At 39.7% G+C, this 72089-nt stretch overlaps 2 protein-coding genes and 1 long non-coding RNA gene across 6 annotated transcripts; all 3 read left to right on the top strand.

The window, feature by feature from the left end:
* Positions 1-10053: 10053 nt before the first annotated feature.
* Positions 10054-18826, top strand: LOC109495196. Its single transcript, XR_006591236.1, has 3 exons — positions 10054-10221; positions 15957-16060; positions 18349-18826. It is a non-coding gene; the product is annotated as an uncharacterized LOC109495196 (long non-coding RNA).
* Positions 18827-22900: 4074 nt separating this feature from the next.
* On the top strand, positions 22901-25804 carry MRPS17 (mitochondrial ribosomal protein S17). Of its 4 annotated transcripts, none has more exons than XM_006942097.3 (3): positions 22901-23041; positions 23656-23795; positions 25382-25804. In XM_006942097.3, exons 2-3 carry the CDS (start codon positions 23673-23675, stop codon positions 25649-25651), a joined length of 393 nt encoding a protein of 130 aa, XP_006942159.1. In that variant the 5' UTR covers positions 22901-23041; positions 23656-23672; the 3' UTR covers positions 25652-25804. The 4 variants fall into 4 exon arrangements, with proteins under 4 accessions (XP_006942159.1, XP_006942161.2, XP_006942160.1 ...); XM_006942099.4 differs by having other exon boundaries at positions 22993-23113; XM_006942098.3 differs by having other exon boundaries at positions 23010-23342.
* Positions 25805-29143: 3339 nt separating this feature from the next.
* NIPSNAP2 (nipsnap homolog 2) lies at positions 29144-69169 on the top strand. The gene is made up of 10 exons (XM_023246264.2): positions 29144-29309; positions 46053-46192; positions 46275-46320; positions 49737-49831; positions 50167-50237; positions 51025-51165; positions 52205-52236; positions 62068-62162; positions 66372-66455; positions 68038-69169. Exons 1-10 carry the CDS (start codon positions 29218-29220, stop codon positions 68100-68102), a joined length of 861 nt encoding a protein of 286 aa, XP_023102032.1. The 5' UTR covers positions 29144-29217; the 3' UTR covers positions 68103-69169.
* Positions 69170-72089: the final 2920 nt, after the last annotated feature.

The raw sequence follows: 72089 nt of genomic DNA, 5'->3' as shown, positions 1-72089 counted from the left end.
AGAAAAAGCATTTGACAAAGTACAACATCCATTCATGATAAAAACCCTCAATGAAGTATTTTTAGAAGGAATGAATATAACTCAAAATAATAAATGCCATATGTAAAACACCCACATCTAACATCATACTCAAAGGTGAAAAACGGATAGCTTTTCTTCTAAGATCAGGTACAAGATGAGGATGTCCATTCGCACCACTTTTATTCAACATAGTAGTGGAAGTCCTAGCCACAGCACTCACACAATAAAAAGAAATAAAAGGCATCCAAATTAGTAGGAAAGAAGTAAAACTTTCACTATTTGCAGATGACATTATATTATATATATAAAACACTACTGACACCATCATAAAAACTACTAGAACTGATAAATGAATTCACTAAGGTCACAGGACACAAAATCAATATACAGAAATCTGTTGCATTTCTATACACTAATAATTAAGTAACAGAAGGAGAAATTAAGAAAACAACCCCACTTACAACTGCACCAAAAAGTATACAATACCTAGGAATAAACTTAACCAAGGAGGTGAAACATCTGCACTCCCAAACTACAAAACACTGATAAAAGAAATTGAAGAGCACACAAACAAATGGAAATATATTCCATGTTCATGGTAGAAGAACCAATATTGTTAGTGTCTACACTACCCAAAGCAATTAACGGATTCAATGTGATCCCTACCAAATACCAACAGCATTTTTCACAGAACTAGAACAAGTAATCCTAATATTCGTATGCACCCACAAAAGGCCCAAATAGTCAAAGCATTCTTGAGAAAGAACAAAACATGAGATATCAGAATCCCAGATTTCAAGATATTCTACCAGTCTATAATAATCAAAACAGTATAGTACTGGCACAAAAATAGATACATAGATCAATGGAACACAATAGAGAGCCCAGAAATAAGCACACACTCATACAGTCAATTAATCTGTGACTAAGGAGGCAAGAATACACAACGGGAGAAAGACAGTCTCTTCAAAAAATGGCGTTAGAAAAAATGGACAGCTACATTCAAAAGAATGAAACTAGACCAGTTTCTTACACCATACACAAAAATAAACTCAAAATGAATTAAGGAACTAAATGTGAGACCTGTTAACCATAAAGCTCCTAAGAGGAAACACAAGCAGTAACTTCTTTGACATGAACCTTAGCAACATTTTTCTTGATATGTCTCCTCAGTCAAGGGAAACAAAAGCAAAAATAAATTAATGAGACTACACCAAAATAAAAAGCTTTTGCACAGCAAAGGAAACCATCAACAAAACAAAAGGGCAGCCTATTGAATGGGAGATGTTTGCAAATGATTTATCTGATAACTCCACATTAAAAAATAATAATGCAATTATAAATGGACAAAGGAACTGAATAGACATTTTTCCAAAGAAGACATACAGATGATCAACAGACATACAAAAATATTCTCAACATCACTCATCATCAGAGAAATGCAAATCAAAAAAGATATCACCTTACACCTGTCAGAATGGCTTGTATCAAAAAGATTCAAGACAAGTGTTGGTGAAGTGGAGAAAAAGGAACCCTCTTACATTGTTTTGGGGAATTTAAATTGATTCAGCCACTATGGAGAACAGAATGGGATTTCCTCTGAAAGTTAAATATAGAAATACTATATGATCCAGTAATTCCATTACTAGATATTTACCCAAAGAAAACAGAAACACTAATTCAAAGAGATATATGCACCCATATGTTTACTGTGGTATTATTTACAATAGTCAAGCTATGGAAGCGTCCATGAATAGATGAATGGATAATAAGGATGTGACACACACACACACACACACACACACACACACACACACAATGGAATATTACTCAGCCATAAAAAAGAATGTGACCTTGCCATTTGCAAGAACACAGACAGACCTAGAGGATATTATGTTAAGTGAAATAAGTCAGACAAAGACAATCACCATATGACTTTAGTTACATGTGGAATCTGGAAAAACAAAACAAAGGAACAAAAACAAAAAAAGTAGAAACAGACCCATAAATACAGAAAGCAAACTGGCGGTTGGCAGGGGGCAGCAGAGTGAGGGGACAGGCTAAAAGGGGTCAAGGGGCACACGGGTACGGACTTCCAGTTTTGAAATGAATAAGTCATAGGGATGAAATGTACAGCATAGGGAATATAGTCAATAATATTGTAATAGCCTTGTATGGTGACAGATGGCAGCTACAATTGTGGTGAGCATAGCATAAGCTATAGAGTTGTCAAATAACTATGTTTTATATCTGAAACTAATGTACATTCTGTGTCAACTATATTTAAATAACTATATATTATATATGTGTATATATACATTATGTATGTGTGTGTATATATATATGTGTGCAAATATAAAATAGGTACACACAAAAAGGTGGGCTTTCCCATATTCATTCATACTTCCATACAAATTGTCACTATTTAGAATATATTTACATATAGGATACATTACTATTTCTGTTTAAAGGTAGGTTTCCAAAGCCAGATTTTCACCTTCATACCCTTGAAGACACCCCATCTTTCTTTTTCTTTTAATATAATTTGTTAAATTGTCTAACATACAGTATGTAAAGTGTGCTTTTGGGATTTGGGGTAGATTTCCATAGTTCATCAGTTACATACAACACCCAGTGCTCATCCCAACAAGTGACCTCCTCAATGCGCATCACCCATTTCCCCCTCTCCCTCACCTTCCCCGTCCACCCTCAGTTTGTTCTCCATATTTAAGAGTCTCTCTTATGGTGTGCTTCCCTCCCTCTGTTTGTAACTATTTTTTCCCCTTCCCTTCCCCCATGATCTTCTGTTAAGTTCCTCAAGATCCGAATATGAGTGAAAACATATGATATCTGACTTTCTCTGACTTATTTCACTCAGCATAATACCTTGCAGTTCCTTCCATGTTGCTGCAAATGGCATGATTTCATTCCTTCTCATTGTCAAGTAGTATTCCATTGTGTATATAAACCATATCTTCTTTATCCATTCATCAGTTGATGAACATTTAGGCTCTTTCCATAATTTGGCTATTGTTGAAAGTACTGCTATAAACATTGGGGTACATGTGCCCCTATGAATCAGCATCCTGTATCAATTGGGTAAATTCCTAGTAGTGCTATTGCTGTGTCATAGGATAGATCTATTTTTAATTTTTTGAGGAACCTCCACACTGTTTTCCAGAGCAGCTGCACCAGTTTGCCTTCCCACCAACTGTGCGAAAGGATCTCCATTTCTCCACATCCTCGCCAGCATCTGTAGTTTGCTAAGTTGTTCATTTTAGCAACTTTGACTGGTGTGAGGTGGTATCTCAGTGTGGTTTTGATTTGTATTTCCCAGATGAGGAGTGACGTTGAGCATCTTTTCATGTGTGTGTTGGCCATCTGGATGTTTTCTTTAGAAAAGTGTCTATTCATGTCTTCTGCCCACTTCCTCACTGGATTATTTGTTTTTCAGTGTTGAGTTTGGTAAGTTCTTTATAGATTTTGGATACTAACCCCTTATCTGATATGTCATTTGCAAATATCTTTTCCCATTCCATTGGTTGCTTTTAGTTTTATTGATTGTTTCCTTTGCAGTGCAGAAGCTTTTTGTCTTCATGAGGTCCCAATTGTTCATTTTTGCTTTTAATTCCCTTGCTTTTGGAGATGTGTCGAGCAAGAAATTGCTGTGGCTGAGGTCGAGAGGTTGTTGCCTGCTTTCTCCTCTAGGGTTTTGATAGTTTCCTGTCTCACATTTTGAACTTTCATTCATTTTGAATTTATTTTTGTGTATGGTGTAAGAAAGTGGTCCGGTTTCATTCTTCTGCATGTTGCTATCCAGTTCTCCCAGGACCATTTGCTAAATAGACTGTCTTTTTCCCACTGGATACTCTTTTCTGCTTTGTCAAAGATTAATTGGTCATATATTTGTGGGTCCAATTCTGGGGTCTCTATTCTATTCCATTGGTCTATGTGTCTGTTTTTGTGCCAATACTATACTGTCTTGATGATTACAGCTTTGTAGTAGAGGCTAAAGTCTGGGATTGTGATGCCTCCCACTTTGGTTTTCTTCTTCAATATTACTTTGGGTATTCGGGGTCTTTTGTGGTTCCATATAAGTTTTAGGATTGTTTGTTCTAGCTTTGGGAAGAATGCCGGTGAAATTTTGATTGGAAATGCATTGAATGGGTAGATAGCTTTGGGTAGTATTGGCATTTTAACAATATTTATTCTTCAAATCCATGAGCATGGAATGTTTTTCCATTTCTTTGTGTCTTCTTCAAGTTCCTTCATAAGTTTTCTATAGTTTTCAGCCTATTGATCTTTTACAGTTTCGCTTAGGTTTATTCCTAGGTATTTTATGGGTTTTGGTGCAATTGTAAATGGGATCGATTCCTTGATATCTCTTTCTGTTGCTTCATTATTGGTATATAGAAATACAAACGATTTCTGTACATTGATTTTGTACCCTGTGACTGCTGAATTCATGTGTCAGTTCTAGCAGTCTTCCAGTGGAGTCTTTCAGGTTTTTCATGTGGAGTATTATGTCGACTGCAAAAAGTGAAAGTTTGACTTCTTTGCCAATTTGGATGCCCTTTATTTCATTTTGTTGTCTGATTGCTGATATGAGAACTTCCGACAGTATATTAAACAACAGTGGTGAGAGTGAACATCCCTGTCATGTTCCTGATCTCAGGGGGAAAGCTCTCAGTTTTTCCCCATTGAGGATGTTATTAGCTATGAGCTATTCATAAATGGCTTTTATGATTTAAGGATGTTCCTTCTATCCTGATTTTCTTGAGAACTTTTATTAAGAAACAATGTTGTGTTTTGTCAAATGCTTTTTCTCCATCTATTGACAAGATAATATGGTTCATCCTTTCTTTTATTAATGTGATGTATCACATTGATTGTGTTGCGAATATTGAACCAGCCCTGCATCCCAGGAATGAATCCCACTTGATCATGGTCAATAATTCTTTTTATATGTTGTTGAATTCAATGTGCTAGTACCTTGTTGAGGATTTTTGCATCCATTTTCATCAGAGACATTGGCCTGTAATTCTCCTTTTTTTCTGGGGTTTCTGTCTTGTTTGGGAATCAAGGTAATGCTGGCTTCATAGAATGCATCTGAAATTTTTCCTTACCTTTCTATTTTTTGGAACAGCTTGACAAGGATAGGTATTAACTCTGCTTTAAATGTCTGGAAGAATTCCCCTGGGAAGCCATCTGGCCCAGGACATTTATTTGTTGGGAGATTTTTGATAACTGATTCAATTTCGTCATTAGTTATGCGTCTGTTCAAATTTCTATTTCTTTCCTTTTTGAGTTTTGGTAGTGTGTGGGTGTCTAGGAATTTGTACATTTCTTCCAGTTGTTCAAATTGTTGGCATATAATTTTTCATAGTATTCTCTGTTAAATTCTTGTATATCTAAGGGATTGGTTGTAATAAATCCATTTTCATTTATGATTTTATCTATTTGGGTCTTTTTTCTTTTTGAGAAGTCTGGCTAAGGGTTTATCAATTTTGTTTACTTTTTCAAAAAAAAACAATTCTTAGTTTCATTGATCTGTTCTACTGTTTGGGGTTTTTTTGGATTCTATATTGTTTTTTTCTGCTCTGATCTTTATTATATCCCTTCTTCTGCTGGCCATGGGGTTTCTTTGTTGTTCTGCTTCTAGTTTCTTTAGGTGTGCTTTCAGATTTTGTATTTGGGATTTTTTGTTTCTTGAGATAGGCCTGGATTGCAATTCTTCTTAAGACTGCCTTTGCTGCATCCCAAAGGGTTTGGATTGTCATGCGTTCATTTTCATTTTTTTCCATATATTTTTTAATTTATTCTTTAATTGCCTGATTGACCCATTCATTCTTTAGCCTACATTCATTTGGAGGTTTTCCAGATTTTTTCCTGTAGTTGATTTCAAGTTTCATAGCATTGTGATCTGAAAGTGTGCATGGTATGATCTCAATATTTTTGTACATGATGAGGGCTGATTTGTATCCCAGTATGTGACCTATTCTGGAGAATGTTCGATGTGCACTCGAGAAGAATGTGTATTATGCTGCTTTAGGATGAAAAGTTCTGAATATATCTGTCACGTCCGTATAGCCCAGTGTATCATTCAGGGCCATTGATTTTCTGTCTAGATGATCTGTCCATTGTTGTAAGTGGAGTATTAAATTCCACTGCAATTACCACATTTTTACTGATAAGATTGCTTATGTTTGTGATTAGCTGTGGTTATATATTTGGTGCTTCCAAATTCAGCACATAAACATTTATAATTGTTAGTTCTTCTTGATGGATAGACCCCGTAGTTATAATCTAATGTCCTTCTTCGTTTCCTGTTATAGCCTTTAGTTTAAAATCTAGTTTGGGGCGCCTGGGTGGCGCAGTCGGTTAAGCCTCCGACTTCAGCCAGGTCACGATCTCGCGGTCCGGGAGTTCGAGCCCTGCGTCAGGCTCTGGGCTGATGGCTCAGAGCCTGGAGCCTGTTTCCGATTCTGTGTCTCCCTCTCTCTCTGCCCCTCCCCCGTTCATGCTCTGTCTCTCTCTGTCCCAAAAATAAACGTTGAAAAAAAAATAAAAAAATAAAAAAAATAAAATCTAGTTTGTGTGATATAAGTATGGCTACTCCATCTTTCTTTTGACATTCATTAACATGATAGATGGTTCTCCATCCCCTCACTTTCAATCTGAAGGTGTCCTCAGGCTAAAATCTGGGATTGTGTTGCCTCCCGCTTTGGTCTGCTTCTTCAAAATTACTTTGGCTATTCGGGGCCTTTTGTGGTTCCATCCGAATTTTAGGATTGCTTGTTCTAGCTTCAAGACAGCAATCCTAAAATTCATATGGAACCACAAAAGGGAGGCATCACAATCCCAGACTTTAGCCTCTACTGCAAAGCTGTGATCATCAAGACACCATGGTATTGGCACAAAAACAGACACATAGACCAATGGAATAGAATAGAAACCCCAGAACTAGACCCACAAAAGTATGGCCAACTAATCTTTGACAAAGCAGGAAAGAACATCCGATGGAAAAAGACAGTCTCTTTAACAAATGGTGCTGGGAGAACTGGACAGCAAGATGCAGAAGAATGAAACTAGACCACTTTCTTACACCATTCACAAAAGCAAACTCAAAGTGGATAAAGGACCTGAATGTGAGACAGGAAACCATCAGAACCCTGGAAGAGAAAGCAGGAAAAGACCTCTGTGACCTCAGCCGTAGCAATTTCTCACTTGACACATCCCCAAAGGCAAAGGAATTAAAAGAAAAAATGAACTATTGGGACCTCATGAAGATAAAAAGCTTCTGCACAGCAAAGAAAACAATCAACAAAACTAAAAGGCAACCAACAGAATGGGAAAAGATATTTGCAAATGACATATTGGACAAAGGGCTAGTATCCAAAATCTATAAAGAACTCACCAAACTCCACACCCTAAAAACAAATAACCCAGTGAAGAAATGGGCAGAAAATATGAATAGACACTTCTCTAAAGAAGACATCCAGATGACCAACAGGCACATGAAAAGATGCTCAACGTCGCTCCTCATCAGGGAAATACAAATCAAAACCACACTCAGATATCACCTCACGCCAGTCAGAGTGGCCAAAATGAACAAATCAGGAGACTATAGATGCTGGCGAGGATGTGGAGAAATGGGAACCCTCTTGCACCGTTGGTGGGAATGCAAACTGGCGCAGCCACTCTGCAAAACAGTGTAGAGGTTCCTCAAAATATTAAAAATAGACTTACCCTATGACCCAGCAGTAACACTGCTAGGAATTTACCCAAGGGATACAGGAGTACTGATACATAGGGTCACTTGTACCCCAATGTTTATAGCAGCACTCTCAACAATAGCCAAATTATGGAAAGAGCCTAAATGTGCATCAACTGATGAATAGGTAAAGAAATTATGGTTTATATACACAATGGAATACTACGTGGCCACGAGAAAGAATGAAATGATGCCTTTTGTAGCATCATGGATGGAACTGGAGAGTGTTATGCTAAGTGAAATAAGTCGTACAGAGAAGGACAGATTCCATATGTTTTCACTCCTATGTGTATCCTGAGAAACTTAACAGAAGACCATGGGGGAGGAGAAGGAAAAAAAAGGTTAGAGGGGGAGGGATCCAAAGCATAAGAGACTCCTAAAAACTGAGAACAGAGGGTTTATGGGGGGTGGGAGGGAAGGGGGGGTGGGTGATGGGTATTGAGGAGGGCACCTGTTGGGATGAACACTGGGTGTTGTATGGAAACCAATTTGACAATAAATTTCATATTAAAAAATAATAAAATTATGTATTTATTTATTTATTCATTTATTTAATACTAATCTCTACACCCAACATGGAGCTCAAACTTGATCCTGAGATTGAGTTGCATACTCCTCCCAACTGAGCCAGCCAGGCACTCCTCCACGCTGATCTTTTAAATTTCCTTTGTTTGCTCTTCTATTTCTAGCTTTCTGAGATGTAAATTTGGCTTGTTTGAGATTTCTAAATTTTCTTACTATACGTATTTCTTGCTATAAACTTTCTCCTAAGAACTGCTTTCACTGAATACCATAAATTTTGGTGTATTGTTTCCATTTTCATTTGTTTCAAGATTTTTAAAATTTCTCTTTTGATTTTTCTTTGACTTACTGTTTGTTCAGGAGTGAAGTTTTAGTTTTTACATGCTTATAAAACATGCTTTCCTCTTATTCTTGATTTTTAGTTTTATATTATTTGCTTGGAAAAAATACGTGGTATAATCTCAATCTTCTTAAATTTGCTAAGATTTGTTTTGTGGCCTATTGTATGATCTATCTTTTTGAATGTTTCATGAGCACTTGAGAAGAATATGTATTTTGCTGCTCTTGGATAGAATACTGCATAGGTCTCTCTTAGGTCCATTTGGTCTAATATATGTATCATTCAAGTCCAACATTTCTTTGTTAATTTTCTGTCTGGATGATCTATCCATTGCCAAAAATGGGATGTTGAAGTCCCATACTATGATTGTATAATTGTCTATATCTCTTTCAGATCTGTTAGTATTTGTTTACTGTATTTAGGTGTCCAATATTGGGTGCATATATGTTTACAATTATTATACTTTCTTGATGAAATGACCTCTTTATCATTATATAATAATGTGCCTTTGTTACCATTTTGGCTTAAAGTCTATTTTTTTTCTGATACAAACATAGCTTTCCCCACTTTCTTTTGGTTTCTACTTGCATGGAATATCTTTTTCTGTCCCTTCACTTGGGCTTATGTGTGTCCTTAAGGTGAAATGAGTCTTTTGAGGGTTGAATATATTTGGGTCCTGTTTTTTGGGTTTTTTTTGTTGTTTTTTTTTTTAATTTTTTTTTCAACGTTTATTTATTTTTGGGACAGAGAGAGACAGAGCATGAACGGGGGAGGGGCAGAGAGAGAGGGAGACACAGAATCAGAAACAGGCTCCAGGCTCTGAGCCATCAGCCCAGAGCCTGATGCGGGGCTCGAACTCCCGGACCGCGAGTTCGTGACCTGGCTGAAGTCGGACGCTTAACCGACTGCGCCACCCAGGCGCCCCTTTTGTTTTGTTTTTTTTGTTGTTGTTTTTTTAATCCATCTAGCATTTTTGTCCTTTGGAGAATTCAATCCATTTACATTTATAGTAATTATTAGTATGTAAGGACTTACTAATGCCATCTTCTCAACTGCTTTCTTGCTCTTTTGTGTTTCAGGTCCAGCTCACACGTTAGGAAGTATGAAGAATCTCAGGAATCAAATCTCAGGAAGCATTCTTTGACTCCATAAGCATTAGCACATTGACTATTGGAAGTGATAGTACATTGACACTCATTTTTTTACTCTGCATGTTCTTGTTACTTACATATTTTTTTAAAGCTCAAAAGTTTTTATTAAGAAAGGAGGCTGAATTTTGTCAAATGCTTTTTCTGCATCGATTGACAGGATCATATGGTTCTTATCTTTTCTTTTATTAATGTGATGTCACACTGATTGATTGAGAATGTTGAACCAGCCCTGCAGCCCAGGAATGAATCCCACTTGATCATGGTGAATAATTCTTTTTATATGCAGAAAACTAGAAATAGAAGAACAAAGGAAATTTAAAAGATCAGCATGGAGGAGTGCCTGGCTGGCTCAGTTGGGAGGAGTATGCAACTCAATCTCAGGATCAAGTTTGAGCTCCATGTTGGGTGTAGAGGTTAGTATTAAATAAATGAATAAATAAATGAATAAATAAATAAATAAATAAATAAATTTTAAAAAAGATCAGCAGAAGTAAATGAGAAAAAAGACCAGAGAAAACAAAAGAAATGATCAATGAGAGTAATAAGTATTTTTTTTAATATATATAAGCAAAACTGACCTGCTTTTAGCTAGACTAAGAAAAAGAGAGAAGTTCAAATAAGTAAAATCAAAATGAAAGAGCATACATTACAACTGATACCACAGAAATGCATAGGATCATAAGAAAGTATGAAAAATTTTATGCCAATAAACTTGAATCCTAGAAGAAATGGGTAAGTTCCTAGAAACATACAATCTATCAATACTGAATCATGAAGAAACAGAAAATCTGGAGACCAATAATGAGTAAGGAGATTGAATCAGTAATCAAAACTCTCCAACAGAGAAAAATCCCAGGACCACGTGGCTTCACTGGTGAATTCTAGAAAATGTTTAAAAAATAATACCTATCCTTCTCAAACTCCTCCAAAAAACAAAAGAGGAGGGATACTCCCAAACCCATTGTATGACACTACAAGAAAAAAAAAACTGCAGACCAATATCCCTGTAGAACACAGATGCAAAAATTCTCAACAAAATCTTAGCAAACTGAATTTGACAACACATTAAAAAGATCATACACCATGATCAAGTGGGATTTATCCCCGGGATGCAAGTATGGTTCAACATACACAAATCAATAAAGGTGATACACATTAATATAATGAGAAATAAAAATCATATGATCCTCTCAATAGCTGCAGAGAAAGCATTTGATGAAAACAACCTCTCATGATTAGAAAAAAAAAACCTTCAATATATTGGGTATAGAAGAAGCATAATTCAACATAATAAAGGCCACCTGACAACCCACAACTAAATCATACTCAATGATGAAGGAAGGGTTGAAAGCTTTTCCTCTAAGATCAGGAGAAAGACAAAGGTGCCTATTCTCATCACTCTTATTTACCTAATACTCATTTCCAGAAGCAAAGGGAATCCTGGCTAAGGGAATCAAACAAGATAAGGAAATAAAAGCCATCTAAATTGGAATGGAAGTAAAATCGTCATTATGTACAGATGATTTTACATATAGAAAATTCGAAAAACTCTACCAAAAAACTTTGTAATTACTCAACAAACTCAGTAAAATTGCAGGATATAAATTCAAAATACAGTAATCAGTTAGGTTTCTATACACTAACAATGAAATAAAGAAAAATATCCTATTCACAATAGCATCAAAAACAATAAAATACTTAGGAATTTAACAAAGGAAGTGAAAGATCTGTGCAATGACTACAAGACTTTGATGAAAGAAATTGAAGAAGACACAAACAAATGGAAAGATATTGTGTTCATGGGCCAGAAGAACTAATAATGAAAATATGTTCATACTGCCCAAAGTCATCTGTAGATTCAAAGCAATCCTCATTGGGGCACTTGATCAGTAGAGCATGTGACTCTTGATCTCAGGGTAAAGCTCCACATTGGATGTGGAGCCTATTGAAAGAGAAAGAAAGAAAGAAAGAAAGAAAGAAAGAAAGAAAGAAAGAAAGAAAGAAAGAAAGAAAGAAAGAGAAAGAAAGAAGAAAAAAAGAAAGAAAGAAAAAAGCAGAAAGAGAAAGAAAGAAAGAAAGAAAGAAAGAAAGAAAGAAAGAAAGAAAGAAAGAAAAAAATCCTCATCAAAATTCCAATGGTACTCTTCACAGAAATAGGAAAAAACCCACAAAATTTGTATGGAACTGCTAAGATCACAAATAGCCAAAGCAACCTTGAGAAATAAGAGCGGGGCACCTGGGTGGCTCAGTCAGTTGGGCATCCGGCTCCGGCTCAGGTCATGATCTCACAGTCCACGAGCCCCGCGTCGGGCTCTGTGCCGACAGCTCAGAGCCTGGAGACTGCTTCAGATTCTGTGTCTCCCTCTCTCTCTTCCCCTCGCCTGCTCACACTCTGTCTCTCCCTCTCTCAAAAATAGATAAACATTTAAAAAAATTTTTTATAAAATTCAAAGTTGGTAAGAGACTAGATCTTTTTTTCAATATATGAAATTTATTGTCAAATTGGTTTCCATACAACACCCAGTGCTCATCCCAAAAGGTGCCCTCCTCAATACCCATCACCAACCCTCCCCTCCCTCCCACCCCCCATCAACCCTCAGTTTGTTCTGTTTTTAAGAGTCTCTTATGCTTCGGCTCTCTCCCACTCTAACCTCTTTTTTTTTCTTCCCCTCCCCCATGGGTTTCTGATAAGTTTCTCAGGATCCACATAAGAGTGAAAACATATGGTATCTGTCTTTCTCTGTATGGCTTATTTCACTTAGCATAACACTCTCCGGTTCCATCCACGTTGCTACAAAGGGCCATATTTCATTCTTTCTCATTGCCACGTAGTACTCCATTGTGTATACAAACCACAATTTCTTTATCCATTCATCAGTTGATGCACATTTAGGCTCTTTCCATAATTTGGCTATTGTTGAGAGTGCTGCTATGAACATTGGGGTACAAGTGCCCCTATGCATCAGTACTCCTGTATCCCTTGGGTAAATTCCTAGCAGTGTTACTGCTGGGTCATAGGGTAAGTCTATTTTTAATATTTTGAGGAACCTCCACACTGTTTTGCAGAGTGGCTGCGCCAGTTTGCATTCCCACCAACGGTGCAAGAGGGTTCCCATTTCTCCACATCCTCGCCAGCATCTATAGTCTCCTGATTTGTTCATTTTGGCCACTCTGACTGGCGTGAGGTGGTAAGAGACTAGATCTTAACTGTTCTCACCACAAGAAAGAAATGGTAATTATGTGACATGATAGAGGTGTTAGCTAAAGCTACAATGGAGAACACATGTAATACATGTAATACATGTAATACATGTGTATCAAATCAACACCTTGTATACCTAAAACTTACACAATATTATATGTCAATTATATCTCAAGTTTTAAAAAATTTTCCAAAACACCCAATGGACACTGGTTTAAAAAGAGGGAAACATTAGGAAGTGTCATTTGGAAAAATAGAAGAAAAATGGAAAGCACCATGCAGTTATCTGTGGTGTAAGACATGAATTAGATGCTTCTGGAAATGAGTAATATCTCCCCATGTTTGATGAGGTTCTTGGTCAGCCATTCAGTATACATATCATATACACACCATTCATTCTCATATTCTCTCTCTCTCTCTCTCTCTCTCTCTCTCTCTCTCTCTCTCTTGCTTTCTCTCTCTCTCCCTCTCTCTCTGTCCCTCTCTCTCATATCTTTCTCATGCATTACCCTCATGGTCAATAGTATGGTCTGAATGTTTGTGTCTCCTACAAATTCATATGTTGAATCCTAATACCCAAGGTGATGGTATTAGAAGGTGGGGTTTTGGAGAAGTAATTAGGTCATGAATACAGAGCCCTCAGAATGGGTTTCAATTTATAAACCTAAGAAAGCTCCCTCGGCTCTTTCTATACCGTAAGAGAACACAACAATAACATGCTATGAATCAGGAAGTGAGCCCTCACCAGACAGGTGCCTGAATCTTGTCAGCAAATTGATTTTGGATTTCCCAGTCTCCAAAGTGTGAGTAATAGATAAATACCAGTCTATGGTATTTTGTTATTGCAGCCCAAACAGACTGACGGTCACATCTGAGAAGTGTGTTGGGAAAAATTCCCTTTGTTTACAGTTCCCCTGACTGTACAACTCTTAAAAATATATAGTAGTCTTTATAGTAGTCTTATAGTAGTCTTTCCATTTTTATTCATGCAACAGCATGCCCTAATAAGCAAAGCCCAAGAAGCTGTTGGTTTATGGCCCTTGAATCTAGAACTTAGCCTGGGTGTTAATGATTTGTAGCAATAGGCTCCTTACCTCAGACTCCACCTTGGCCTGTCTCAGAGCAATAGAAAGCAAAGTCTCAGAGACAAGGCATCACCAATCTGTCCCTTGCCTATGGAAATTTCAAGGAATTATTTAGTTATGACCTCTGTCTAGCCAGTAACACATAGGTATAGGTGCATAAGAGGAGCTGGGAATGAGGCTTTTCTCCTAGGTCCCAATATCTTACCTCTCCTATTTTGCCTCCAGGCTTCCTCCATGTACTCTCCCAAAATTTTGCTAGAGCAAAGAGATTGGCTTTTCAAAATTGAAGGTACAGATTAGCTAATTTAACCATCTTGGATTTCTGGTCTCTCTTGGCCAAGCTGAATATTCTCTTTCTGCTTTTTCATATGGGCTAGCTTTAACCAAAGCTTGTCTGTTTCTTACAAGAACTTACTAAAAAACTCCTTCTTGTAGACAATCAGATGCCAACATTCTAACTTTTCTATTAAGTTTCTTAAAACTCCAGTCCCAGGACAGAGTCTGAGACCCAAGATGCTACATGGGGCAATTTATCAACTTTTGGCTGGGCACAATGAATATTGCCAAGTTCCTAGCCCATTTTCCTTGCCCTCCAACCTACCCCTATTCAGCCCTACCTACATTTTAAGGTCACGTGTAACATCAAATCCCAGTTCCAATTTCCTTATAGGTTAATATCTGTAGGTGCAAATAGCAGACATAGATTCTAGTCAAATAGTCTCTTCAGAGCACCTCCCTCAAGATGCAATTGCTCCAGCCACTTCCCATCTTCCAATCAGAACCCCCAATATTCCTACAAGAATCTGATTGGTCCTACATGGGTCATATGCTAAAGGAAGACAGAGCACTTTGATTGACAGACTCACCAAGACTGCAGACACAGGAAGAGTAATGATTTTACAAAGGCAAGTCAAGATGTTTTTACCCCAGAAGACAGAAACGACACTAAGGGGTGATGGGACCAATTGGGATCCATCAAAATGGTATAAAGATTACTTTAAATTGAAGACATTTAAGATAGGGCAGATGAGAGAAGGTGGAGGAAGACTTTTCAGAACTTCCCTTATCTAACTAATGGCAGAGGCTTCTGAGACAGAAGCCATAAATCCCCTCAGGGGAGACTCCAGACAGGAAGGAGACTATGCAGCCACTGGCACCAGGATGAGAAATTACATAAACAGACATATCATAAATATTATCAAAATCATATTATTATAGTTTCCATTTGTTCTCATAAAAGTCCACCTACCTTTCCAAAAACTCCCATTTGTTTTCCCAGAGACCCTTTCTCCCTCCTCTTCTTCCCCTCTTAAGTTGGTATATAAATTCCTATTTCTAGTGTCTCTTCATCTGAATGCTCCCTCATGCATGTGTAAATAAGCCTTGTCTTTTCTCGTTAGTCTATTATCAGTTAATATTCACAACCCAAATTTTCCTCCCAACAGGGGTGAAAAAAAAAAAACCCAAGTTTTCCTACCAATAAGGATTGGAAAAAAAATCATTGCTCTTCATTGTACTTCTGATGATGTGAAATGATTTTATTTGAATTTTCAAAAAACACTCTGGGTATGTCATTGGTGCTATTAGCAACAGAGGTTTTAAGACTGTAAAAGACAGGAATTTAAGTTCATAGCTGTAGGGAAATAGGGTACCCTGAAAGGTTGTGTTTATATCAAATAATGCATGTAAAGTTTTCACCACTTTCAATGAAAGCTAACTCCCCTTTCTGAAATTTCAAACATCTTATACTGTCTCCACTACTGTCTCTCTTTTTAAATTCACTTGCTTGAGTGTGCCCTATACCTTAATTTTTGGTCTAAATTCAAACTTTAATGATACTACCTCTTTTTTTTTCAATCAGTTCCCTCCAATCTTCCATCCTTGTCTAACCAAATGTGATTGTTGTGGGGTCATGAAGTACGACGGCCAAGAAAGAATTCTTGAGACTTCAGAGGGTGCAACTTAGTAAGTTTATTTAGGTATCATGGGAACAGGACCAATAGGCAAAAAGAGCTCCACTTTTTGCTGTTTGGAGCTGTAGTTATATGCTTAGTGCTCAAAGGGGAGGGGACATGCAGGGAGTATTAGATCATTAATGTTTCTTCAAACTTCTGCTCATAAAACTACTTTTTCACAAGTGCTTATCAGAGCACTCATCATTTTTTGATCTTTGCTTTCCCTGAATTTCCATTCCCTTTAGAGTCTACCCCTCACCATAATGAGTTTTGACTACTACTTATATTGCTTTTTTATTGTTTTTTTCATACTTGGACTTTAACCTTACGGGGAAAAGACCTGTGTCTTTAACTCCTATCTACACTTCTGGCCACAAAATAAGCATGTAAACATCTGACTTATTAAAACTGCTAGGGGGAAGATGAGGGAGATTGCCTTCTTCTGTGATAGTGGTAGGAAGGGGCTATACCCCTCTGTAGTCAGACTGTCTAAGATCAAGTTTCATTCCTTCCATTTGTTGGTTATGAGACCTAGAGCAAGTTATTTAACCTCTCTCTGCATTGGTTTCCTCATCTGTAAAATGAGAACAACAGTAGCAACTGCCTAATAAAATTCTAGATTAGATAATATGAAGAAAGGTATCATAATGCCTAGTGCATAGTAAGTATCCTATAAACATTATCTGTTGCTATATACTCATTTAATGAGGATTTCTTAAATGTCTACTGGGAAACATTCAAGTGATGTATAAAATACAAGGTAATTAACATTTGTTGAGCATATAATCTGTGTCAGATATTATGCTGGGCACTTTACAGATTTAGGCAAGTGAAATAATCCATATTTTTCAGATGAAAAGCCTGAAGACAGAGAAATTAACTAAGTTACCCCATGTTATATGGCTTTGTAACTATGATTTAATAAGATGATAATTATAGCAATCAAAATATAGAAGAGAATCTATTCTCAACCCCAATAGCTAGATTTCATTTTCCTGGGCATGAATCTTCCTGATTACCGGTGTCTGTATAAAAATTAATTGTAGTTGGATGTAAAGCAGGAATACTAACTCTTGAGGTGAGAGTGAAAGTAGAGCTGAAGCTACAGAACTATTACAAAATGGGAAGATTAACAGGATGGTAGTGTTTTGGATATATTTAAATCAAGAGCCTGAAGCTGTTACATCACTAATTAAAACGCTGTTGTAGTGATCTGGGTATAAGGCAATAATTTCTTTTTTTTAAATATGAAATTTATTGTCAAATTGGTTTCCATACAATACCCAGTGCTCATCCCAACAGGTGCCCTCATCAATGCCCATCACCCAATTTCCCCTCCCTCCCACCCCCCACAACCCTCAGTTTATTCTCAGTTTTTAAGAGTCTCTTATGGCTAAGGAAATAATTTCTTAATTTGGGAGGAGCAGGATCACAGTCCTCTTTGAGAATCTGATAAAAGCTATAGGCTATCTCCACACAAAGACCTGTAGATACACACCAAATTTTGAATATATAATTTGGTAGACTTCAGAAGCCACCTAAAACCTTCTTACAACAACTTCAGATTAAAAATCCCTAGGGGGCACCTGGGTGGCTCAGTTGGTTAAGCATCCAACTTTGGCTCAGGTCATCATGTCACTATTCATGAGTTTGAATTCTTCAGATTCTGTGTCTATTTTTCAGATTCTGTGTCTCCCTCTCTGTATTCCCCCTCCTCTCTCTCAAAAATAAATAAAACATTAAAAAGTGTTTTTAAAGAATCCCTAGAATCAGAAATGATCCAGACTCCAGAACCTGATCTGTCCTTTCAAAATCTAGTCCTCTGATACTCAAAGACCATGGAAATACAATGCCCCAACCCTGTTCCCTTGCCTCATGAGCATCTACCATGGCCCACTCAGTGTTTCTGGAAAACTGGATGTTTTGCAAAGATATTCATGATGGCCAGGATGAAACATCCAAATTTGAGTAGAGAAGACTGAAGGAAAGTGTGGGTGTGCACGCATTCACCCGAACGTGTACAGAGGGAAACAATGGGTGTTTCCTTATCAACCTTTTAGTTGCCTTATCAACCTTTTGTCCATCCAATACTCTGGTTAGGTATCCTCTCTCTGTTCACCTTGGACAACAAAAAGGCAACATCATTTACAATCACTTTTGTCCTCTGCTCAATGATTCTTCCCTCTCTTACATTGTTTCTCTGGGTTTCAGGGTCATGACTGGGCCTTGTCAGGGTGTGTGTGGGAGAACTACATATTTTTTTTTGTAAAATTTGTCACTTTTATTTTTTCCCCAAAGAACTGTTCGTCTAGAGATGAGGCCTGAATCCAAAGGAAAAAACACCAAAGCTCAAAACTGATCATGAAGAGACATCTCATGGTATGATAATGTAAAGACTCACCAGGGATAATCCATACCTGGAGAATTCTAGAATGTGATGATTCATCCAGAGTCCCAAGAAAACCATGACAGATTCTGGAATCAAGTTGCCTGGATCCACAGGAAAACTCTCATGCATGACATGGAGCATAATTAGAATGAACTTAAATGACAGTGTAGTCTAGACACAAACCTTGTGGGGGTCTTTTGTTTTGTTGTTGCTGTTTTGTTTGGCTTTGTTTTGTTTTTTTTTTACAAACCTTGTTATATAAAAGAGTATGACATGAAGGAAAAGACTACAAACAAAACTCACACTTAACCCACCATAAGAAATGCTTTAATGTTAACTATACTGGAATTAAATTAAAAAAAAAAAAAGGATCATGGTAAGCAGTCTGCATAGATGGCCCCAGTGGACCACATCTCCTGATATTTGTGCTTTTGTGTAGCCCTATTGAATCTCGATTGGTTTCTGACTTACTTTATCCAATAGAAATGCAAAAGAAGTGATGTTCTGGACTTCTGAGTCTAGGCATTAAGATCTAGAAGCTTATGATTTTTTTTCATTTTTGGAGTTCTGTAGAGGTTATACACACTCTTGGAGGCTACAAAAGCCCTTACATACCACCCATAAAGGGGTATTTGATATACCAAGGTGTTTAATAAAGGATTAATCTTACCCAAAGAAAGGTTTGGCCCTTTGGCTTGGCTCCTGGGAGATAATCTTATAAGTCCTTAGAATGTCCTTCCTGTGGGGTGCCTGGGTGGCGCAGTCAGTTGAGTGTTTGACTTCAGTTCACAGTTCGTGAGTTTGAGCTCCACGTCAGGCTCTGTGCTGACAGCTCAGAGCCTGGAGCCTGCTTCGGATTCTGTGTCTCCCTCTCTCTCTGCTCCTCCCCTGCTCACACGCTGTCTCTCTCTCTCTCTCTCTCTCAAAAATAAATACAGATTTTTAAAAATTAAAAAAAAAGAATGTCCTACCTGATAAGAGTTAGTCATCTAGAAGTGCCTCTAATGATTTCCTGAACCCCACGGTAATCTTGGGGACATCCTGAATTCATACTAGCTTTCTCCAGTCCAAGTCTCATAAGCGATTTCTACTATATTCTATTACATATGTTTCCTGATGTAGTCATGTTACAAATACATACTTATCTCAGGGCATTATCCAGCGCTGAAAAGTGGCCAGGAGGTTGTTTGAATGAGCAGGGGTAGAGCCAGGCTTACTAATGTGGCCACTGACTTCCATTGTTTTAGTTCAGAAAAAAGCCATTCTCTTTTCTGGGTTCTCTCCTTTTGGAACTCTTAATAGACAAATGTGAGAACTTCTTGATCTACTGTCCACATTTTCCTCTACATTCTAAATAATTTCTACATTCTAAATAATTTCTTCTGGTTTCCCTTGCAGTTTACTAAGTCTCTCTTCGGCTTTATCTAATATGCCATAAACCCATCTACTGACAACAGTTACTTCCTCCTGGTGTTGTTTAACTCGTTCCTCTATCTGTTGTATTCACTGTAAAATGGGTGGTTAGATCTACAAAACTGATTAGATTCAGATTACTTTTTACACATTATATTTCATAATCAGTGCTATATGCTTTATTTCCTTTTACATCAAAAGATGTATAATGTCTAATTGACTCATTTTTACTGATGATAAAATTAATTGATGGTTCAGGTAGTATTAGCCTTCTCTTTTTATTACAAAGTTCCACATTAATCTTTCAATGATTTTGTTAACATTGTTGATATTATTCATTATCCATTAGTTGTTGCAAAAAATGTTTTCCAATTCTGTCATTCCTTATGTATCAATTATTAGGTCATTCTGAAATGCACTGAAATCTGAAATCATATTTCATGATATATTGATTTCTTGTGTTTTTCGAATTATTGACTTGGTGCCCTAGGACTCTCCAAAAGCAACCAGAGTATTTATTTTTAAGTACCATTATGAACTCACAGATTTTTATATGTCTTATGATTCTCAATCCATTGCATTTATAATTCTTTTTAGCCTCACATAATCTCATGTTAGTTCAGTGAATACTCCTTCAGGTTGGCTTTTGACCTGACCTAATTCATCTTTAATAGTTTCCTTGATTTCTGACACAACATGTCCCAAGTTTAACTCATACAGTTCTGCTCCAGATGTGAAGTCAGTCATTTTTCAAGGATCCTTGGTTTCTTTCAGGGAATGTGCTTGGCACTGACTGCTCCTAGGTTTGTAGGCTCTCTAAGAAAGACTTTTTTTGAGAAAAATAAATCATGACTTCATACAATATTTCCAAATCGAATTTAAGACTACAAGGGTTGGGGTGCCTGAGTGGCTCAGTTGGTTGGGTGTACGACTCTTGGTTTTGGCTCAGGTCATGAACTCACAGTTCGTAAGTTCGAGCCCTACGCCAGGCTCTGCCGTGATAGTGTGGAGCCTGCTTGGGATTCTCTGTCTCCCTCTCTTTGCCCCTGTCCTGCTTGCTCTCTTCTCTCTCTAAAAATAAATAAATAAAATTTTTTAAAAAGACTGAAAGGCTTTTATTTTGCTTCTTTGATTTTATTATGTTCTGAATTGTGCCCCCCACCATGTATGTATGTTGAAGCCCTAACTCCCAATGTGATGGTATTTGAAGGCAAGACCTTTAGGAGGTATTTAAGATTAAATGAGGTCATAAAAGGGTGGGGCCCCAATCCAATGAGATTAGTGTTCTTGTAGAAGAAAAAGAATACACTCTCTCTCGCTGTGCACACATACACAGAGGAAAGGCTATGTGAGGACATAGCAAGAATGTGATCATCTGCAAGCCAGGAGAAGAGCTCTTACCAGAAATTGACCCTGACAGCTCCTCAATCTTAGACTTTTAGAGAAAATAAATTAATAAATTTAAATAAAAATAAATTAATAAATTAAAAATTAATTAATAAAGAACTATGAGAAAATAAATTTCTGTTGTCTATGCCATACTCACACACACACACCTCCTCTCTGTCCCCTTGCCTCACATGACTAATTTCCCAATCACATCTCCAACCCATCTTCTGTCTTCCATTCCCACTGCTCCAATTTAGGTTTTCACCATCCCCTGAAAAAGCATCCAACCTCCAATGTCTCCAACCTCTATTCTGCCTTCCACACTCCTACCACAATGATGTTGAAAGCTAGCTAAAGTATTCACATCTTTCAAAGGCTTCTTATCACTTAGAAGAAAAAGGGAGGCCCTAAACAAGAAATGCTTCCTAGATAGAGGCCTATCCCTGAGCAACTTCAATCCCTGCCTTTATTTTCCTAACCCTATATCCTGGTAGCATCAGACTCCTTCGCGTACTGTCTCTCAAACCTCAGCACCCCTGCACATGCTCTCCTTTCTGCCTCAAATGTCCTCCCCACATCCCATGTCCCTCTATTCTCAAGCTATAGACCCTGGCCAGGGGCTACGTATTGATCAAGTCTCCTCTCTCTGCAAAGTTACACACTCTTTTCTCAAGGTTCCCATTACCTCTGGTTGTTTTACTCACGGTTTTGTGGGCTTTTAGAGAGTGGGAGTCTTCTTCGATTCATCTTTTTGCCTAGCACAGAGTCTTAGAAGTGTTCTATAACTATTTGCTAAGAAAGAAATGAGTGTTGGACAAACTAATGTATGGGTGAATTCTTATTTTCCCAGTCTTCTCTCACCAGTTGCTAAGATGTTTCAATGGTCAAAGACAATTGACCACACCCATATTTTGGTCTTCAAATTGTCTGTGCCAGTAGCTTATTGTTTTCTATTTCTCTTAACTTCCTAATACATTCTCAGTCCTCTTTTTATCTGAGAAGGCGTTATCAAGCAGTCTGCTCGTGGCCCATCTAACTCCTTCATAATTGTCGCACATAAATATGTGCTGATACTGGACTTCTCTCCGTCTCACAGATATTGAAAAATAACACCTAAAATCATATTAGGCACAAAAACCTGCCGAAGTTTATCTTAAAAGCAGCTGTGGGGGTAGAATGCACTTAGTGTCTAATGTTTCAGTGTTTGATGAATGAATGAGGTTCCTCTGATTTGGAAGGCCTTGTCCAAGTCTGGGAGCTCAGCTTAAAAAGAGGAAACCGAACAGAATAGTTAAATGAAAGGCCGGAATACTCCACGTTCCAGCCGCCCACAGCGTGGAGAAAGAAGATGTACGTCTAGGGGCACCTGGGTGGCTCAGTCGGTTAAGCGTCCGACTTCAGCTCAGGTCACGATCTCGCGGTCTGCGAGTTGGAGCCCCGCGTGGGGCTCTGGGCTGATGGCTCAGAGCCTGGAGCCTGCTTCCGATTCTGTGTCTCCCTCTCTCTCTGCCCCTCCCCCGTTCATGCTCTGTCTCTCTCTGTCTCAAAAATAAATAAACGTTAAAAAAAAAATTAAAAGAAAAAAAGATGCACGTCTCCCCGGATGACCCGGGTCTACGGTTCTCTTTAAGGGGGAGTGGGCGGAGCCCTGCCCTTACGCCCGCCTAAGGCTAAGGGGACACGCGGCCAATGAGAGGAGCGGTCCGAGGCGGAGCGACTTGCAAGGGACTGACGTCATCACGTTCCGACCGGCCCGCAGTAGGACACGCGTTGTGAAAGTAAACCCAGGAGGAGGTCGAGGTATGGGAGCTGCTGCTGCGGAGGGTGAATCCCGGGTCGCAAGGTGTCGTCGGGTTAGAGCCTGGAAGCAAGGGAAGTTGCCTGACCGTAGGGTTGTGCGGGGAGGGAGGATCAATCACCCCCAGCCTACCCCAGGCGGGTTGGACTCGGCATTAACTGATCAAGAAGGCAGCCCCAAGGCAAGGTCTCCTTAAGTGGGGAGGACACCCCGGCCGCTCCGCCAAGGCCTTGTGCGCTCGTGTGGCCAGACTGTGAGCCTCTGGGGAGACGCAAGCCAGCGGAAGGAAAGAAAGGGACGCCAGTAAGAGCCCACGTTTATTCGCGCCATTTAGCGCCTTACAGGTTAAACTTTCAAAGCACTCCTGTGAGCAGACCCTGTTGTTATTCCCGTTTTGTACAGGGGGACACGGCGACTTAGGTTAAAATGACAGCTTTGTAAATAGTATAAAGATGGGAGGTTGGGTTAAGTAAATAGTGAAACGTGTAAGTATCTCTAAAGTGGTGATTCCAGAAGGTCAACAAAAACTGTTTCTGACCTTCAGCAGTTCTAGTAACAAAATTCCTTTGGTGAGTCATAACAACCAGAATGTTAAACTTTGAAATTTGTTTTTCAGGTGATCAAAGCCACATAATGTCAGTAGTTCGTTCATCCGTCCATGCCAAATGGATCGTGGGGAAGGTGATTGGGACAGCAATGCAAAAAACAGCTAAAGTGAGGGTGACCAGGCTTGTTTTGGATCCCTACTTATTAAAGGTGAGGAATATCCCTGTTTTCAGAAGGCATTGATAAATCACCAACATGTTACAGGTTCTGAACAGAGACACCATTCCCTATCAGTACAGATGCACTGAGCGTCTGCTGATCTGTGGGTATAACAAAGTGAATTAATCGTGGTTCATTCTCAAATTCTGAGGACACATACAGTTAATTTCAACTCAGTCTGATAACTGATACAGTACTTCTGTGTGCAAAGTACTGGGAGCAGAAAGCAGGACAGCTGATTCTTTCTTTCCACATTGCTGAAAGAGAGCATCCTCAAAGACATTTGAGCTGAATCTCAGAAAGGCTTTTATCCAAAGGACCACATTTGGGGGAGTCATTTTGGCCATGGTAAGTGGTGTACGGAAGTTCTTTTAGCCATTAAAGGGCATAACATTGTACAGGAACAACAAGTAGTTTGGCATGTTTGAGCCCAGAGCTTGATCCTAAGTAGGCATTGACTGTTGTTGAGTGAATACAAGAACAGTGGGAGCTGGGCTGAGAAAGGCCTTTTATGTAGTATTTTTGGATTTCATCCTATAAGCAAAGGAAAGACACAGTTGGAAACATAAAGATAGAGATGAGGACAGGAGGTAAGGAAATAGGTAAGAAGGCTATTGCAAAAGTCTAGAATGGAAATGATAAGAACCTGAACAGTCCTTGAAGCAATTGCAATGCAGTGGGAAAAGTAGATTTTGGAAAGAAGGGCCAGAGTCCTTGATTTGTCAGATGTGCAAGGGAGGGAGAGGAAAGTGCCAAGGACAGTTCTGCATTCAAGACTGGGCACACAGGTAGGTAGAAATGTTCTTTGTTATCTAGGATCAAAAACACAGGAGCAGAGGTGACAAGGTTAAGGGAAGGGGAGGCCAGATGAGTTAAGGAGAAGAATAAAGTTGTCTTTTATTAACAACAACACAGGAACAAGCTGAAGAGTGACGACAGCCTGATCATTGGCCTGAGTCAGGAGACCTTAGCGTGAATATTGACTGTTGTTTCCTAGCTGTGCACATTACCTAACTCCAGAGCCTGTTTTCTCATTTGTAAAATGAGAGCACCTTCTGCAGCAAGGTTGTTATGAGCATCTGTGGCTTGTTTGCAGTACTTCGAGCCAGGCATGGAGCTAAGTGTGGTGTGTATATTTAGAACATTTAATTATCTGGATAACTTTAGAGATGCAGATAGTGGAGCCTCATTTTAGGTTGTGAAAAAAACTAAGCCTGGAGTGATTCAGTGACTTGTGCCAAATCACACAGCTAGTAGTGAGAGTAGCATGTTCATAAGGCTGGAGAGAAGGCTCCACTAGGAAGGAAGAGTTTAAGTAGTATAGAGAAGGATGATGATTAATAGACAAAGATACTGAAGGTAATAGGCTGGAGAGCTCAGGCACATGATCCACTCTGGGAAAGTCATTGCTATTTTCTAGAAGTTAAGCAGTTAATTTTTGTATTGGAAGCCTCCTGAGTGTATTATCTTTTTTTCCCAAGTCCCAGCTTGTTTTCTGTGCATTACTTTTTATATTCTATGCTGCGTTGTCAGATCACAGATGGGAACTACCGATTTGTTCCTGCTTCTCTCAACAGTATTTTAATAAACGAAAAACCTACTTTGCTCATGATGCTCTTCAGCAGTGCACAGTTGGGGATATCGTGCTTCTCAAAGCTCTACCTGTCCCACGAACAAAGCATGTGAAACATGAACTGGCCGAGATCGTTTTCAAAGTTGGACAAGTCATAGATCCAGTGACCGGAAAACCCTGTGCAGGAACTACCTACCTGGAAAGCCCAGTCAGCTTGGAAACTACCCGCTTAACCAAAAATCTGGAAGAACTGAATAGCTCTTTAGCACAGTGAAGGACGATTGGAAGGAGACAAAGGGAAAGATTTATAAGTTTGCTTTACAGAAAAAGAAATTTTTCTAAATTTCATTACAAACTGTCCAATTTCTCTTCTGGTATTTATGGAATAGCTAAAAGTAAATGAAGTAAAGGCCTTGTTAAAATTTTTCATGAGTGTAAGGTCATGTTTGAAATTTCCTTTTCATTGAACATACTTTCCTCTTACAGGAAGTGTACCTAGTAATCCCCTGCATGGTTTTGTAAGCTCACTTTTTTAGAAGGTGTATCTTTTTTTTTTTTTTTTTTCCATTCAAAGGAATCTTGAATTTATCTTAGAACCCTTATTTGGGGAGGAAAATACCTTTTGATATCTTAAAACAGAAGACTGCATTAAGTGAATATTTATTTTTGGTGGTATATATTTGAAACTAATTTGAGATTTTTTTTTGTTTGTTTTTTAATGTTTATTACTTTTGAGAGAGAGAAAGACAGAGAGCAAGCAGGAAAGGGGCAGAGAGAGAGGGAGACACAGGATCCAAAGCAGGCTCCAGGCTGTGAGCTGCCAGCACAGAGCCTAACCTGGGGCTTGAACTCATGAATGGTGAGATCATGACCTGAGCTGAAGTTGGCTGCTTAACCGACTGAGCCATCCCAGTGACCCTGAAATTATTTCTTTGATTTAACCAATTACAAATGGAAATAATCAGCAGTCTGGTTGGGGTCAGACCTTATAATAAGAATGTCGACACATAGAAAATAAAACTTGAAAATTCTGTGTCACTTTTCTTTCATCCTGTATTCTAGAGTGTATTAAATAGGAGTGGATTCATAAAATCTGATACATTGATGAAATTGTAGAGTTCCTCATACTGTGCATTTGAGTTGGAGAGTTTGAGTTCTGTTGCTGTTTATTAATAAACTATGAACCTAGATTTTGACCTGAAGAAACATTGAGCTACATATTCCAGTTTCCTGGCCCTAGGAAGAGATTTGGAGCATATTTCAGTTTCAACTAATACGTGTATTATACAAGTACAGAGTTTCAGCAGTAACCACAAGCACTGCCTATCCTCTCAATGCTCATAATCTAGTAGGGGAGGTTATGTACAGCTGCCTTCATAGCAGAGAAGCACATGGGTGGGGGGGAAATGACGACAACTTCCCAGAAGAGACTAGATGGTGCTAGAACTGAATCTTAACAGTTTCCGGGCTAGTAGATAAGGGCTGTGGAAAGGGCATTCCAGGTAGAGGGGAGAATGTAAAATCCCAAAACTATGAGACGAAGCAGCATAACCAAGGGGTTCTGCAAGCCGATGAGGACTGCTTGGGACACTTTGAACATGAGTGGGGTTCAGGTAAAGAAACAGGTGGAAATTATACTGTAAGTGGTGGCAGGTTACATTTTTAAAAGAGTATGATATAATTACATAATGAACTGTAAGGGGAAAGATTAGAGGGAAAGAGACCTGTTCAAAGACTGGTCCTAAAGACAAACTGAGTAGGGTGAGGAAAAGAGGTTGGATAAATGATGTTCCAAAGTAGAACTCTCAGAGCTTGATACCAGGAGAGTGAGCAAAAGGGAATCATCTAAGAGTGTCTAGGTCTCTGACAGGTGAAGTTAATGTGGGTTCCACCTTGCACCTGTACAAGCCATCGCAAAAACCTCACATATTTAAAATGCTTACATATACTCTACTTTTTTTGAGAGAGAATTTTAAGCAGGCTCCATGCTCAGCATGGAGCCTGATGTAGGGATCAATCCCATGACCCTGGGATCATGACCTTAGCCGAAATCAACTGACTAAGCCACCCAGGCATCCCTCTTAAGATAATTTTCCTAATAATCTTGGTGTAAAACTTATGCTCCAGGAAGATGCCCCATATTTCTTCTATGACATATGACAGCTATACACCTGTGAGATAAAAGTACATGTCCCCAGTAAAAAATATTGGAAGATAACAGTGGAGAAGAAAAATGCAGAATAAGTGGCCTAATACTAAATAGCACAAAAGGAAGGTCGACCAAGAAATATTTACCAAGTTTACATTTCAGGAAAATACATTTAAAAGCATTCATCTCTTCAAAAAAAAAAAAAAAAAAAAAAGCTGAGAAGTTGGGAGAATGTGTGAGAAAGTCACAAGGGCACAATGACACCACAGGCTTAAAGAGGCTTCCCTCCTACTGTGGAGGATTGGGACATGTCCTTTCTGCCCTGGGGAGAGCTCCCTTTTGGGTCTAAGTGTCTACAGGCTCACTAATCATAAGCCTGTTGCTCAGCCACATAGCCTCTGGACTCCTGTCCCCTGTCCCTTGGCCTCCTTTCCACTGGCCTCCAAGAGACCCGTATCTCCCTGATCTGGAGCAAATCCTTGTTGTCTCTCCTCCATCCACAGGACCCCTTTTTAATCCTTCCTGGTGGTTCCTTGCCATATTAACATGTTCAAATATTCCCCAGTCAGAAAACTGCACCCCTTAAGCTCCAATGCTTCCTTTGCCTCCAAGATTACTAGCTTCAGAGAACCCCTCAGACCAAAAGCCCAGTTGCTGCCCTCTCCCCTCCTGCCAGGGTAACAGACCTCCCAGGTACCCACCCGTCCTGAGGACATTTCCCTCTTGGCCTCTGCAGATTCTTGCACAGTGCTCCCCTTGGTGGCTGGGGTCTCTCCTCCCTGTTTCTCCCCCTTCTCTCACTGTCTAGCTCCCTTTCTGCCTACCTTGTCTCGGTTGCAGTTTTCAAGGTTACATTTGCGGCTCTTTTACTCGGGATACACTTTCCCTAAACAGTGCCACCCGACCCACGCCTTTGTTTAAGTTGTTTTCTTGACCGGAGATATCCTCCCTTCCACTGGTCAACTCTTCCTTTGGGACCGCGCTATCGTGCCAGGAACTCGGCTCTGTCCTCCGCTTCACAGCCACCGGCCGGTTACAGTCTCGCCTGTCCGTGTCCCCTTCCCGTCTGGTGAACCTCTTCATTTCAACACTTGTCACACTGGAGCCAATTATTTCACATCCTGCCCCACTAGACTGAGTCGGCTTGACGACTGAGACCCGACGAGGGCCCATCAGTGTTGATATGAACAGGGAACAGGAACAATGTAGTCCCGAGACCACCAGATAACTTGAGTATGTTTTCATCTAGAATGTTTTTATTAAAGCGTTGCTTTGGGTTTGTTTTCGGTTTGAAAGGCAATGCATTTACATGGTACAAAGTTCAAAAGGTATTGGGGAGAAGCCTGAACTCCGTGTTACTCTTTTCTTGTGGATCTTTCCATGTACATTAAAGCCTTGCCCATGGTCCTCTAGTGCCGGACATTCAGCTCCTTTCGCTGGTGATTGTCTCGTAAAGCAGTCCTTTTCGCCTTCGCGCTCCTTTCTCGCAGCTGCAGGACCTCCTCGCGCCGGGACCGTGGGCACTACTTCCCCTGGCGGCGGCGCCTGGCGCTGCAGCGGCCGCGCGCCCCGCCCCGCCCCAGCCTCGGCGGGCCTGGCCGGGGGAGGGGTCGCGGCGGCGGCGGCGGCGGCGGCGGCGGCGGCGGCGTCAGCGGCGGCCCGGGCGGTGGGAGCCCAGGCGCCAGAGCAAGATGGCGGCGCGAGTACTGCACGCCCGCGGAGCGGCTTGGGTCGGCGGTCTCCTGCGGCGGGCCCCCCCCTGCAGCCTCCTGCCAGTGCTCCGGTGAGCAGCGCCGCCCTTTCCGGGAGCGGCCGGGGAGGGGCCGCCGCGGGGCAGAGGGCGCGGGGTCCCCGGCACGGGTCTCCGCCCCGGCCCGGCAGCGCTCCCTCGGGGCAGAGCCGCAGGGGTTGCGGGGCGGCAGGGGCCGAGGCCGCTGTCGGCCGGGCCGGGCCAGGCGGGGGAGCCTTGGCGGAGTCGGAGCGCCTTCCCGGCGGGCCGGGCTCAAGGTCACGGCGGGGACGGCGCTCGGCGCCAAGGCCACGTCCGCCTGCCGTGCGGGCTCGGCCTTCGGGACCTTGACCCTGCGCGACCCGCGCGGTGGCGGAGGGCTGGCGCGCGGCTGAGGCTCCAGCCCTGGACTCGGCCTCCGGCTTCTCGCGGGCGCCCAGAGAACGCTACGTGCCCGCGCAAAGCCTTGATGTCCGCATCTGCAAATGGCAGTAGAGATACTACTCACCTCTTTCTTAGGTTGTGAAGAACTAAAATAACGCGTTGTCCCGTCTGAACCTTCAGTGAAGCACAGGGGGAGTGGTGGGGAGGTCTCAGTGCTACGAACAGCCTTTGACTTGCGTTGAAAAGTAGGTAACGGATCAAAAAGTATGAACAGTTACCAGCGCTAAGTAGGCGTTGGGTTCAAGTTTACACGTTTTTTCCTAACCTCATTGGATTAAGTATTCGGTTTTCTGAATTCATGCCTTTGATGTATCCATGTCCTATAGTCCATGTTCAGAAACCAAGCTCATAACTAACTTACACGTAGATTTGCTTTATTGTTTTCTTTACATTGGATAATTTAAACGTTTTCTGTTTGTGGTTAAATAATGAGCCTCTAGAAAATTCAGTTGTCAGTAAAGGAACTGCATGTTTGTTAAACTCTTACTATGGGCCAGAGAGCTTATTTAATTTAACCCTAGTAGCAATTTTAAGAAGTAGTAGGATCTGCATTTTGCAGATGAGATGGAACCTCAAAGCAGGTGAGACACCTAGCTAGAAAAGGCATTTGACCTCAAGTTTGTCAGGCTTCAGGCTCAGCACCCTTCTTAGGACTGATGCCCAACTTGTATTTCCAAATTTGATGTTTATGTTTCCAGTTTGATTAACAAATCAACCTCCTTTTTTCTGTTGCTGAGCATCTACTGTGTGTCTTTTTTTTTTTTTTTTCACACAGGTGATATGAGCCTGTGAAATTCATATTTTCTTCTTTCCAAAAAAGACCTCTGAGGCTGAACGTATTCACCCAAAAGACTCTAAATACTTTACTACTCTTGGACACTAAAGTGCCCAAGGTCACAAAGCTAGTAAACTGGAGATTTGGACCTGGGTCTGTCCAGTACCCCCACGTCCTGCTGGGGCCGAATGCTTTTGAATCTAAAGTCCTTATCTCTGTCCAGCCTGTTGGCTCTGGGATTACTTTCTCAAGCCCCCTGTACCGTTGGACCACTGCCCCTTCCTGGGTGCTAATCTGCCTCAACTGTAGGTGTTCTTTAGGACCTAATGTAGACCCAGTTGATTCATTTATTGTACAAATACTGAATGTAAATGATGTCTTTGAAGTCTTGTGAAACTCAACATAATAGCCATGGTCACTATCTCCAGGGAGCCATGGCAGAGGTAAAAACTCATAGAGACTTACAGATTGAGGTAGGTGGTATGAGAGAAGATCAGGGAACCTACTACATGAGATCATGGAGGGCCTCCCCAAGAATGTGACGTTAAGCTGACATTTGAAGGGTCAGTGTGCAGCAAAGCCCTGACTGGGAAGGATGAAGGCATACTGGGAAACCCCAGAAAAGTCGAGGAAGAGAGGAGCCCAGGAGTGAAGGGAAGAGTGACTAGAGGACAGGTGGCAAGGAGCAGGAGCTGGATAATTCCAGGTCTCACAAGCCATTTTAGAGAAATTGGATTTTATTCTGAGCACCATGGAAACCATTTAAAGATATAAATTCCAGTGTGACATGATCTGCTCTGTGTTTTTAAAATATTAGTCTGGGGGCACCTGGGTGACTCAGTTGGTTAAGTGTCCGACTTGGCCTCCTGGTTCTTGAGTTCGAGTTCCGCATTGGACTCTGCTGACAGCTCAGAGCCTGGAGCCTGCTTCGGATTCTGTGTCTCCCTCTGTGCCCCTTCCACACTGGCGCTCTGTCTCTCTCTCAAAAATAAATAAACATTAAAATTTTTTAAATAAATAAAAAATATCAGTCTGATTTTGGAAAGGAGACAGAATCATAGGTAATGGCTAACTGGTCAGATGCTGGTGCCATTTATGGAAAGTCATTTGTTCCATAAGCATATGAGTGCCCACTGTATGCTGGGCGCTGTTGGGTCCTTGCCATCTGGGAGCTTGCTCCTAATTCAGAGAAGGAAGAACAGTTGTAGGGTGTGGAGGGGGGAATCCAGAGCACTTTTGAACCTGGTAAAGTTTGAGATGGCTGTGAGCTATTCAAATGGAAAGGCGGTTGGCCTGTTTGATCTATAGGACTCCTCAAAGGAGATGTCTGGACTACAGGTTACATTTGGGAGCTGCTGGTATATAGGAATGCTAAAAGTTGATAGATCCATGGGTTTCATTATACTGCTTTGTATTTATTTGAAATTTTTCATATAGAACATTTTTTAAACCCATAGGAATGGATGAGGTTGCTTGCAGAGAGAGTGTGGATAGAGAAGGGGTTGAGAAGCAGGCCTGAGATGTGTTCACAGGCTAGATGTAGGAAGAGGCAGCAAGGGAGACTGGGAGAGAGCAGCCAGTGAGGGCACTTTGTGGCAGTGCCCAGGGGGAGGTATTTCAAGGAGGGAGCTGGCAACTGTGCCAGATGCTGCTTAAAAGTTAAGATGACAGAAAACTGGATTTGACAACAGGGGTCTGTGGGTGACCTTACAAGAGGGGTTTCAGAAGGGAAGGAGGAGTCTTCCCAGGAGACTATCTTGCCAGCACCTCTTCTCTGCTCAGTGCCAGGCCTGGGGTCTCATTTGCTTAGTGGACATTGCACGAGTATCCTACAGGTGCTTGGGTTGCTTATGCACCTAAAATTGAACTCCTCTTCCTCCTGTAGAGCTTGCTCCTTCTGGGTTCTCTCTCCAGTAGTGGCACATCTTCCCTGTAGTGGCCCCAAGCCCACCCCCTCCTGCTCTCTCCCATCTAGCCAGCTACAGGATCTGTCAGTTCTCCCTGCAGTGTGTCTTCACTCTACCTTCTCTCCCACCACTCCCCTCACTTAACTGGTGGCAACACTTGTCTGGAGTCCTGTGAAGGAAGGGTAAGGTCTCGAACCTGTTGGTGAAGGGGACAACTGAAGAATTCTGTGCAGAACTTTTTCCTGTTAGAAAGCTCTGACTTGAACCTTGACTGGATCCCAGTGCCTCTTTTTCCCATACCACCCCACCCCACCCCACCCCACCCCACCCCACCCCTGCCAAGAAAAACTGTAAAAGACATTTTGGGAACAGTTGGGGACAGTTTAATATGGAGTGGATATTAGAATTATTCTTTTCCTCAGATGTGAAAATCGTATCATGGTTTTGTCTTTGTTCTTAGACGGTGCATGCTGAAGTTTTAGGAATAAAGTGTCATAATGTCTGTACTCTACTTTCAAATGGTTTGGTAAAAATAAAAAAGCAAATATGTACAGAGAGAAACTTAAAATTGATAAAATGTTCATCATTCTTTCATCTAAATGCAGGGTATAGAGGCCTTCATTATACTGTCCCTTCATCTCTGTGTTTGAAGTTTTTAAAAAATTTTTTTTCCAACGTTTTTATTTATTTTTGGGACAGAGAGAGACAGAGCATGAACGGGGGAGGGGCAGAGAGAGAGGGAGACACAGAATCGGAAACAGGCTCCAGGCTCTGAGCCATCAGCCCAGAGCCTGACGCGGGGCTCGAACTCACGGACCGCGAGATCGTGACCTGGCTGAAGTCGGACGCTTAACCGACTGCGCCACCCAGGTGCCCCCGTGTTTGAAGTTTTTAAAAATGAAGAGAATAGCTCTCTGTAGCAGCAGTGTGGAAGACAGGTTTATTGGGGTGGCAGGAGGCTTGGTGGTGAGTAGAGGAGTGACATTGTTACTACTTTAATGCTCGACTCTTCTTTGAATCAGGCCCTTCAGCTTCCTCTCTCCTCTTCATCTCTGGCTATATTCACAAACTCCTGGCTTTGGCAGGTATAGGTCTACTTCCTCTCATGGGCGTCTATCTACCTGACAAGTGTTCCTCATCTTTCAGGGCTTCAGTTCAACAAGTACTCGTTCAGAGAATTGGTTCATCTCTTCCCCCACCTCTGCCCCCACCCTTGTCACAACCACCACCTTATGTAGCCATCAAGGAGCTTATCTCATGTTGGGCTGTGATCATGGTTGTCTGTCTGCTCCCACTGACAAGTAGCTCTGTGAAGTCAGGGCCAGGTTTATTCATCTTTATATCCTTGGCCTGGCTTGGCATATGCAGCACACAGTCAGTAGATATTTGGTACTCAAATGAATGAAGTCCATTTCACCCCTGCTGCCTCATCCTGTGGTCTCAGCGCTAAATGTATTTCCCACCTATGGTTTGCTCCAACTAAACCACAACACTGTCTGTCTAGATACCTAGTCAGGGCCTGTGCCTTCTCCTTTTCACCTCAGGAATATCTTTTGAAGATATTCCTTCCCCTTCATCCCCACTGCCTACATCATAGCCTAGAACCATCTTTTAGGCTATCTGGTGAGTATCGAATGCCTCCTGTGTGCCTGGCACTGCTGGCCTTGACAACCAGCAGAAAGCCCAGGAGCCACGCTCCCTGCCTTTATTGCTGCAGTCCACCTGCCACACCACTGCCAGGCTGCTTTACACACCTTGATCTTTTTTTGAAAACTTGCTAGTATCTTACCATGTACCAGGTAGAATCCAGCTAATGGGCATGGTGTACAAGGGCCTGACCCCACGGCCCCGCCCTTGCCTTCCCACTCTTTCTCTCACCGTCCTCCACACCCTGTTCTCCTGCCTTACCAAGCTCTGCTGTTCCGGAAATATGTCATCCAGTTTCATGACTCCGTGCCCCTGGACATGCTGTCCCTTTTGACTGGAATTACCGCCTGCCTCGTCCACCTGTCTGTGTGGTCCTCCAAGACAGAGCCAGAATGTCTCTGCTGGAGTTCCTCCACTCCTCACAGGCCAAGCCAGTGGTTCATTCCCACAGGATGTGTGTGTAAATCTGTGGTATCTGAGACCAGTCTGGGTGTTTACTGTGTTTTTCCTATGAGACTAAATAGGTGAGGCATCTGGCTCATCTTTACATCCACAGAGTCTGGCAAATAATGCTAATTCTATTTAAAGTCTGATGTTTTGGGGGGTGCCTGGCTGGCTCAGTCAGTAGAGCTTGCAACTCCTGATCTCGAGTAATTTCCAGTACCATGTTGGGTGTAGAGATTACTTAAAAATAAAATCTTTGGAAAAAAATGATAAAAATAAAGTCTAATGTTTTGTGGAACGTGCTGCCCCTACCCCACCCTCTGTTAAGTGCCACACAACAGATGTATGATGTTATAAAGACTACTTACTGATCGTGCAGTTTGTCATTCTCAGTAAAGAACCCTAGCCCAGATCCTATCACCCTGACAGCTGTTGGCATAGCTCCTTCTACTCCTTTCCGTGATTCAGCTTGGACAGCTAGATGGACCGGGCACACTGGGCAACTTTGGTCACCTGACACTGAAAAGATTCCCGAGTTTGACAATCAACTGGGGGTAATGGCGGACTGGACTGAACTGTTTTTCATTTGTCAAGACAGTTGCTACCCAAGCTGACAAACAGATACCCTCAGGTTCTTGTGTGTGTCTCATGATGCTGACTATTTCTTAGGCTTATCTTTATATTACAGTGTTTTCATGTCCCTTACCTCATTTTACCCATCTTAAAGTAAATCTCTTTGGTGTTATTAAAACCTGGGAGAATGCTCAGCTGGGGAGATTTATGTTTGGGAGACATCCCTTATTAGTGAGAATATTTTGAACTTTATAGTTAGATCATATTTTCATTTTCATATTTACATCATATTTTCATAGGTTTATATTTTCATTTTGCTACTTCTTAGCTCATGTCATTTAACCTCTCTGAGCCAAGCTTTAAAATGAGCTAATACTTACCTTGCTAGACTGTACTGAAGATTGAATGAGATGACATAGACAAGCTGCCTAATTCAGTGCCTAGCAGGAAGTATGAATTTATTAATTTGTAATTCCCTTTCATTCTAAAGAAGAGGAACAAAATTATTTTGGGATTTTCCCCTTCCAGATTTGATTTGCTAATAATTCTGTATCATGCTTTCTTATTTTTAAAGTATTAAATGCCATAGAAATTAAATATCTATATGTACACATGATAATGCATGTCTATGCATTTCTGGAAGGACCCATTAAAAACTGTTAGTAGTGGTTGCTTAGGTGAATATTTGTTATTTTAAATGAAATTCCCTAATGCTGATATTTTTAGAAACTTTCATTGTACCCCTTTCTTAATTATTCATAATAGCTTTTCCTAAGCTCTTAACATTTATTTAATACCCCCAAAACTTTGTAAACACTGTTTCTGTCTAGTGAACTTAAAATCTAAAATGAAGAAAAAACAGGAATTATATAGTCTCATTAACAAATCTTAAAACTTTCTCCTTTTTGTATCATTAATTTTAATGCTAGCCATTGTATTCATGATACTATTTAGCAAATATCCCAAAATGTGATATGTTTGAAACACTTTAAACAAATTGACAAATGTTTTCATTTTTATTGACATAAGTTTTACCATGACTGTTTGGAGAATTGCCTTCTTCAGAATTTATTTATATAATCTAATAGTTTTATATATAATTTATTGCTTTTAACTTTAGGTTTGTTTTTATTGAAAAAGTAGTTTTAAAAACTTAATTTTTTAACCTTTCACTATATATCAGGTGCCGTCCTAAATGCCTTAAACAGTTTTACTATAGGGCTAGATATGTACTTAAAAATATGCAAAAGTAAGGGATGCCTGGGTGGCACAGTCAGGTTAAGCCTCCAACTCTTTGATTTCCGCTCAGGTCGTAATCTCATGGTTCATGGGTTCCAGCCCCGTGTAGGGCTCTGTGCTGATAGTGCGGACCCTGCTTGGATTTCTGTCTCTCCCTCTCTCTGCCTCTCTCCCGGTCTCTCGCATGCGTGTTCTCTCTCTCTCTCTCTCTCTCTCTCTCTCTCTCAAAATAAACATTTATATATATACATACACACACACGTAAAAGTAAAAGCACAGCATAAGGAATATAGTCAGTGATACTGCAACTGCATTGTAACAGGACAGATGGTAGCTACACTTGGTGAAAATAGCATAATGTATACATTTGTCAAATCACTAGGTTGTATAGCTGAAACTAGTGTAACATTGTGTGTCAACCGTACTTAAATAATAATTATAAAATACACACATGTGAAAAACACAATACAGGTGTTACATGAGTAAAGCTGTGTCTCTTCTACCTTAACTCTTCCCTCCCTGAGAGATACCACCATCAATACTTATTAATTCTAGGACATTTTAACATACAGTAAAAGAAATGTGGGAGAAATTCCAACTTGTTTTCACAAATGCCATTTAAACTATTTAATGCCATTTAAACTATATTTTTGTCCTATGCACTTATAAGAAAAATTACATGTACAGTACTAGTATAAATTTATTTTACCTGTTAAATATGAGTTTGCTGCTTTTTTTTTTAATTTTTTTTTCAACGTTTATTTATTTTTGGGACAGAGAGAGACAGAGCATGAACGGGGGAGGGGCAGAGAGAGAGGGAGACACAGAATCGGAAACAGGCTCCAGGCTCTGAGCCATCAGCCCAGAGCCATCAGCCCAGAGCCCGACGCGGGGCTCGAACTCACGGACCGCGAGATCGTGACCTGGCTGAAGTCGGACACTTAACCGACTGCGCCACCCGGGCGCCCCGAGTTTGCTGCTTTTTAATCTTTGAAGGATTGAAAAAGTACTTTTATATTTCTTGATCATTATAGAAAATGTATTGTTAATATTTGTGTAATATTTGCATATTTGTAAGCTTAGATCATTCAGGAGTCTTTTTATTTGGTTTTTAGCTATTTGTTTTTACCTGGTTTTTAGCTAATATACAGTGTTTTTAAATTAAAAACATTTTATGGAAAGAAAATTGCTGTGTAATGGTTGTTGATTTTTTTTAAAGCCACATACTCTTTTTATTATTATTATTATTTTAATCTTTATTTATTTTTGAGAGAGAGACAGCATGTGAGCAGGGGAGGAGCAGAGAGCGAGGGAGACATAGAATAGGAAGCAGGCTCCAGGCTCAGAGCTGTCAGCCCAGAGCCCAACGCGGGACTCAAACTCACGAACCGTGAGATCATGACCTGAGCCGAAGCCGGACGCTCAACCGACTGTGCCACCCAGGTGCCCCGGTTGTTGATTTTTTTTTTTTTTTCAAGGTCTCATTCATTTTTATTGTTGAATGACATTCCATTGTGTGTACACACACACACACACACACACACACACACACACACACATATCTTCATCCATTCATCTGTCGATAGACACTTAGGTTCCTTCCATATGTTGGCCGCTGCAAATAAACATAGGTGTCCATATGTCTTTTCCAATTGGTGTTTTGCTTTTTCTGGGTAAATACCCAGTAGTAGAATTACCGGATCATATGGTATTTTTACTTATAATTTTTTTTTTAATATGAAATTTATTGACAAATTGGTTTCCATACAACACCCAGTGCTCATCCCAAAAGGTGCCCTCCTCAATACCCATCACCCACCCTCTCCTCCCTCCCACCCCCCATCAACCCTCAGTTTGTTCTCAGTTTTTAAGAGTCTCTTATGCTTTGGCTCTCTCCCACTCTAACCTGTTTTTTTTTTCCTTCCCCTCCCCCATGGGTTCCTGTTACTTTCTCAGGGTCCACATAAGAGTGAAACCATATGGTATCTGTCTTTCTCTGTATGACTTATTTCACTTAGCATCACACTCTCCAGTTCCATCCACGTTGCTACAAAAGGCCATATTTCATTTTTTCTCATTGCCACGTAGTACTCCATTGTGTATATAAACCACAATTTCTTTATCCATTCATCAGTTGATGGACATTTAGGCTCTTTCCATAATTTGGCTATTGTTGAGAGTGCTGCTATGAACATTGGGGTACAAGTGGCCCTATGCATCAGTACTCCTGTATCCCTTGGATAAATTCCTAGCAGTGCTATTGCTGGGTCATAGGGTAGGTCTATTTTTAATTTTCTGAGGAACCTCCACACTGCTTTCCAGAGCGGCTGCACCAATTTGCATTCCCACCAACAGGGCAAGAGGGTTCCCGTTTCTCCACATCCTCTCCAGCATCTATGGTCTCCTGATTTGTTCATTTTGGCCACTCTGACTGGCGTGAGGTGATACCTGAGTGTGGTTTTGATTTGTATTTCCCTGATAAGGAGCGACGCTGAACATCTTTTCATGTGCCTGTTGGCCATCCAGATGTCTTCTTTAGAGAAGTGTCTATTCATGTTTTCTGCCCATTTCTTCACTGGGTTATTTGTTTTTCGGGTGTGGAGTTTGGTGAGCTCTTTATAGATTTTGGATACTAGCCCTTTGTCCGATATGTCATTTGCGAATATCTTTTCCCATTCCGTTGGTTGCCTTTTAGTTTTGTTGGTTGTTTCCTTTGCTGTGCAGAAGCTTTTTATCTTCATAAGGTCCCAGTAATTCACTTTTGCTTTTAATTCCCTTGCCTTTGGGGATGTGTCGAGTAAGAGATTGCTACGGCTGCGGTCAGAGAGGTCTTTTCCTGCTTTCTCCTCTAAGGTTTTGATGGTTTCCTGTCTCACATTTAGGTCCTTTATCCATTTTGAGTTTATTTTTGTGAATGGTGTGAGAAAGTGGTCTAGTTTCAACCTTCTGCATGTTGCTGTCCAGTTCTCCCAGCACCATTTGTTAAAGAGGCTGTCTTTTTTCCATTGGATGTTCTTTCCTGCTTTGTCAAAGATGAGTTGGCCATACGTTTGTGGGTCTAGTTCTGGGGTTTCTATTCTATTCCATTGGTCTATGTGTCTGTTTTTGTGCCATGGTTGTTGATTTTTTAAGCAAAAAAAGAAAAAGGTTGCTAATAAACATTTGAGATTTAGAGTAGTATTATTTCTAAAGCACCATAGTTGAATAAGAATAGTAATTTAAGGGCACCTGGCTGGCTCAGTAGAAAGAGCATAGGACTCTTGATCTCAGGGTTGTGAGTTCGAGCCCCACATTAGGTTTAGAGATTACTTAAAAATAAAATCTTTAAAAAAAATAGGAATTTGTATTATTGTTATATAGAATATTCAAGTTCAACTCATGAAGCAATGGGGAATTTTCATCTGAGAGTTTTTCTTACCTCTTATTTAAATTCCAAGTCCTCTTCCTTAACACCTGAGGTCGCTCTCTTTTCCTACACTTGCTTTGTGGTGTCCGTGTTCTTAAGCAGGCCTGATAAGCAAATTGAAAATAGTCCGTAGAAAATCATGTAGTGTTTCCATAGAAATCTCCCAGAAAAGCCTCACACCAACCTGTCAACATCTTGACCTTGCTTTGAAGCATTAGATAAGATCCTAAGCATTTATAGTAGCCATTTGGATTCCCAATACATTATTGCTCCTAGCATGATCTAGCAAAGGGCAGAAAAGAGCACTTATGTGCAGATCAGTTAAAGATCAGAATTATAAGGAGTATGCCATAATAACCCTGGCCAGAGATGATGGTCATCAGTTGTAAAAGGGAGTGTGCAAGAAGAATGGGACTGGACTCAAAAGGCTATATTCTGTATCACTCCATAAATAAGACATTTTGGAAAAGGCCAAACTATAGGGATATAGAACAGAGGAATGGTTGTTAGCAGTTGGAACTGGGGAGAAGGGTTGATTACAAAAGGAGTGGGAGATAACAGACTTCCAGGTATGGAATGAATAAGCCACTAATATATTAGATACTGCATAGGGAATATAGTCAATGGTATTATAATAGCCTTATATGGTACTTGGTGGTGGCTACACTTGTGAGCATAGAGTGACATATAGACTTGTTGAATCACTATGTTTTACACTTGAAACTAATGTAACAATGTATATCACATATTTCAATTTTTTTTAAAAGGGAGTTTAAGGGAGTGAAGGAACTGTTTCATATGGTGGTAGTTACATGACTTTATGCATTTGCCAAACCCCTGTAGAACTATGCCAAAAAAGTAAATTTCACTGTATGGAAATTTGAATCAAAATGAAGAAGATAAAAGCACACAGCTTGTCATTGATTGGGTTTTGTGAGATTAGGAAGAGGATAAGTCTCATCCAGGTTCTAATTTTTTTTAATTGAAGTGTAGTTGACATACAATATTATACGAGTTTCACATATAACTTAGTGATTCAACATTTATATACATTATGAAATCACCCTAAGTCTAGTTACCATCTCTCACCATACAAAGTTATTACAGTATTATGACTACATTCCCTATGCTGTATTTTATACCTTCTTGTTTATTTTGTTAATGGAACTTTGTACCTCTTAATCCCCTTCACCTATTTCACCCTTTCCCCCCAACTCCCGCAACTACCAGTTTGTATACTGTATTTATGAGTATGTTTTCTGTGTTCTTTGTTAATTTGTGTTTTAGATTCCACATATAAGTGAAATTGTATGTTATTTGTCTTTCTCTGACTTATTTCACTTAGCATAATACCCTCTTGGTCCATCAGTGTTGTCACAAGTGGTAAGATTTTATTCTTTTTTATGGCTGAATAATATTCCTGAGCATCTGTGCGAGTGTGTCATATATGTATAATATAACACATAGTTATATATGTATACAACACATGTTGTATATGCATATGTACACCACATCTTCTTTATCTGTTTTTCTACCAATGGACTTAGGTTGCTTCCATGTCTTTGCTGTTGTAAATAATGCTGCAGTGAACATAGGGGTTCATATATCTTTTCACATTAATGTTTTCATTTTCTTTGGATAAATGAAGTGGGATTGCTAAATTGTATGGTATTTATATTTTTAATTTTTTGAGGAACCTCTACACTTTTCCATGGTGGCCGCACTAATTTGCATTCCCACCAACAGTGCACAAGGATTCCCTGTTCTCCACATCCTCACCAAACTAGCCATTCTGACTGGTATGAGGTGATATCTCATTGTGGTTTTGATATACAGTTCCCTGATAATTTGTGATATTGAGCATCTTTTCATGTGTCTGTTGGCCATCTGAATGTCTTCTTTGGAAAAACGTCTATTGAGGTCCTCTGCCCATTTTTTAATCAGATTGTGGGTTTTGTTTTGTTTTTGTGGTTTTTTTTTTTTTTTTGATGTTTTAGGAATTCTTTATGTAGTTTGTATATTAACCCTTTATCATATAGATCATTTGTGAATATCTTCTCCCATTCAGTAGGTTGCCTTTTCATTTTGTTGATGGTTTCCTCTCCTGTGAAAAAGCTTTTTAGTTTATGTAGTCCCACTTTCTTATTTTTGCTTTTGTTTCCCTTGCCAAAGAGACAGATCCAAAAAAATTGGTAAGACTGATGTCCAAGAGTTTACTGCCTATGTTTTCTTTTAGGAGTTTTATGGTTTCAGATCTTACATTTAGATCTTTAACTCATTTTGAGTTTATTCTTGTATATGGTGTAAGAAAGTGGTCCAGTGTCATTCTTTTGCTGTAGCTGTCCAGTTTCCCCAGGACCATTTGTTGAAGACACTATCCTTTCCCTGTTGTATATTCTTGTCTCCTTTGTCATAGATTCATTGATCATATAAGCATGGGTTTATTTCTGGCCTCTCTATTCTATTCCATTGACCTATGTGCTTTTATGCCAGTAGTGGACTCTCTTTTTTTACTATAGCTTTGTAGGACAGTTTGAAAACCAGGAGCATGATACCTACAGCTTTGTTCTTCTTTCTCAAGATTGCTTTGGCTATTCAGGGTCCTTTTGGTTCCTTACAAATTTTAGGATTATTTGTTCTGGTTCTGTGAAAAAATGCCATTGGTATTTTGATAGGGATTGTACTTAATCTGTAGATTGGTTTGGGTAGTATGGACATTTTAATACTATTGATTTTTACAGTCCATGAGCATGGACTGTCTTTCTATTTATTTGTGTTATATTCAGTTTGTTTCATCAGTGTCTTCTAGTTTTCAAGTGCAGGTCTTTCACCTCCTTAGTTAAGTTTATTCTTAGGTATTTTATTCAACCAGGCTCAAATTTTTTAAATCATGTTTTCAGGTTATATACACCTATATACCTTTCCTATAAAAGACTCTTAAACATGCACTTTTAGATATTTTTAAGTATAAAAATAATTATATGTATATGGAAAATTCTCAAATAGTCCAGAAGGTTATACAATGAAATGGAAAATTTTACTCCCACCCCATGCCCAGTCACATTCCCCAGACATTACCACTATTAACAGTTCATTTTGTGTGTGTATTTATGGTACTGCTCTGTACGTGCTTTTTCTGCATAATTTATTCCAGAAATTTCAATATATCAGTGCATGTAGATCTACTTCATTCTTCTTAACGATTGCGTTCTATTCTGATTTGGGATATTCCAAATTTATCTAACCAGTCCCTGTTAATGGATATCTAAGTTGCCTATACCAGGGAAAAACTAGAAACAAGGCGCTAATAAATATTCTTGTGCATTCAATGTGGTGCACTTGTCTAAATATAGCTGTCTGTAGGACATAGCAACTAGTACAATTACTGGGCTGAAAGGCCTACACAGATTAATTTTGATATAGATGATGATGCTACACTGCCCTCTAGGGAGATTTGTAATCCCACTAGCAAGCATTTGGGAGTTAAACATGCACTTAAAAGTTCATGGTTAAAGTATAGTTTGTGACCTCAGTCAAATTTATCCTTTCTGACAGCATGTTTAGTAGAAATTCGGTTATAGATTATAATTAGCAAATTATGTGTCAATTAAATTTGTATTCTTAGGCTTTAGTGAGAGTTAAACTTGATTCTAAGTTTCATTTAGAGGTAAAATAATTTTTTTAAAGAGAGAACTTACTTCATTTTCCCTGTATATTTCCTGCTTATGTATTGTGGTAAAGTATATATAATATAAAACTTGCCACTTTAATCATATGGAAGTGTACAGTTTAGTAGTAGCATTAAGTCAATTCACACTGTGTTGTGCAACCATTACCACCATCCATCTCCAGAACTTTTTCATCTTTCAAACTCTGTGCCCATTAAACAATAACTTTGCATTCTCCTCTCATCTCAGCCCCTAGCAACCACTATACTACTTTCTTTCTCTGTGAACTTGACTACTTTAGGTTACCATGTATATTTTTTCTATGTCAGAAATTGCTTTGGAGGAGGGAAAAACACATAGCAGAAATAACAAAGATAAGCGTATGAACTCTGTGAAAAGATGCTCAACGTCACTATCGTTAGGGAAATGCAAATCAAAACCACAATAAGATATCACCTCACACCTGTCAGAATGGCTAGAACCAAAAAGATAAAAAAATGACAAGTGTTGGCGAGGATGTGGAGAAAAGGGAACCCTCATGCGTGTTAGTGGGAATGCAAATTGGTGCAGCCATTGTGGAAAATAGTATGGAGTTCCTCAAAAAAATTAAAAATAGAAATGCCAAGGGAAATAGGAGGTACAAGGTTTCCAGTTATGGACTTACTCAAGTCACAAGGATGAAAGGTACAGCATAAAGAATATAGGGAAAAAGAAAAGAAATACCATATGATCCAGTAATTCCACTACTGGGTATTTACCCAAAGAAAATAAAATACTAATTTAAAAAGATATATGCATCCATATGTTTATTGCAGCATTATTTACCATAACCAAGATACGGAAGCAACCCAAATGTTTATCAACAGATGAATGGAAAGAAGATGTGTGTGTGTGTGTGTGTGTGTGTGCATATATATATAATGGAATATTACTCAGCCATAAAAACGAATGAGATCATGAGTGCTTGGGTGCCTCAGGGGGTTAAGCATCTGACTTTGGCTCAGGTCATGATCTCACAGTTTGTGGGTTCAAGCCCCACATCAGGCTCTGCACTGACAGCTCGGAGCCTGCTTTGGATTCTCTGTCTCTGTCTCTGTCTCTCTCTCTCCCTCTCTCTCTCTTTCTCTGCCACTCCCCTGCTCATGCTCGCTCTCTCTCTTTCTCTTTCAAAAATAAATAAACAGGGGCGCCTGGGTGGCGCAGTCGGTTAAACGTCCGACTTCAGCCAGGTCACGATCTCGCGGTCCGTGAGTTCGAGCCCCGCATCGGGCTCTGGGCTGATGGCTCAGAGCCTGGAGCCTGTTTCCGATTCTGTGTCTCCCTCTCTCTGCCCCTCCCCCGTTCATGCTCTGTCTTTCTCTGTCCCAAAAATAAATAAACGTTGAAAAAAAAAATTAAAAATAAATAAATAAATAAACAAACAAACAAACAGGGGCGCCTGGGTGGCGCAGTCAGTTAAGCATCCGACTTCAGCCAGGTCACCATCTTGCGGTCCGTGAGTTGGAGCCCCGCGTTGGGCTCTGGGCTGATGGCTCAGAGCCTGGAGCCTGTTTCCGATTCTGTGTCTCCCTCTCTCTCTGCCCCTCCCCCGTTCATGCTCTGCCTCTCTCTGTCCCAAAAATAAATAAACGTTGAAAAAAAAATTCAAAAATAAATAAACATTTAAAAAAATGAATGCAATCTTACCATTTGCGACAACATGGGTGGACCTGGAGAGTTGTGCTAAGTGAAATAAGTCAGAGAAAGACAAATTTCACTCACAGGTGGAATCTGAAAAACAAACAAATGAATGAAGAAACAAACTTTTTTTTTTTAATTTCATTGATTTAAGTAATCTCTACACCCAATGTGGGGCTTGAGCCCACAACCCTGAGATCAAGAGTCACACGCTCCTCCAACCAAAGCTCCCAGGCTCCCCAAACTAACAGTTGTTTTTTTTAATTTTTTTTTAACATTTATTTTTGAGAGGCAGAGACAAAGCATGATCAGGGGAGGGGCAGAAGAGAGAAGGAGGCACAGAGTACAAAGCAGGCTCCAGGCTCTGAGCTGTCAGCACAGAGCCCAGTACGGGGCTTGAACCCACAAACCATGAGATCATGACCTGAGCCGAAGTCAGACACTTAACCGACTGAGCCACTCAGTCTCCCCAAACTGACTCCTACTAAATACGGAGAACAAACTGGTGGTTGCCAGCAGGGAGGTGGGGGGTGGGGATTAAGAGGTACACACTTCCAGTTATAAAATAAATAAATCACAGAGATGGAAAGTACACCATAGGAAGTATAGTCAATAATATTGTCATAACATTGTATAGTGACAGATGGTGACTATACTTAACATGGTGAGCACTGAGTAATGTATAGAATTGTCAAATCACTATGCTGTACACCTGAAACTAATGCAACATTGTTTGTCAACTATACTTACAACTTAAAAAAAAGAGCTCTCTTAAGAGAACCACAAGTTACATCTTTTACACTTTGCTCCTGTTGTTTAGATTGCATGCTATTATAATTGAGAGTGAATGTTTTGTGGTATTCCAGGTTCTGTAACAGTGCCTAGAATAGGTACTCAAGGCATGTTTGCTGGATGGATTGATTTTATAAAAATAATGTAGTATGTGACATTACCTGAAAACACTGAAGTCTTTGTACCACTGATGAGACTAAAATTTTTATATTTGTTATTCCCTAGGAGATTTACGTCCTCCAATAGTAGACCTCGAGAAGACAGCTGGTTAAAATCCTTATTTGTCCGGAAAGTTGATCCAAGAAAAGATGCTCACTCTAATCTCCTAGCCAAAAAGGAAACAAGCAGTCTATACAAATTACAGTGTGAGTGATGGGTTTGCTACCTTCATAGTTGACTTTTTTCCCTTTGTTCATAAGTTTATCGTTGAATTTTCTTTTGTTTCAGTTCACAATGTTAAACCGGAATGCCTAGAAGCATACAACAAAATTTGGTGTGTATACCAAACTATCCTTTACTTGGGGAAAAATAACAATTTTAATATTTGTTGGTTCAGCTAACACTTGATAGCAGAGTGAGATCTTTGATCCCTCTTCTTGAAGCTGAATGATCAGAGGCTCGTAAGTTGAGCTCTGCGTGGGATTGCCAAGGGCATTTTGATTTTAAGGACTCCATGACTAACTCATCACGTAAGCTCTCAGATGTTAGAATGTTCTAGACTCTTAAGGTTGGAAGGAACCTTGTAAGGCTATCCAGTCCATCTACTCGTCCATGCTTGAGTCCTTTCTGCAGACCTTCCTGATTGCCTGTGTTTAATTGCATTCCATCTGTGGAAGCTTTGAATGTTAGGAATCAGAACTCATGTCCCTGTGATCTCTATTGTTTCCAGTTTTACTTCTAAGTAAAACTGCCACATGAAAGTCCTGGATGTATTTGAATATATCTGCCATTTCTTCTCAAGTCTTCCACTCACCAGGATTCAAGTTCCTTCAGCAGATTCTCACGTGATATGAAATGCATATGCTCTTACAGAATTTGTAAACTTTAAGACTAAAGAGAGAATTAAGTGCATTTGTTCTTAAGCCAACAAATTGTATTTTAATGATCAATTGTGAGCAAGTATAATTAAAAAGCATATTTTTACCTTTTATATCTGCTACTTTCATGAGAAAGAAAATGATTTTGTCACCAGAATCAGCATAATTTTCAGATACAAAAACCTTTTGTTACTTTATTTTGGGAGGTGATTCATGAAATATAATATTAGCATAGTTTCTTAATCACCTCAGCATAGTTCTCTTTACTAAAAAAAAGTTCCTAAAATAAAGCAGATGTTTATTTCTAAATCTTTTCTCATAAAATGGAATTTCTTATCTATGCTAATGTTTCCCTGGATTATCTTCCCTGTCCTGTTTGTATCATTTCATCTCTTGTCTCAGATTTTCATCTCCTTTGTATTCATATTTCTATTTGGGTGTCTTCCTCTTCCTTCATACTCAACATATAGAATTACCTGGCTCTTCCTTCCCACTTCCAACATGTGTCAGTCACCATAGTTTTATTTAACCTTTTCCTTAGTTCTTTGCTATTGGTTGCTAAGAACTGTGTTCTTCATTTGACCTGCATTTTGGTTCTATTTCATTTCCTTTCCCATCTCCCTCTCTCTTGTTGAGCCCTATTTCTAAGTAGCCTCCGTGCTGACTGCCTTCCTGGCCTCAAAGTTATACCTGTACCTTATCCCACACCCGATCCATTACTCAGAAGTTTGTCAAATTGATCTACCTGAGTTCTGCTTTCTCCTTCATCATGTTTTTTCCTTCTCTCTGAAACTTACAGTAGCTCCCTGTTTCTGGTAATAAAGACTTAACTCCTGCCTGGTTTTTAGAGGCCCCAATGCTAAGGTTCTGCCTGGCCCATCTGAGTAAAAGTACTACCTGCCTTACAACTTTCATTCATGTAAGGCCAGGGCTTCCAAGGGCTGCTTTGGAGCTCCCAACAAAGAGGATATGACTTTGTGTTGGTAAAAAACCTAGGTCCCATTATCAGGCCCCCAGCCCCTTCCTGGATCCCACCTGGGTCATCTGTGTAGATTTTCTTCTTCTACACTGGCTCCAAATTGGGGTTGTTTACTTCCTGCTCATGTCATGTGACAAAAAGGAATCCCGTTTCCAGTAATTTTACATAATCCATGTTTCCCCACCCCTGATTTCCATCAGTCCTGTGTTATTTCTAAAAAGTCTTTTTTTGGGGCACCTGGGTGGCTCAGTCAGTTGAGTGTCCGACTTAGGCTCAGGTCATGATCTCGCGGTCTGTGAGTTCGAGCCCCACATCCGGCTCTGTGCTGACAGCTCAGAGCCTGGAGCCTGTTTCAGATTCTGTGTCTCCCTCTTTCTCTCTGACCCTCCCCCGTTCATGCTCTGTCTCTCTCTGTCTCAAAAAATAAATAAACGTTAAAAAAAGTTTTTTTAATAAAAAGTCTTTTTTTAATGTTTATTTATTTATTTTTGAGAGAAACAGCACAAGCAGGGGACAGGCAGAGAAAGGGGGACAGAGGATCTGCTGTGCTGACAGTAGCGACCCTGATGCAGGGCTTGAACTCACGACCCATAAGATCATGACCTGAGCCGAAGTTGGATGCTTAGCCAATGGAGCCACTCAGGTGCCCCTAAACATAAGTATTTTTGACCCACTACAATGATCACATCATGTGTATTTTTTGAAGGGTGGCATTTCAAAAATTACACATGGTGTGGTCATTGTACTGAGTCATAAAAATACATGGGTTTTCATTTAGTTAAATATAAGAACATTCTGAGATTTTCTCTGTTAACTATGCATGTATACTCCGTTCTGGTGCCCTAGCATCTGGTGGTGATCAGTAAGTTAATATCACTCAGTGTTAGCAAATCGTTTGAACAGGTTCCATTTCTGACCCTTGATATCCTTTTGCATTTATTGTTGAATTTCTGTTGTACTTTTTCATCATAATTTTTCTATCAAAAAGTGTGCAGATTTTAGCTTTTCTTTTGGTATGGCACAGTTAATGGCTCTTCCCTGTACATTCGAATCTGTACCATAGGAAGGTTTCAATGGATCCAAGTACTGACACCTCTGTTAAATTAATATACTGCTATGACCTGCCATGGCTTTGCTACTACTCCTGTACAATCACTGGTAATGAATTGGGGGTGTGTGTTCAACGTGGGATTATGTGATACTTCCTAAATCCCCTCAGCTGGTTGAATTGAATAGAACCCAATTTATGCTCCATGTTGTATCTTTAATTTGGATTGTTTTGCCATGTCCATGCCCTCTGAGACTGTTAGAGCTGGGTTGCTTCCAGACTGTGTTGTGTTCTAGCTCTTTCTTCTTCCTCCCTTCTTATGGCCAACGTATTCTCTGCCCCTGCCACTTCTGCCTACTTATGCTGCTTCTGTTGTCTCCCCTATCTTAAACATTACTTTCTTCTCTTATTTCTTCCATGCTCTTTTTCTACTGTTCCTGTTTCTCTCCTTCCTACCTTGGGAACCAGCAGAACATAGCTTTTAGAAACTTCACCATTCCTAGGTACTTTTTTTTTTTCCTGAAATAGCAAATAGTAGATCCATGTAGTTCCTGGAACCCTGGGACCTTTTGCTCTTCCTTATCCATTTTTATCACTTTCCTTGAGTTGTTTACAACGATTGTAGGTAGCTGGGTAACAGAAACCTAACCTTACGATAAGTGGGACATTAGAGCATAGTAGAATTCAGCTAAAATGTTAATTCTGCACATTATAGTATCATAAATATTCTGAGGTCAGTTGTTGGAACAGAGTAGATGGCCTTTTTCCTATTGCTGATCATGTGTTGTCCATCTGGTATAATCTTGTCAGTTGTTTAATTGGTGTTGCTATTTCTTCTCTTTAAGTCAAGAGGTGTTGCCAAAGATTCACGAAGATAAGCATTACCCTTGTACTTTGGTGGGGACTTGGAACACGTGGTATGGCGAGCAAGATCAAGCTGGTAGGAAGCAGAAGTCTTTGGAATAAACACTTGTTCCCTAAGCCTTTACTGTTAACGACATACATAATATTTAATGTTTGCTTTTAAAATCAAAGCTTTCCAAGTGTCAGTCTGGTTTTATGGCTAAAGTAGTTTCTCCAGTAATTGATTACAAAAACTACTTTTGTATTGTTTTAACGCTTGAATCTATATTGAAACTTTATGATATACTCGTAGGCTACCACATGGCACATTACAGTTTTGTATTGTGTTAACGTTGTGTGTATATAGAATATTTTCAAGGTAGGAGTGTCATAAAACTCTAAATGTATGTTATCTTTCAAAATATATTTCAGTCCACCTCTGGAGGTACGAAGGAGGCTATCCAGCCCTCACAGAGGTCATGAATAAACTAAGAGAAAATCAGGTAATGATTTTGAAAAAGGTTTATGTATTCAGACTAATACAATAAATGGTAGCACAGAATTAAATGACTCTTTTCTGTCACCATTCTTTAACATTAATACAAGTTTTACTCTTTGGATTCTTGAAGTTGTATTGAAACATAACTAACCCATTGTAATACTGTTAACATAACAGTTCTCACTATAAAATCAGTTGTACTTTGAAACTGAGAAACTGGTACTTTGATGCCAGTAAGTCAGCACAGTAGACACAGCCCTGGATTACCTAACACATACCTGCTTCAGGAACTGTCAACCACATAGTATTTCCTTTGGGCTGACATCCCTGTCCTCCCCACTCCCTTCAGGAATAGGTGCAGGTCAATGAAGAGAATTTTAACAGCCGTCCATTATTAGGAAAGAAAACCTTTGGTGTAGATTCCCTGTACAAATATAAGTGGCTTTGGACTATCTGGTGTTTTGTAGTCTCTATGTCACTTTTGTTAATATGCTGTCAGACACTGTTAGGAGGACTTTAAAAGGTAGGAGATTAAGTTGTTATTTCAGTAGTTAATATTGTTATTTAAGTAATTAGATGGCTGTGTAGTTTGGTGTCTAAATCTGGACACTTTTGAGACTGAAAATGAATGCTTTAGTTATTATGCTGGTTCAACGGGATGTGAACTGGGGCTGTCTTGGGCCACCTGGGGCTCTGTTTTTGATAGTATTCTAAGAGGAACATAAGTGATACTAAAGTGGATTTATATGTAAATCCTAGAAGATATAATGAGCATGTTTTTTCCCTCAAAGGCATTTGTGGAATTCCGCAAGGCAAGAAGCAACATGCTTCTCTCTAGGAAGAATCAGCTGCTGTTGGAGTTCAGTTTCTGGAATGAGCCTGTCCCACGGTCAGGACCGAATATATATGAACTCCGATCTTACCAGCTCCGAGTAAGTACAGAAATACCCACCAGCTGTCCTCCCGTGCTTCTGTGAGGAAGCACTGGCAGCCCAATGCCTACCACACAAGTGGACTTTACATTTTGTGATGTGTTTGGCTTAATATTTTGATTGGCTTATTTTATCCCCTGTCCAGTCCTTCTCTTCTTTCTTTTTTTTAATCTTCTTCTCTCTCATTCCTTCTCTTTTGCTAAGCTTTTATTTTTTATAATCTTACACATAATGTTTGTCATTTGACTTTTTTCTGTATAGCATTGCTATTTTTAAGAGGAAAGACCTAAAATGCAGGACTAGCTATAATACAGAGCATCTACTGTAATTGAACTAGAGCAACTACTTCTCTATATAATAAAAATGAGACTGCTGAATAAGTTAGACGGCACCATAAGAGTCAAAAGGAATAATATTTTAAAACTTTCTTGATGTTTCCCCACTAAGTGACTACTAGAAAGAAAGCCCCAACTTGTTGGGATGAACACTGGGTGTCGTATGGAAGCCAATTTGACAATAATTATATTTAAGAAAAAAAAAAAAGAAATAAAACCCAGATAGCAACATAGCAATGTTGTTAAAAGGAGTACACATCAGTAGATCTTAGTAGTCTAATACTCACCATTATACTGGAAAAAAAATAGTGATGTCCTTGTTAAATTTACTTAAATTGAATTTTTTTTCTTATTTCACCATAAAGTCTGAATGGGTACCAACAACTTAATCATGATTTCAGGACATCTGGAGGATGGGCTCAACTATGGTTTTGATAACCATAATTAGATGACTTACTATAAATATTGTCTTCGTGTATGAAATTAGAATAGAATAGAATAGAATAGAATAGAATAGAATAGAATAGAATAGAATAGGACTCTCACTATGGGATAGATATGTGCGCAGTGAATAATATTTTGTTACATTTTTTATTTTGTTATACTTCATTTTTAAGTTAGTTTTGTCATTTGATATTTTTTATACTGCTGTTCCTGTATTTCTTCACAGAACTAACAAACTCAAAATCCAAATCTCTTTTCAGCCAGGAACTATGATTGAATGGGGCAATTACTGGTAAGTATATTACCAAATGGTGACTTTGTAATCTTATTAATAGATTATTTTAGGCCATAGTGTTAATTCAGGAATAAAATCTGGGGATAAAACCATGATTTGATATTAGACTGTTTTGTTTGATGTTTCTATTACAGAATTTTTCAAACGTATACAGAACTAGAGAGACTAATACCGTGGATCTCCCTGCCCCACCCACCCCCTTCCATTCCCATCGCTTAGTTTCAGTAGTTACCAACACATGGCTGGTCTTGCTTAGGTCTAACTCTCCCAACCCAAATTATTTGAAAGTAAATCCAAACAGCATGTCATGTCATCCATAAATATTTCAGTATATATCTCTAAGAGATAAGGACTCTGTTTTTTTTTTTTAATTTTTTTTAATGTTTGTTTATTTTTGAGAGAGACAGAGCATGAGCAGGGGAAGGGCAGAGAGAGAGGGAAACACAGAATCTGAAGCAGGCTCCAGGCGCTGAGCTGTCAGCACAGAGACCCACACGGGGCTCAAACTCCCAAAATGTGAGATCTTGACCTAAGCCAAAGTCGGACACTTAACCAACTGAGCCACCCAAGCACCTCTATTTTTTTTTTTTAATAAAACCCAGTGTTGCATTAAGTAATTTCATATTCTTGGATATTACCTTTTTTTGAAATGTTTTTGTCACATAAACAGCACCACAATGACACAGTTGCTCGGGGTTTTTTTCTTCACTTAAGTAGCAGACTACCAGCTTTTCCCCAAACTGATCCATAGGTTCATCACAATTCCAATCAAAATCCCGGCAGGCTTCAGAAATGCAAAGGACCCAAATAGCTAACACAACCTTAAAAAAGAACAAAGTTGGAGGACTCACAGATCTCAATTTCAAAACTGACTACAAAGCTACAGTAATCAAGACAGTGTGGTACTGGCATAAGAACAGGTATATACAGATCAGTGGAACAGAAGTGCAAGTCCATAAATAAACTCATAAATATGAATCATTTGTACCAAGTAAATTTTCAACACATGCACCAAGTAAATTCAACACATGCACCAAGTAAATTTCAGCACATGCACCAAGTAAATTCCATGGGGATAGTCTTTTCAACAAAGGGTGCTAAGACAACTTGATATCTTTGCAAAAGGATGAATTTAGACCCCTGCCTCACATTGTACACAGAAATTAACCATAACATAAAGGTTAGAAGCAAACGTAGGAGAGAGTCTTTGTGACCTAGGTTAAGCATATAACACCAAATCCATGAAAGAAAATGATAGATTATAATTTATCAAAATTAAAAACTTTGTAATTCAGAGGGCATCATTTAAAAAATTAAAATGCAAGTCACAAGACTGGGAGAAAATTTTACAAATCATATCTGATAAAGGACTTGTATCTAGTATATGTAAAGTCCTACAACTCAGTAATAAGAAGACAAATAACCCATTTCAAAAATGGACAAAGGATTTGAATAGACGATTCTTCACAGATATACAAACAGCCAAAAAGCATATGAAAAGATGCTTAGCATCATTTATCATAAGAGAAATGCAAATCAAATGAGATTTAAAAAAACCCTAAAACAAGATATCATCTCACACCTTTTATGATGGCCATTATCAAGAGAACAGAAAGTAACAAGTATGGTGAAGATACAGAAAAATTGGAACCTTTGTGCAGTTGGTAGGAATGTAAAATGTTGTAGTAATTATGGAAAACAATATAGAGGTTCCTCAAAACATTAAAAATAGAATAACCATATGATCAACACTTCTAAGTTTCTAATCAAAAGAATTCAAAGCAGCATCTCAGAGATATTTTCCCATTAATTTTCATTGCAAGCATTAGTTACAGTAACCAAGAGGTGGAAGCAACCCAAATATCCATCGAGAGATGAATGGATAAAGAAAATGTGATATATACATATAAGGGAATATTATGCAGCCTTTCAAAGAAGGAAACTCTGCCATGTGCTACAATATGGATAAGCCTTGAGGACATTAAGCCATTCATAAAAGGACAAATAGTATATGATTCCACTAATAACAAAGTCTCTAAAGTAGTTAGAATCACAGTAATGGAAAATGAATAGTTGCCAGGGTCCAGGTGGAGGGGACTTGGTGTTTAGTGAGTATTGAGTTTAAATTTGACAAGATCAAAAAGTTCTGGAGATCCCTCGCACAACAATGTGAGTGCTTGTGACACTACTAAACTGTGAAATGGCTGAGGTAAGTTTAATGTTTTGTGTTTTTACCACAATAAAAAATAAATAATCATGGAATAAATTTTTTAAAAAATTTTTCAGTGGGCAAGGGATTTGAATAGACATTTCACCAAAAGAAATGTATAAATGCCTAATAAGCACGTGAAAAAGTGCTCAACACTCCCAGTCATTAAGGAAATGCAAAGTAAAATCACAAAGAGAGAAGACATCACAAACATTCAGATGGCTTTCACTAAGAAGACAGATAATAACACATGTTGGTGAAGTTGTGAATCACTTGGGGCCCGCATACATTGCTGATGAGAATGTTAAGTGGTACAGCCACTTCGGAAAATAGGCAGTTACTCAAAATGTTAAACATGGAATTACCATATGACCTCACAGTTCTATTCCTAGGTATATACCCAAGAGAATGAAAGCATGCATTCATATAAACTCATATACAGTGATCATAGCATTTCATAATAACCAAATAGTGGAAATAGCCTAAAATGCCCATCAGCAGAGTGATGGAAAAATAGGCTGTGCTGCATCCACATAATGGAATACTATTCAACAGTAAAAAGAAGTGAACTGCTGATATGCACTACAAATATAGGTGAACCTCAATAACATGCTATGTGAAAGAGTCCAAAGCAGCACATATTCTGTGATTCCATTTGTATGAAATATCCAGAAAAAGCAAATCTATAGAGACAGAAAGATCAGTGGTTTCCTGGGGCTAGAGCTGGGAACAGAAAATGATTGTAGATGGGCACAAGGGATCTTTTAGCACAACTGGATTGTGATGATTGCATAAGTCTGTAAATTTACTAAATATATATATATGTATATATATATATATAATATATAAATGTATATATATTTATACCTAAGTGATTTAGGTATATTTATACCTAAGTGATATTTTACAGGATGTAAAATATACCTCAGTAAAGCTGCTAATGATGCACACACCTTACCAAAGAGAATTTATACCATGAAACCAAGAATAATTTAAAAAGAGGACATTGATAAATATAACATAGTTGAGGCTGTAATAGGTGTCTGGCTTCTGCACCCCAAATACCCGGCCCCCATGCCTCTGTTAGAGCACTTGTCACCCCAGTGGAGTCTCTAGTTTCTAGTTCTACAACTCTGTCTACAAGACCTGGCACATCCTGGGTGGTTGGTAAATGTTGAATAGAGGGCAGAAACTAGTGGTTACATAAGAAGAAAAGGTCTTTGCCAAGGCCAGTTGCCAAACTTGTAAACAACTTCTGTGCCTGAGGGGAATAGATTATATATATTCATGCAGTAGAATCTTTTTTTTTTTTTTAATGTTTATTTTTGAGAGAACACAAGCAGGGGGAGAGGCAGAAAGAGAGGGAGACACAGAATCTGAAGCAGGCTCCAGGCTCTGACCTGTCAGCACAGAGCCCTACACGGGGCTCAAATCCATGAACTGCAAGATCATGACCTGAGCCAAAGGTGGACGCTTAACCAACTGAGCCACCCAGGCACGCCTCTGCAGTAGAATCTTATATGGTGGTTAAAGTAAAACAGATCTGCATATGGATAAGCATTGAAAACACCAAGTTCAAGAGAAAGAGCTAGTTAAAGAATGTGTACAACGTGATGTCTTTTTAGGTAAAGTTGTTTTCATGTCTATTTATTTTTGAGAGAGAGCGCAAATGGGGGAGGGGCAGAGAGAGGGAGACACAGAATCTAAAGCAGGCTCCAGGCTCTGAGTTGTCAGCACAGAGCTGGACGCAGGGCTTGAATTCACAAACCGTGAGATCATGACCGGAGCCAAAGTGGGAGGCTTAACCAACTGAGCCACCCAGGTGCCCTTAGGTAAATTTTTAAATGATGTAACAAAAGAGTCCTATAAACAAGTTGTATATAACAATTATATGAAAAGATAGAACTGTTGTTCATGGATACATACATATGAAGTAGAAATACAAAACCATAGACAGGAAGACATGTCTTCAAAAGAGGTAACTGCTTCCAGAATGTAACTCATGGGGGAGGGTGGGTGGGGGTGGGGAGGAGAATGCAAAGGGAGCTTCACCTGTTTCTGTGGTGTTCAGTCTGAAACAAATACGAGAAAATGTAAAGTATTGATATTTTAAAAATCTAGGTGGCCAGAGTGTTTTAAATCATAATTTAAAAGACAGTTTAAAAATCATCTTAATCCATGTTCAGAAGTCATTTGAAAATATTGAATACCAGTTTTATTTTATTAGAGATACTAATTTCTTTAAAGAAAAAAAAGTTTATTTATTTTTGAGAGCGACAGATCATGAGCAGGAGAAGGGCAGAGAGAGAGGGAGACACAGAATCTAAAGCAGGCTCCAGGCTCCGAGCTGTCAGCACAGAGCCTGACGCGGGGCTCGATCTCAGAAACCATGAGGCCATGACCTCAGCTGAAGTTGGACGCTTAACTGACTGAGCCACCCAGGCGCCCCTAGAGACACTAATTTCTAATAAGAAACACTTTAAAAATTAGGAATAGAGAATATTTTATTTAAATCAGGTTGGCAACCTTTTCTGTAAAGGAACAAATAATAAATATTTTAGGCTTTGGTGTGCCTGGGTGGTTCAGTCAGTTAAGCGTCTGATGTCAGCTCAGGTCATGATATCATGGTTCACCGGTTTGAACCCTGCATCATGCTCTCTGCTGACAGCTTGGAGCCTAGAGCCTGCTTCATAGATTCTGTGTCTTCTGTGTCTCTGTCTCTGTCTCTCTCTCTCTCTCTCTCTCTCTCTCTCCCCCCCTCCCCCACTCGTGCTCTGTCTCTCTCTGTCTGGCTCTCTCAAAAATAAAACTAAAACATAAAACATTAAAAAAAATATATTTTAGGCTGTGTGGACTGTTCTGGGTCCATAACGATTATTTAACTCTGCTATTTTAGTGTGCAAGCAGCCGTGAGCTATTTGTAAATGGGTGAGCATGGCTGTGTTCCAACAAAACTTTATTTATGGTTGCTGAAATTTGAATGTCATGGTTTTCATGTATCATGAAATATTCTTTTGATTAGATTTTCAAGCATTTAAAAATGTAGAAATCATTCTTAGGTCCTGGGCCATCAAAACAAGCAACAGAGCAGGGGATTTAGTCTGAGGGTCTGCTGTGCTAGCCTTGATTTAAACGAAAGCACTATCCATTTCCTTCCATGTGTTCTTTTTATTTTCCGTTTTGAACTTTCTTGCTTTGAACTACATAATTTCTAAGATCTAGATCCAAAAAATGGCTCTGTGATTCTTTTTTTTTTTTAAGAGTTTCTTTTTAAGTAATCTCTGTACCCAACATGGGGCTTGACCCCACATCCCAGACATCAAGAGTTGCACACTTCACCAACTGAGCCAGCCAGGTGCCCCCATGATTCATATTTCTAATAAATCTTTTCTTCTTGGGTCATCAAAGGCTACATAATGCAACTTAGAATTTTTTTTAATTTGAAAACTAAGAAATACATATTTAATTGTATAGTGTTATACAGTTAGTACCTATAGGCACCATTTTATTAAGGGACCTTTTTTAGGGAGGGGCCTTATAAATGTAATAATTTAGTTGCCCACAGAATAGGATCATTCATTATTTCTATTTTTGCATGTTACTAATTAAGACTTGCCCACCATGGGGGTGCCTGGGTGGCTCAGTCAGTTGAGCATCCAACTCTTATTATCAGCTCAGGTCATGATCTCCTGGTTTGTGGATTTGAACCCCACAACTGTCAGTTCAGCTGACAGTGTGGAGCCTGCTTAGGATTCTGTGTCTTACCCCACACACACACCCCCTCCTTCACTCATGCACTCTGCTGTCTAAATAAATAAATAAATAAATAAATAAACTTAAAAAAAAAAAAGATTTGTCCACCGTGGCCTTCACAAGGAAGTACTGAGATTTATTCTTCAGTTACTTAAAAAATTATTTATAAATACAGCTCAGCATTCAATTTATATTTTGGCATATAGGTAACTATTTAAGATGGTGATCTCCTCTTCAGTACATGCTTCTGATTATTACGAGGCTAAGGCAAGTACGTTTTCTTTGCCTACTGTAACTGAATTAGAAAAATTCATAATGAAATTAATAATCCTGAATATTTATCACTATCAATGAAAGACAGTTTTTCCCCACCTCTAAGTTAGAATGCACATTAAAGTGATCTGCTTAATTTCAATAATTTACCAATCAGATTTGTAATTTTTGTGAAGCTATCAATCACTTAATTCTAGATATAAAGGTTAAAGAATTTAATATCATTTAGGGGTAGCCCATGGGAGCAATAGCAAGAGATCCCTCCTTCACCACAAAAGCGCCTAAAAGCTTGGGTCACCCTCAGAGTTGAGCTTATGGGTATGAGAGCTGAGATGTACAAATTGATCTTAAGGAGGCTGGCTTTATCACTCCCACTGCGGTTGTCCTTGCTCTGATCCTATACCCCGCTGCTTCCTTGATGTTCTAATTCAGTTGCTATGAAGTTTTCCTCCAGGACAAAAATGTACTGGTCAAGCCAACTCAGATAGATATCTTGTCCCCCAAGAGTACTGTCTCACGGTAGATGTTAGTAGATTGATATCCTTGTTCATATGCCCCCAACTCTTCTAAATTAACTAAATTAACTATAATGAATCTATCTTCCCAAGTCCTGTCAATTCTGACACCCTGATGACAGACTTTAGGCCAAAACGTGTTGATGTAAATTTACTGGGTAGTCTGTGGTGGGAGGTCTCCAGCTGTGCTTTTCTGGGTGACCTCCCTGTATCATTCAAGCCACTTTTTTCATTTTTAACTTTGATTCTAGAAAACTGCTTTTGGGAAACATACATTTTCTAAAAATAGTTTTAGGATTTCAGATGCATCACTAAATATCAAGTAGTTGGTACAAATATGAAAGAAGGTGTTTAAGAAACTGACACATTTGCAGTAGGAAATTTTAAAAGGAAAGTTTAAGACAAGTGCAAATTTTTAGTCAATTTAATCACAATTTCTTTTTTGTGTGTTTTTGATTTTCTTTTATTTTCACAATGTTTTATAATATCCCATATACAAGACCTATAAACTTTTCATTTCTAGCCTTTCAACATTTTTTATTATACCATTAAAAGTATCATTTATAAAATCTCCATTTTTTTAAATTAGGATATAGAGATGAATTAGAATTTGTACCTTGACTCTATAAGGCAACTGATGAATTCACTTATTTTGTTTTGTTTTTCTTTTTTTGTCTTTTCAAATCTCCTTTTATTTTATTTTTTATTGTTTTAAATTGACATCCAAATTAGCTAGCATATAGTGCAACAATGATTTCAGGAGTAGATTCCTTAGTGCCCCTTACCCATTTAGCCCCTCCCCCCTCCGACAACCCCTCCAGTAACCCTCAGTTTGTTCTCCATATTTATGAGTCACTTCTGTTTTGTTCCCCTCCCTGTTTTTATATTATTTTTGTTTCCTTTCCCTTATGTTCATCTGTTTTGTCTCTTAAAGTCCTCATATGAGTGAAGTCATACAATTTTTGTCTTTCTCTGACTAATTTCACTTAGCATAATACCCTCCAGTTCCATCCACATAGTTGCAAATGGCAAGATTTCATTCTTTTTGATTGCTGAATAATACTCCATTGTATATACATATACCACATCTTCTTTATCCATTCATCTATCGATGGACATGTGGGCCCTTTCCATACTTTGGCTATTGTTGATAGTGCTACTATAAACATGGGGGTGCATGTGTCCCTTCGAAACAGCACACCTGTATCCCGTGGATAAATGCCTAGTAGTGCAATTGCTGGGTTGTAGGGTAGTTCTATTTTTAGTTTTTTGAGGAACCTCCATACTGTTTTTCAGAGTGGCTGCACCAGCTTGCATTCCCACCAGCAATGCAAAAGAGATCCTCTTTCTCCACATCCTTGCCAACATCTGTTGTTGCCTGAGTTGTTAATGTTAGCCATTCTGACAGGTGTGAGGTGGTGTCTCATTGTGGTTTTGATTTGTGTTTCCCTGATGATGAGTGATGTGGAGCATTTTTTCATGTGTTGGTTGGGCATCTGGATGTCTTCTCTGGAGAAGTGTCTATTCCTGTCTTTTGCCCATTTCTTCACTGGATTATTTGTTTTTTAGTTGTTGAGTTTGATAAGTTCTTTATAGATTGGATACTAACCCTCTATCTGATATGTCATTTGCAAATATCTTCTCCCATTCTGTCAGTTGCCTTTTAGTTTTGCTGATTGTTTCCTTCGCTGTACAGAAACTTTTTATTTTGATGAGGTCCCAGTAGTTCATTTTTGCTTTTGTTTACCTTGCCTCCGGAGATGTGTTGAGTAAGAAGTTGCTACAGCCAAGGTCAAAGAGGTTTTTGCCTGCTTTCTCCTTGAGGATTTTGATGGCTTCCTGTCTTACATTTAGGTCTTTCATCCATTTTGAGTTTATTTTTGTGTATGGTGTAAGAAAGTGGTCCAGGTTCATTTTTATGCATGTCGCTGTCCAGTTTTCCCAGCACCACTTGCTGAAGAGACTGTCTTTACTCCATTGGATACTCTTTCCTGCTTTGTCAAAGATTAGTTGGCCATACGTTTGTGGGTCCATTTCTGGGTTCTGTATTCTGTTCCATTGACCTGAGTGTCTGTTCTTGTGCCAGTACCATACTGTCTTGATGATTACAGCTTTGTAGTATAGCTTGAAGTCTAGGATTGTGATGCCTCCAGCTTTGGTTTTCTTTTTCAAGATAATCAGAATTTCATGTTATACACAGACATATACACACACACACACACACACACACACACACACACACACACACACACACATATTCTCCCACACATAGGAATGCCATTTGGTACTCATTTTCCTGATGGTTCATTCTGGTAAGGGGGAAAAAAAAACAAGAGGCAGAATCTTTTTCTTTCATTTTTTATTGAGATATAATTGACCCACATGTTAAATTAGTTTCAGGTGTATAGCACAGTGATTGGGCAAGTGTAGCTACCTTCTGTCACCATACAACACTATTATAATACCACGAGGCAGTTCCAGTTTTGATAGTGATGGTATATCAGCAGGAAGCTCCACATTCATGTTTTTCCATGTGCTGTCCAAGAGGTTGAAGAATCTCCCTTCGAGTTTAGAGAGCTCATGTGTCTCCCAGAAATCATGGTCTGCAGCTGCTTTGGGGGTGTGCTCCCTTCTCCTCTGTCTTAAACCCCACTCTCCAGTGGTGGCCCCTGTCTCCCTTAGATAGAGTAACTCTTGGCATCTTGAGTGTTCTAATATCCAGGTTTTCCTCACTTTCCCTCAGCAGGTTCTTGGAGAAGCAATTCTGTTTAAGTTGACAGGTCCTATCCTCTGCCAATTTTCTTGACTTTATGTCAAGAATCAGGAGTGCAACCATGTACTCTGAAACATTGATTTTGTTTAGTCATTACTGTCCATTTCCCCTAAAAATGACTCTTCTAGTTACAGAAAAGTACATTTACATCTTATATAGGTTCTGTATATTAAAATAACATTCGATTGCATTTGGTAGTTAAAAAACAGTCTTCATATTGAACAACTTGCTCTGAGGATAGAAAAAATCTGATTCTTTTTAATGTACCTGATTCAGTATCTGAACATTGTCATTGTCCCTTACAGGGCTCGTGCAATTCGCTTCAGACAGGATGGTAATGAAGCAGTTGGAGGATTCTTCTCTCAGATTGGGCAGCTATATATGGTGCATCATCTTTGGGGTATGTACTTTTTCCTTCATTTTTGTGTTACTGGGATTTCAGGGTTCATTACCAAATAAGTTAAACTAGGCAATAAAGCACATCTCAAGTCAGTAACTTTAAACACCATAGCAAATCCAAACATCATAGATGGAAAGTAAATGCTGGGCTATCTACAAGGAAAGAGGTCAACAGTGATGAACTATCTACAAGGAAAGAGGTCAGCAGTGAAAGGCCCGTAGATTTGTGGCACATTAGCAGCTGACGTGGGAGTGGGAATAGTGGTGAAAGGAACAGGCAGCCGTGGGAGAGGGAAGATGGTAAAACTGTTGTCCCTTTCTAGACACTTCCCATGACTCCTCAGAGACAATCCTGCATTTTACCAGAGAGACACCTCCCCACACACTCATTCGCTGCCTACCTTGTGTCTGATTACATTGTCCAGAGGCCCTTCTCTGTGTACTTTTCCAACCCTGCCCACTTTTGTTTGGCACCATTTTAGTATCTCTCAGGGCCTGACTCAGGTGTGCCCCCTCGCCCCCCCCAATGAGTGTCACTCTCCTCTTGAACCCCCAGAGCCCAGTATCATGTAGGTCGTCACATTGTGGCTATTTGTGTCTGTCTCCCTGCTAAGAACAGGAATTAGGTCTAAGTAATAGCTTGGTACATTCTGGGCACGTCTGTATGTTTATTAAAGTTTTTGTGGGTTTTTTTCAAATGTTTGTTTATTTTGAGAGAGAGAGAGAGAGAGAGAGAGAGAGAGAGAGAGAGAGAGAATACCAGTAGAGAAAAGGCAGAGAGAGGGGAACAGAACCTGAAGCCGGCTCTGCACTGATGGCAGTAAGCCCAACGTGGGGCCCGAACCCACGAACTGTGAGATCATGACCTGGGCCAAGGTCCATTGCTCAACCGACTGAACCACCAAGGCACCCCTATTTATTAAAGTTTAAAAAATGAAAAGTGGAAATCATTTCCAGACCATATTAATAAACTGAGATGTTGTTTGACTGCTCAGTCCCACCACGTGCTGCACCCTGAGAGCCTGCTGTGTTAGCGTGGCAGGCTTACAAAGATAAGTGACAGGGCTAATGAAGGATTAAGACAACATAAGGGATATGCCATGAGGCAGTGTGTGATCAGTAACATAGTTATATTCGGGGCACTCCCAGCGCTGAAAGGGATATAAACTTACATGTAGTTGAGGAAAATCAGTAAAAGGTGAATATGAGCTAGACTTTTGGATCTAAATAGGTTGCAGGTAAAGTCAAGCAGGAAGGGCTAGAACAGTGATGGAGATATGAGAATTTTTATAAACAGTGGTCAGAAAACTACAAATAGTGCAGACTGGCTAAATGTTAAGAGACCTGCTGAGGACCTAAGTCTGAAGTAGATAACTTGAGGCAAGAAAAGTAGTTTTTACACCATCAGGGTCTGGGGAAGAGACCCCCATCCTCACCTCCACCAATCACTGCTTCATCCAGTTGCTGATCTCAGCTGCACACACTGGGCCTCCCTGGTGTGTAAGCAACTGAAAACCCTGCACCAAATGATAGATGCTCCCACGAGTATCAGGTGCAACGTTGTCCTAGGGACCTTGGTTCTCTAGCTAACTGGGATTTGACTTCATAAATATCAGAGTTGTCAAATATAATAGATTTGGGAACAAATCTTCAAAACATATGTCCCTGCCTTTAGAGATTATGCTAAACATAATTTAACCTTTATGGGTTGAAGGTAGGGGTGAAGTTGTTTTGTTTTGTTTTGTTTTTTAAATAATTATGTGGTCTGTCTGGAGGATATAAACTGAAAAGTCAGACCTCTTCCCTCACCTTCCCCTCAGGCTTGGCTCCTGCGCACCTTCCCAGACACCCTCGGTATGTGAGCACAGGAACTTGATGGTCAGGGTTGCCATGTGCTTTGACTCTCAGGCAGAGGGCAAGCCGTGTCCCCACTCCACTCATGTCAGGGTTTCCAGTGTGTCTGGATAGGGACTCACGGGTGACAGAGCAGACAGGCACTGGCGGGTGTAAGTGGCAGAGCTCTGACAGAAGCTGTGGGGAGCATAGACCCTCAACTCTGTCCCATGGGGAGGACTTAAGGCTTCACAACAGCAGTTGACAAGGAGTTCACCAAGATGCTCCTCCATGCAGAGACGCAGAAGCCAGGAACAGTGTGGTGCTCTGGCATTGGAGAGCGGCCAGATTGCAGCATGTGTCTTTTCTTAGGCAGTACTCTTCTCTACCTTCCTTTGTTGTCCCCAGTCAATGTCCCAAATGTCCACTACCCTATTATATAGGAAAAAGTATCGAGATATGCAGAGATGAATTCTCAGTAGCCTGCCCCAAAAACTTACCCTCACTTTTCCACATTTTTTAGAGAACCATGTTTATCAGGCACCTCCAGCGTGTTATTTTCTGCATCATTCTCTTTAATCCTCACCACTACAAACCACAATGAGGTACCTGTGCCTCACAAATGATAAATCAATCACCTAGAATCGTCAGTAACTGAACCAGGCTCAGACTTGGGCACTTCAGGCTTTTTCAAAGCAGGTCATTCTACAACACAGCACCTCTTCCTTTTACCCTCGCACTTGATGCCATTCCTTCCTCACCTTCCTTCAGGCCCTGCCCCTTCCATCTGTTCCACCACCCCCATCTGTGGGCTCCCTCTCCCCAGTAATATGAACATGCCCAAGTGCTTCCTGCCTTTAAAAAGCCTCAAACCCAAGTGTCCACTGATGGATAAACAGATAAACAAAATGTGGTATGTATATATAATACAACATTGTTTCCATAAAAAGGAACGAAATGCCAATACATGCTTCAACATAGATGAGCCTTGAAAACATTAGATTCCGCTTACATGAGGTGCCTAGCATAGGCAAATTCACAGAGACAGAATGCAGGGTAGAGGCTCCTAGGGGCTGCCTGGAGGGGAAAATGGGAAGTTAGTGTTCAGTGGATACAGAGTTTTAATTTGGGATGGTGAAAAAGTTTCAGAGATGGATAATAAAGTGGGATGATTGTGAATTACTTAATGCCACCTAATTGTACATTTTAAAATGGTTAAAAGTTAATTTTGCTATGCATATTTTACCAAATTAAAAAAAATTTAAGTAAGAAAATTAAAAAACTGAAATTAAAAAAAAGAACACAGCCCTTTCCAACCTGTTCCCTGCAAGGGGGAGTCACCACACAGTGCACTGGCCATGCACCTGCCCTCAGTTGGATGCTGCTGCTTATCATATGAATGCTAAATTGTTTTGCTCTGGGTGGTAAGAGGTAAAAGATTTCTTTCCCTTCTGTTTTTCAGCCTCTTCACAATTTTAGGTACTAAATTTATACTCTATTACTAGTTGAGGGAAATTTTATCTTTAGGTGATTAAGTTGCTATACCTACAAGGGTAGGTCTTCTCATAAGGAGAAAGAAGCCCTGTGAAGAATAGGGTGTGTGTCCCAGAATAGAGAAACTAGAAGCCCTGATTCTTGTCCTTTTAATCTTGTCTGACCCTGTCAAGAGGCATTTCCCTGGTGAGTAGTTGGAAGGATCTTGCCAGGCTGGGATTTGGCAACCAAGGCACCCAGATGAGATACCTGAATTGTGCCATGTGACACCAAGGACTGTGATACCTTTGACCATGCTCTTCTCTCCACCTGGCATGCCTTTGTCTTCTGTTACTATCTGTCAGTGACATTCTTTTCAACCTCTGAGCCCGACCCACCTGGTCAAATCACACCTTCCAGACACCTCTCTCCAGTCTCCTCCCTGTTCCTGTGGGCTCTGTTCTCGAGTATTCCACAGCGCTCAACAGTTGACCTTGTCTTTACTTGTCTTTTTGTTCTCCACTGCATTGAACACAGTCTCTCACCCAGATAATTGTAGTGCTTTGGAAATGTTGAACAAAACTGAATATTGCTTAATTATAGTCTGACAGTTTCTGGTTATGAGTTTAACATTATTGAAGAGCCTCTGTTTGAAAGGTAGGTCTTGAATCCACTAGACTGTAAAATTTAAAGATCTGTTTATTTGCTTCTCTCACAAGGCCTAACATAATTTTTCTCAGAATAGCCAACTCACAATTATCCCAGCTTAGTACTAAATGCCCTCAGTAGTTGCTTTGAGAAAACCAGCTGAGCAGCTGAATCAGTACTTGTTGGACATAGCTAGTGGAATGCAGGACAGTGTGTTTGGGTTAAGTCTTGTTTCTTCCGTGTGGTTATTTTTCAGCTTACAAGGATCTTCAGACCAGGGAAGATATACGGAATGCAGCATGGCATAAACATGGCTGGGAAGAATTGGTGTATTATACAGGTAACATTTTCAAGACATAAAACTTGTCATTCTTCTCATCTTACTGTTTTATGTTCTTTCACCCTAAAGCTAATATGTTACTTTTTAATTAATTAATTTATTTTTGAGTAATCTCTGCACCCAACGTGGACCTCGAACTCACGACTCTGAGCTCAAGTGTCGCATGCTCTTCTGACTGAGCCAGTTAGGTGCCCCTTGTACTTTTTTTTTTAAATAGTATGTTGCTCTAGGATGGTGAATCATAAGTTTGGGGGGATGAAGATTAGTCAGATTTTTCTTTAATAGTTGCATGACTTCTTTTCAATAAGGAATTTTCATTCTTTCAAGTATGTTTGTGGGGAGCCTGGCTGGCTCAGTCAGTGGAGCATGCAACTCTTGATCTCAGAGTTGTAAGTTCGAGCCGCACATTGGGTGCAAAAAAAAAAAAAAAATCTTAAAAAAACAAAAAAAACTATGTACGTTGTCTGGTACAGTTTCAGACCCTTGCATGATGTAAACTTCACATCATTACCTTTTTTTTTTGTATTTTTCTATATTTTCTGAATATTTATTATACAATTTTTTCCTAAGCTTTCCCTTTCTCATCAAAATTATCTGTTCCCAAAAACATTATAATTTAATACAGCAATTAAAAATTTTGAAAATTGACATTTTGACTTTCTGTATGTACATGTCTGTGCATGCGCATGCATACCTGCATGCATGTATGCTATGAAATCCTGGTTGTTTGATTTTTGTAAGAACAGTTGGGCTGAATACAACCCAGAAATACTGACACAGGTAATAAGTACCAATCATGTTGCATTTCAGGTACATTTAAGCTCATATACTACTAACAAAAATCAAAGAGTAGTTTGTTCTAGAAAATAAGTATTATCTTGTCTTTTAGTTCAAAACACCATATAATTGCATGTGACTTTGTTGCCTGTTCTTACAGTTTCATTAGTTTCCAGAGGCCTATTTTATTCAACAGTGACAGTTTTTGAAGTACCGTGTATCTTTTCCTTTACAGAGTATAGTCAAATGCAGTATTATTTGATTTTATACAACTTTATTTAAAATTTTTCAATGTTTATATATTTTTGAGAGATACAGAGAGACAGAGTGTGAGTAGGGAAGGGCAGAGAGAGAGGGAGACAAGCAGGCTCCAGGATCTGAGCTGTCAGCACAGAGCCTGATGCAGGGCTCGAACCCACACAGGGTGAGATCGTGACCTGAGCCAAAGTCGGACGCCCAACCGACTGAGCCACCCAGGCGCCCCTATATAACTTTATTTTAGTTCAGAGTTCTCAACCTTTTGATAAAGCACCATTTTTCTTAAAACATGGACTTTCCTAATTCCCTACAAATGAAACACATCTCCAGACAGAATCTGCTTTAATCTAATAACATCTCATAGGATGTTAATTGATCTACCATTAGCTTGTACATTTCTGCCCCTGAGATCAGTCCTATATTTCCCTCTATTCTGATTTTAAGCAACATGTCCTCTGAACGTTCTCAGCAACATATTCGTTAATGTATATGTACCATAATCTGTTTAGAAAAGAACAAGCACGGTAATCTTGATCCTTGTTTTCAGTCCCACTTATTCAGGAAATGGAATCCAGAATCATGATCCCACTGAAGACCTCACCCCTCCAGTAAAGCTGCAGATTTTAGATGTGCCTACATAAATTTATGTGACAAGTATTTGTCATAAACTAATTTTAATTGTATATCAAGTGAAAAAGAAACACTGAAGTGTAAACTGCTGTATATAGCTTATGAGAGACCTCTTTTCTTTAAAATTTACATAATCACAAGAAAGGAAACTATTACAGTTTGATTGTTAACAGTCCTCAAATATACCTTATACCAACCACCAGCCACCCCTCCCCACCCTCTGGGAAAAGAGGTCCCAAATTAAAATTTGAATCCTCTCCAAATAGGAATCTAACCATGAAAAAAAAAGTTAGCAATTTCTTTATAAAAAGCAAATCTGTTTTATAATTACAGATTTTTAGGCAAATTTCTTGTATCAGGAAGAAATATAAATTTTGTCATGTTACTCTAGCAGTTATTTCTGAGTCTCAGACCAGGAACAAATTCTGAGTGTACCTGATACCTGAAAGTGTTTTAATTCTCTCTCCTGTTTAATTGGTCAGCATAGTAAATGACGTGTCATTACTAAGCTGGTAGTGGTTGCTAAGGTACATTTAATCAGTAACTCAGTCTTTACCTAGTATATTGTGATGGCTTTATATGAGGGGAAATAATGTGTCATATGTGATTCTGAAATGAATGCCTTGAATAGCACTAATTTTTATTTGTATATTTTTCTATAACAAATTGAGTAGCATTAAGAAAAGAGGTTTTATTTTGTAAACAATCATTTGTGACCTCAGACATTCTGTAGTTAATATTTTAGTAAGCTCACAGCAGATACTTCCAAGATTATGTATGAGGGGTGGTGCATGTTGAGATTTAAATTGGAATAAAGCTGCCTACTTTGTCTAGCTCTGATTTAGTTTTTTAATACAGTGTGCCAATTTTGTGACTGTAATCATGTGCAAGTCCTGTTGAAGTGAAAAATTAGGTCTGACCCCCAAATTAAAGAATTTATGTGTAAAATAAAGTGTGAATAATTCTCATATCAAATGTCAAACTTTTACATGTGAATGGTTTTCTCCAAGAACATATAAAAGTCAATAAAACATCTTGATTTTCACATATGACATGTTTGCAGTCTTTTTTTTTATGAACTTGTGCTAAGAATGACCCTGTACCTCTTGAAAAATAGCTTGTCCCTGTGAAGTGGGCATATGTGAGTCTCTACAGCAAAATATTAAATAAGCTCACCAGCTTCTAACTAGCCATTGAACAAGGTGTTTTGGGAAACAGGCTTTGTGTACCAGTGCATGGAGTTTGGGGGGTTGGGGCAGCGGTCAGAAGAACAGGCCCTTTCAAGTCCATGCACTGCTCCTTGATGAGGTACTTCCCTCTTTGGTGTTCTGTTTCCTTAACCTATAAAACGGGGAGGTGGAACCCAATGACATTTAACATCCCTTCAGCTCTGAATTTTGTAACTGGCTCTTCTTAATGCCACAGAAAGCAGTAGGAGAGAGAGGGCATAATGAGCTCTGGCATAGAAACCTGCATTTTCGGGGCCCCTGAGTGACTCAGTTGGTTGAGCATCTGACTCTTGACTTTGGCTCAGGTCATGATCTCATGGTTCAGGGGATTGAGCCCCAGGTCGGGCTCTGTGCTGACAGTGTGGAGCCTGCTTGGGATTCTCTCTCTCCGTTTCTCTCTTTGCCCCAACCCCCACTTTTCTCAAAAAAAAAACTAAACTAAACTAAAAACATGCATTTTAACAATTCTACTGATTAGATGCTCAGAGCATGTTTGTAGGATGTGAGTGAAAGAACTGTTTATATGAAACTGCTTTCTAAACTGTATAAAGAAAAATGGTAGAATTAGTAATACTAGTAAAGATGATCTAGCTATTCAGAACTGGAAAAAAATTGCTGGGAACAGACTTTTCACTAACAAATTGTGTGGACTTAAAGTGAACCATGCAGAAGTCAGGAATTTTCTATCATTCACTGGGCTTATTAGGGTTCTCCAGAGAAACAGAACAAATAGGATATCTAGATACCCACATATACAAAAAGAGACTTACAGGAATTGGCTACTGCGGCTATGGAAGCCAAGAAGTCCCACAGTCCGTCATCTGCCAGCTAGAGAACCAAGAAAACCAGGGGTATAATTCTGTCCAAGTCCGAAGGTCTGAGAATCAGGAGAGCTGATGGCTTAACTTCCAGTCCAAAGTCAGAGGGCCAAGAACCAGGAGCTCCAGTATCTGAGAGCAGAAGGTGAACATCCCAGCTCAAGCAGAGTGAATCTGCCCTTCCTTTACCTTGTTCCATTTGGGCCCCCAAAAGATTGAGTGATGCCCACCTACATTAATGAGGAGGGGTCTTTTATTCATTCTGTTGAATAAAATGCTGATCTTCCAGAAACACCCTCACAGACATACCCATAAATAATGTTTTACCAGCTATCTGGACATCCCTGAGGCCAGTCAAGCTGACACAAAATTAACCATCACAACTGAGCTCACAGTTGTGGGATGAGTTGGATGAGGCTCCCCAAATTGCCTCATCTACCCAATTCCCCATCCAGGGGCCCTTCCCCTGGTGAGCACCAGAATGTGCAAGAATGACATTTTCTTTTAGAAACAGTTATTCTCTTTTTGTGTTGCTTTCTTTTTATTTTGAGAGAGAGAAAGTACATGTGTGTGAAGGGGAAGGGGCAGAGAGGGAGGGAGGGAGAACCCCAAGCAGGCTCCATGCTGTCAGTGCAGAGCCCGATGCAGGGCTCAAACTCCCGAAACCATGAGATGGTGACCTGAGCTGAAATCAAGTGTCAGAGGCTTAACCGAGACCCAGGTGCCCCTTGTGTTGCTTTCTTAAAGGAGCTTTCTGTTCAGAAAAGCACAGAGCAACGAACTAAAATAGAGCTCTTTCAGAATACACCTACTCTGGGAAAAGGAATTTCTGTCCTAATTAAGTCATTGGATTTCACAATGCAGCCTGCCTCACACTAGGCTATAGTCTTTAGTCACGTCAACAAAGTTTCTGTTATGTGCCAAGCACCAGACACCTAAAATAATATCATGAACAAAACGTGACCCCTGCCCTTGTGAAGCTTCCAGTCCAGTGAAAGGAGTCTGGCAATTAAAACATAAAATACTGTAGCTTACATGATATGGTAGGAGTTGATAAGTGCTATAGGAGGGGAAGGTAGAAGGGGGTAATGGAGATAGGACTCTGAGGGTGGGCTGGGAGGGGCAATATGCAGTATTAAATCTGGTCGGAGTTGGCCTTGCTGAAAAGCTGAGATTTAAGCAAAAAGGGGTGATAAAATTAGCCAGTGTTTGGAAGAGGATCCCACCACGCTGAGGAAATGGCTACAGCAGAGACCCTCAGGGAGGGTCATGCCTGGCATGCACTAGAGCAGCACAGACACTGGCTGGAACAGAGGAGAGGGACTGCCTGGTGGGAGAAGTCAGAGGTCGTGGGGCTGGATCAGTAGGGTGTTAGGGGCCACTGAAAGGACCTTGGCTTTTACTCTGAGGTGGGATCCACTCAAAGGTTTTGAGCAGAGGAGGGGCATGATCTGACTTACATTTTCTATTTTTTATTTTTAACATTTTTTTAAGAGACAGAGGCAGAGCAGGGGAGAGGGAGAGAGAGAGGGAGACAATCTGAAGCAGGCTCCAGGCTCTGAGCTGTCAGCACAGAGCCCGATGTGGGGCTCAAACTCACAAACTGTGACACCATGACCTGAGCTGATGTCGGACGCCCAACCAAGCCACCCAGGTGCCCCGATCTGACTTACATTTTAAATGGTGGCTTGAACTAGGGGTAGCAGTGGAAGTAGGGAGAATGGTGAGATTCTGAATGTATCTTGATGGCAGAGACAGAATGATTTCCTGAACGACCGACCGTGGAGTGTGAATGAAAGAGAAAACCAAAAGTGACTCAAGTTTTTGGCCTCCCCAACTGAAAGAATGGGGAAGGCTGTAGGTGAAGTAGGTGCAAGAGATCTGGGGAAGTGAATATCAGGAATCATTTTGCTTATATTGAG

This window comes from Felis catus, chromosome E3, assembly GCF_018350175.1.
Source record: "Felis catus isolate Fca126 chromosome E3, F.catus_Fca126_mat1.0, whole genome shotgun sequence".
NCBI lineage: Eukaryota > Metazoa > Chordata > Mammalia > Carnivora > Felidae > Felis > Felis catus.
Note: the sequence above shows the minus strand (reverse complement) of the source record. Positions and strands in the feature narration are given on the sequence as shown.

Coding starts and splice junctions, on each gene's coding strand:
- MRPS17 (XM_006942099.4), top strand. CDS start 23,044: ATGGGAGCTGCTGCTGCGGAGGGTGAATCCCGGGTCGCAAGGTGTCGT. Junction 23,114..23,655: donor GGTTAGAGCCTGGAAGCAAG/GGAAGTTGCCTG, acceptor TTTGTTTTTCAG/GTGATCAAAGCCACATAATG. Junction 23,796..25,381: donor TGGATCCCTACTTATTAAAG/GTGAGGAATATC, acceptor TTCTCTCAACAG/TATTTTAATAAACGAAAAAC.
- NIPSNAP2 (XM_023246264.2), top strand. CDS start 29,218: ATGGCGGCGCGAGTACTGCACGCCCGCGGAGCGGCTTGGGTCGGCGGT. Junction 50,238..51,024: donor ATAAACTAAGAGAAAATCAG/GTAATGATTTTG, acceptor TTTCCCTCAAAG/GCATTTGTGGAATTCCGCAA. Junction 66,456..68,037: donor AGAATTGGTGTATTATACAG/GTAACATTTTCA, acceptor CCTTGTTTTCAG/TCCCACTTATTCAGGAAATG.